The 72,089-nt window shown below is 45.5% G+C and overlaps 1 long non-coding RNA gene across 1 annotated transcript; it reads left to right on the top strand.

Moving 5' to 3' along the window:
- The first annotated feature begins 29,826 nt into the window (after nucleotides 1–29,826).
- LOC116979377 lies at nucleotides 29,827–47,728 on the top strand. The gene is made up of 3 exons (XR_004413691.1): nucleotides 29,827–29,932; nucleotides 36,226–36,235; nucleotides 47,718–47,728. It is a non-coding gene; the product is annotated as an uncharacterized LOC116979377 (long non-coding RNA).
- The last annotated feature ends 24,361 nt before the right edge of the window (nucleotides 47,729–72,089 follow it).

Below are 72,089 nucleotides of genomic sequence, written 5' to 3'. Positions count from 1 at the left end.
CTTTTCATCTCCCTCGAATATTTTGGTTGTGTCTATGTAGGATAGTAGGTGGGTCATGGCACATAACCGTGGTTCTGGTGGGTAAGCCACGACTGGATTAGGTGTTCCTGGTCTGCTCTGTTTGATCAGTCGTTGGATAACGACAGATCTGGTCTGGAGCTGTGATCATGTTGTCCAGTCGCAATAGGTGTAGTGACTGGACCCTCTGAGCGGATACAAGTGCCATCAACATGAGCGTCTTTTGTGTAGCTTGCTCGAGGCCGAGGGATCTGGCTGGTGGCCATTCCCTAAGATATGTCAGGACCACACTGATATCCCAAATATGGGTATACCTGGGCTTAGGGCTTGATATTGTAAATGCCCTTCATCAGTTTTACCACCAGTGGATGGGATCCCATCGCCTGTTGTACTGGCGCTGGTTTGAGATAAGCAGAAAGAGCACTCTGCGCTGTGTTGATGGCACTGTAGCTGATCCCTACATCGTGGTGTAGATAGGCCAGGAACTCCAGTATGTTGGTGGCTGTGGCTGTTGCGTATGTCGTCCCTGTTTCCTGGCAATACTTCTCCCTTTTTTGATGCTGGTTAAGTACTGCCTCTTGGTGGATGTTCGAAGGGATGCCGACATGGTGGTGATGGTTTGTTTGGACAATCCCAGTTCCAGGTAAGGTCTGTTCAAACTTGCAACCCAGGCGTTTAATTTTCTCATGGCATGGGTGTTTAGCTTACCTGGTAGGTAAGTAGCTGATAGCCAAATATGTCTTTCGGCATACCATTGCCAAATCATGTTGACCAATTTGTCGCATGATAATGATTTTATGCCACCCATATGGTTAATATAAGCCATCACCGTAGTATTTATCAATTTGTAACCGAACATGCAAGTGCTGCATATTAGATACATATGCTTTTAAACCATAAAAGGCGCCCAACATCTCTAGATAGTTAATGCCCAGTGTAAGTAGTAATGATGACTCTAGGTTAGTCCATCTACCACCTGTGTTGGATATGGAGTTAGTCGCTCCCCAGCCTTGAGCACTGGGATCTGTTTGAATAACTAAAGTAGGGTTAGCGATAAAGATAGGGCTGAAACTATGCCAAACGTTTTCTGCCCACCACTGTAGCTCTGATATTGCTTCAGTGGGTAATTTCATGACACGATCATAGTGACCTGTATGTCGTTTTATTGCCTGTACCTTTGCTCTCTGTAAATTTTTGATAGTGCAAAGGTCCGAATTGTGTAGCCGGAAATGCTGCTACCATTTCCCCAATTACTCTTGTTGGTCGCTCGTTGACCATTAAATTGTTGCATGATTGTGCTAATTCAACCATTTTTGCCTTTGGCAAGGTAACAGTAATATGGACTGAGTTAATTGTGAAGCCCAGGTAGTCCATGATAGTGGATGGCTTCAACTTAGATTTATCTGGATGGAGGGCGAACCCCAGAGTTTCGAGAAGCTGTTTTGTAGCTGATACTGCTGCCACAGCCAATTCCATCGTTTTCCCTACTATCAGAATATCATCCAGATATGCCATGACAATATGTTTTTGTTTTCTTAGTATTGCCATGGCTGGGTTCAATATTTTGGTGAATAATCTTGGGGCTGAAGTTAGCTCATAGGGCAATGCTTTGTACCATCCAGATAAATTTTAGGTATCTGCGATGATCCTTGTATATGGGTACTAGATAGTAAGCATCTTTAAGATAAATGCTTGCCATGAAGTGTCCATTGGAATTCAGTTGTTTGGCAGTAACAAATGTCTCCATTTTGAAATGTATATACTTAACAAATTTGTTTAGTGATGTTAAGTCAATGATGATGCGACAGCCACCATCTTTTTCGGTTTTAGTGAATGTATTCGATACAAATTCCAAAGGTTCATGTTTGGTCTTTTCGATGACCCCCTTTGTGATAAGTCTCACCAGTTCAGCTTGTCCCTCACGTTTCTCTTTGATGGAGGGAGAAATACCTTTTGGGGCCAATGTTGAACTGGCGGCGTTTTTTCTGAGATGAATTGTATTTTATATCCACTAATGCTGTTGAGTATATACTTGTCACTCGTGACCATACCCCATGCTTCTTTAAACAAGTGTAATCTCCCCCCTATTAATAAAGCACCCTTATTCTCTATATGCTGGTTGGGGCCAGACCCACCTACCTCCATGGTTATTGGCGATTCTGTTTCTTCATTTTCCTGAAGGTTCTGTTCTGACGTGCTGGCGATGTTGGGGGGAGGCGCATTTTCCAGAGGGTCCGCTGCGGGCCCTGATCTAAAAAGATCTTTGGGGATAATGTGCGGACCCCAAGTGTTCACCAGTCCCATATTGCGGACGTCGACTGGTGGATGCCGTGGGGTGCTGCCGCTTGGGTATCAAAGGTCTTGGTTTGCTCGTCCCGGGGCCTGCCCTCATTAGGCCGAAGGTTTTTGATGCTTCCTCCATCTCCTTCAGTTTTTTATTGAGATCTTTCCCAATTAGCAGCTCGTCCGTCTCCGCAGCTGGGGCTTTACACAAGCCAGCAAATTTGGGATTGAGGGCAGGTCTTATGTTTCCCTCCGGAGATTGTTGATCTCAAATTGTGTGGTACACATTAATGCCAGCACATCCTGCTGGCAGGTATCCTCTCCGTGGTCTCCACGGAACGAGCAAAGGCTGTGATGGCCGACGTCAGGAGCCTTAAGATCCGCTGTAGCTTGAGTTCTTGGGTCTGGATGTGTGACCCCACATGCCCCCAGATTTGGCTGTTGACACTTTTTACTTTGAGGGCCTCACAGTTTTCTGGTGCTGTGTGTTGTTTCAGCACCTCAGCAAGCACCTTTTCCAGTAATGGTTTATTGGATAGATGGTTGATGCTGGCCGCCATTCTTGGTTCCAGTGGTGCTCCAGCCCGTGAGGTTGCTACAAAGCGGTCCACCACACCCAACAGATCTTCCTGTTCCTGCACCCCTGGCATACTCACGAATTCGACCGCCTGCCCCTGTTCCAGACCAGCCCAGCCCTGGTCACCAATGCTAGCCTCCAGTAATGAGGGAGCAGAGGGCAGTGTACAGAACACTGTGGTGGGGGTGCCTGACCTCCCTCCGCAAGAGCGCTCTTTCTGTGCATCTCGCTGGAGCTGCTCCAATAGCTGTTGGATGCAGCTCAGGCGGCTGTCTCTCCTCCATTTAGGTGGAGACATGTCCCCGTCCGACGAATCGGACGCCACCGGCCGGATGCCTGTTCGGATGGCTAGACATCCAGCCCGCAGTTCAGGCACTAGCGGGACTGGGCTCGGCGCGGTGATGGTGATAGCGGAGCGCCCGGTAATTGTTCCTACCGCCTTCTTCTAGAGCTTTTGTGCCTTGTACTAGCGAGAGCGCCCCTCAAGCAGCGCGTCTCGCAGCACCTGCTCCGAGAGCCGCTCCAGCGGCTCAGGCGGCTCTCTCTCCCCCCGTGCGGGTGGAGAGACGTCCCGTCCGAAATCGGGAACACCTGCCGGATGCCTCTTCGGGTGGCTATGCATCCAGCCCGCTGCTCAGGTGCTAGCGGGCTGGGCTCGGCACGGTGTAGGGGAATTACGGAACACCGGGTAGACGCTCCTACCGCTGCCCCTACTGCTACTGTTGCTGCCCCCCTCCCCGACGGAAAACGTTCCTCTTCGAACGGGGGACAGTTTTGTTCCAGAGCCTTTTTCTCTGCCTGTAAAACACAAGCAGAAAAAAGGCTCCCCTGCAAAAGAAACCCGACCTCAGGGTACTCACCTGACGGTCCGTTTCATTCTGTAGCGGGAGCGCCTAAGTTCCGTTGCAGCCGCTGTTGCACTGCTGGCGTTAATGCCGCGCCTGCGCGCTGAGCGGGTTCTTCACGTAGTCACTCACGTGACTCCGAAGTAAAATCTATACTGGCAGCTAGTTTTTGTTCCAGGTTTTGGCCAGTCTGGTATGGCTGTATGAAGTTGGACACCATGTCCGGTAGATTTTCACGTTCCTGCACCCCCTGCACACATGATTTCTCTTCTGCAAACCCCTCTTCAGGATCAGCCCAGAACTGACCCCCAGTACTGACGAGGGAGATGCACTGTGCAGCCCTACAAGGGGTGCTGCTGTGGGTTTTACATAGTGCCCACAGTGACTAGACTCCATCTCCCGGAGCCTGTCATGTTGGAGCAAGTGCTCCACACACCGCTCCATCCGGCTCCAGCGCTCACGGTCGCTGGTCGCTCGCGGCTGCTCAAAGTCGGACTCATCTGAGTCCACAACTTTGTTTTGATTTTTTGTTTTGCCTTACCGCCCGGCCGCGGAGTGGATCTGGCCGGTCCGGAGGCGACATCGGGCACAGCTGATCCCATTATAGGTGATTCATGTGCCGCTGGCCTCTGCTGGCTGCCCGCTACTCCGCGGTCCTCCCCCACCAGCTTTGTCGCAACCCTCGTTGTTTTCTTCGACTTGTCCATGCTCCCCACCTGTAAATCAGTATGGGAAAAAACAAAAAGACCGCAGAGTAACTCTTATCTGCATGTTCCGGCTTTTAAACTGCCGCTGCGGGGGAACGTCGTTCCACCCCACCTGACTGTTTCGCAATGCGTGTAGCGATATGACACGCATGCGTCCTGGCGGGGTTCTTCACGTAGTCACTCATGTGACTCCGAAGTAAGATATCCAGTCGATCATCTCTACAGCATCTCAATGGATGGACAGGGTTATATTCACTCCCTCATTTCCTTAGCTCAAGACAACCAAGTATGGTCTCCTGTTGGTGGTATTCAGGCCCTGCTGCAGTTGCCTGGTATCTGCTTGACTGTATTGAGCCTTCAACAGGTTTTGGAGTTATCTCTTGGCATTTCTGATGGCCTTATGGAGATTATACTTGGCCTTCTTGCAGTACAGGTTCATGCATCTTCAAAGCATTAGATCTGGACATCAGCAGAGAGTGAATCTCCCTGTTCATCCAACATTTCTGGATAAACTGTAATTGTCTTTGACAGAACATAGTCATCAAAACATTTCTTGATGAAACCAGTGACTACTGAAGTAGGTTTAGTTTATGTTTATTATTGTCACATGTACTGAGATTCAGTGAAAACTGTATGAGTGGCACAATGGAGCAGTGGTGGAGTTGCTGCTTTACAGCACCAGAGACCCGGGTTCGATCCTAACGATGAGGTGCAGTCTGTATGGAGGTTGTACATTCTCCCTGTGACCATGTAGGTTTTCTCTGGGTGCTCCAGTTTCCTCCCAGACTCCAAAGATGTGCAGGTTTGTAGGTTAATTGGCTTTGGATCTCTGGCACTTTAAGGCAACAGCTCTATTGCTGTGCCACTGCGCCGCCCTGCCTTCTCCTCCAGAAATGCTGCCGGACCCACCAAGTTACTCCAGCATTTTAGTCCATCCAGAGCATCAGAGTTTTCTTCCTCAGAGGTTGATGACCATGTATGATTCATTCAATACATCCTTGGTATAGGCTTGTGGTGGTGCGATGACTAGCGACAATATGGTAGAGGTGAACTACCATGGTAGATTAAAGGGACAATATTTTTATGAACATGTATCCTGAGTCAGGGAAGCAGAATTAAGTTTAGAGCACAAAGCATTGACCAAAAAGTGGACATCTCCACCTTTCAACTTGCTGGAGGATTTGGTCCTCTGAAATTGCCTCCATTATTCCTCCAGGCAGCATGCTGCATATCACAACAATAAATGCTTCGAACAAAACTCTTGTCTCCCACTTTACGCCTTCTTGCCATTTTGATCATCTGATCGACAGAGTCAGTGACACAAACATTCAAACTGAATCGAGAATCTTGAAACTGCATCTTCAGAGAGAAACAGAGTTTTACAGCAAAGAGGAGTGATTTTGCTCGAATACACCTGTGCACAATTATCGAGCTGGCGGCTGGCACAGTGGGTTACTGACAAGCTGCTGAACATTGAAGCAGACACATGCATTGACAAGGCCTGCAGTGCAATTGAAAAGAACAGCTGAACCCAGTGAGGAGGCACGGGGCAGGTGCAGAATTCCACACCGGGGTGAAATGCCAACAGGCACGGGGAAAACAACAACACGATTATTCACAACTCATTGTTTACAAAGTCTTTCACCTTCAGTCTTTTAGAGAAACAAGGAATTTTGCAAACTCGTAGCATCTCAGAGAGATCTTAGGCCAGCCCAATCCGCAGCGGTAGAGCTGCTGCCTTAAAGTTCCAGAGACCCCGGTTCAATCCTGACTATGGGTGCTGTCTGTACGGAGTTTGTACATTCTCCCTGTGAACACATGAGTTTTCTCCGGGTGCTCCAGTTTCCTCGCACACTTCAAAGACATACAGGTTTTTAGGTTAATTGGCTTTGGAAAATATTGTAAGTTGTCCCTTGTGTGTAGGATAGTGCTAGTTTATGGGGATCACTGGTTGGCACGGACCCGGTGGGCCGATGGGCCTGTTTCCACAAGGTAACCCTAAACTAAACTAAAAGATTTATATATTTCATCAATATAATTATAAATAACTCAGATGACACTAAAACAGTGTAAACAGTGGAAATAGTTAACAAAAATTACAGCCGGAACTTGATCAACTGTGTCGAGAAACAGTTAATGGAGTTTAATGCAAATAAGTGTGGGGTGTTGCATTTTGGGAAGTCAAACCAGGGTAGGAACATCACAGTGAATGGCAGGACACTGGAGAGTGATGTACACAGGGCTGCCAACATTGGGTGAGAGTTGAGAGTGAGAAATTGCGAGGGGGGGGGGGGGGGGGGGGGGGGGGGGGGGGAGGGGGAAGATGGGAGGAGGGTGTTCAGGTTTTTTGGGTTACGGCCCGTGTGCCGTAGGTTGCCGAACCCTGTCCTAGATGTTTGGCCTCATTGTGGTCCTCCCCATGTTTTGCAACCAATTCACCTGGTTAGTTTTATCTCCGGCTGCTTCATGTTGTCGGCGGCTGCACATCCAACCAAGAAAGAAGAGAAGAGAAGAGATGCAACGTCACTCACAGCCGCCAACTGACGCGCTTCCCCAGACTGCACAGATCGTTGTGATATGGCGCAAAAAGACAAACTGTGCAGGGACTGAAGACAGCGTGAGAATTCTGTCATCAGCATAAGAATTGGCTGAAATGCGTGACTCTCACGCTCAAAGCGTGAGAGTTGGCAGCCCTGCCTAAGGCCAGGATGTGACAACAGACGCACAGGGAGACACATACACAAAGATAGACACACACACACACACACACACACACACACACACACACACACACACACACACACACACACACACACACACACACACACACACAGGGAGACACAGACACACACACACAGGGAGACAGACACACACACACACACACACACACAGGGAGACAGACACACACACACACAGGGAGACAGACACACACACAGGGAGACAGACACACACACACACACAGGGAGACAGACACACACACACACAGGGAGACACACACACACACACACACACAGGGATACACACACACACACAGGGAGACACACACACACGGGGAGACACACACACACATACAGGGATACACACACACACAGGGAGACTCAGACACACACACACACACACACACAGGTACACACACACACACACAGGGATACACACACACACACACACACACACACACACACAGGGAGACACACACACAGGGAGACACATACACAAAGGAAGACACACACACAGGGAGACACACACAAACAGGGAGACACACACACAGGGAGACACACACACACAGGGAGACACACACACAGGGAGCCACATACACAGGGAGACACACACACAGGGAGACACACACACACACACACACAGGGAGAGACACGCACAGGGAGACACATACACAGGGAGACACACACACAGGGAGACACACACACACACACACACACACACACACACACACACACACACACACACACACACACACACACGGAGACACACAGACATGCACACACACACAGGGAGACTCACACACACACACACAGGGAGACACACACACAGGGAGCCACACACACACACAGGGAGACACAGACACACACAGGGAGACACATACACAAAGGAAGACACACACACAGGGAGACACACACACAGGGAGATACACACACACACAGGGAGACACACACACAGGGAGACACACACACACACACAGGGAGACACACACACACGCACACAGGGAGACACACACAGGAGACACACATTAAGGGAGACACACACAGGGAGACACACACACACACGCACAGAGGGATACACACACACACACCTTTCCTTCCCCCCTCGCTCCCTCTCTTGCCTCCCCTCCCTCTTTCCTCCCCTCCCTCTTTTTCCTCACGCTTCCTTTCTCCCCTTTCCCCTTCCCTTCCTTCATCCCCTTTCTACATTCCCTTCCCCTGTCTCTCCTTGCCTCCATCCCTCCCTTTTTTCTTCTCTCTCTCTCTCTTTCTCCCCTCCCTCTCTTTCCCTGGCCGCCCAATGGGGAGTCTGGCGGGCAGGGTGTAGCGTGGATTGGCGGCGTTGGCGCTGCCGTGTGTTGAAGGGCAGGAGGGAGGGAGGGAGCGAGGTTGCTGCGGTAGCCGGAAGCGCAGCGCTCGTAGACGGCTCACAAAAGCGCTGGCACCCGCTGCCCGGGACCGACGCGCTTCCCCAATCCGTGCAGATCGTTGTCATGCGGCGCAAACTTGAGACAAACTGTGCAGCAAAGATCCTATAGCTCCGCTATAGGATCTTTGCTGTGCAGGGACTGAAGACAGCCTGTCAGCGTGAGAATTCTGTCTTCAGCGTGAGGGCGTGAGAATTGGCTGAAATGCGTGAGTGTCACGCTCAAAGCGTGAGAGTTGGCAGCCCTGTGTACAGCAGAGGGATCTAGGAATGATAGTACATAGTTCCATGAAAGTGGTGTCGCAGGCAAATAGGGTGACAATAGACAATAGGTGCAGGAGTAGGCCATTTGGCCCTTCGAGCCAGCACCGCCACTCAATGTGATCATGACAGTTTCAGATTCTGGCTGATCTTTATCTTTCCCTCTCAACCCCATTCTCCTGCCTTCTCCCCATAACCTGTGACACCCTTTCCTTCTAACTAAAGCCCTCCAGACTTGGCAACAACCATTGGATCATTTCTGGACTATATTCACGAGTTTTTGAATCTCTGAAACAGCCCTGACATTTATTTTAAAAAGAGGGCGATTTAAATGGACTGAAATTATGTAGGTCACATATCGAGAGCAGCTTCAACAGAATTTGATACATCATCACACTCAACACACTTTTCTTTTGTAATAGGGGAATCCTTGCTGTAATTTGCACCTTAATATAATTCAAATTGTTTGACCCTGTGTGAGAAAACTGTTCAGTAATGGCATGTTGCAACTCTCTCTCCTTTGCTAGCAATTTACAATAGCAAAGACTCAGGGCAATGTTCTGATGTGAATTGCAACATTAAGTAGAACATAGAACAGCAGAGGAACGGACATTTTACACCATAATGTCCATGCCAAACATGTTGCAAACCCCCCCATTCCCTTCATATCAATATGCCTATCTAAAATAAATCATTTGGACATGGATAAAATAGGTTGTGAGGGATATGGACCAAATCCAAACAGGTGGGAAGAGCGTAGTTGGGACATGTTGATCAGCGTGGGCAAGTTGGGCCATAGGACGTGGAGAGAGGAGGAGCAGGGAAAGCGTGGCAGGTAATAGGTGAACACGGATCAGGAGGGGTTCAGATAGGTATATGATTGGACAAATGCCAGAGATTTAAAAAAAGCTGTGAGAAGAGAATTGAAGATTTGCAAATTGTGAAGTCAGAGGAAGGAATGTAGGTGGAAGGGAGGGGGAGAGGAGAAATATGTGTGATTCCAGTTTGGGGACCAGGAGAGGAACTGGTCCCCAAAAGGAGTTGTAGGGGAGAAAGTTGAGGGAGGGAGGGTTATTAGATATTGCATAAAATTGTAGAATTCAATGTTCATATCTTTGGGTTGTAAGCTGCCCAAGCGGAATATGAGGTACTGTATTTCCAGATTTCATGTGACCTCATTCTGGCAATGGAGGAGGCCCAGGATAATGGAATTAATGTGGTTAGCAACCAGGAGATCCATTAGGCTTTGGTGGACCGAGTTCAAGTATTTAGCGAAACAATGGCCGAGTCTACACTTGGTCGTGCTGATTGTACGTTGTCCCTGTGGGTTAGATGAGGTTAAAAAAGGTTTGGTCGGGAGAGCTGGAACATTGCCACCTTTGATAGGTACAGTGGCGCAGCAGTAGAGTTGCTGCCTTACAGCTCCAGTGACCCGGGTTCGATCCTGACTACGGGTGATGCCTGTACGAAGTTTGCACGTTCCCCCTGTGACTGCGTGGGTTTTCTCCGGGTGCTCCAGTTTCCTCCCACACTCCAAAGATGTACAGTGTTGTAGGTTAATTGGCTTTGGTAAAATTATAAGTTGTTCCTAGTGTGTAGGATGGTGTTAGTGTTCGGGGTAATCGCTGCTCAGTGTGGACTCGGTGGGCCGAAGGGCCTGTTTCTGCGCTGTATTTCCAAAGTCTAAAAGTCTAAAGACTGTGGGTAAAATTCAGCACTTCATAGCTCAGGCACATTCAGATATAATGTATGCAGTCCCAAACAAAGCTTCTCTAAGGCTTCTCTGATGGGAAGACAGAAGAAACTAAAAACATGTGCTGACATTAAATATACAGCGATTAGCAGCTGCAAATGATAAGATCAGAAATGATCTGAATTATTCATCCAAAATGTCTTAATCTTCGGTTGGTGTACAAGGTCTTTGTTGTTTGGAGAATAGTGAAAGCAGCTTAGTTTAGTTTGGTTTAGTTTAGAGGTACAGTGTGGTAACAGGCCCTTCGGTCCACTGAGTTCGTGCCGACCAGTGATTCCTATACACTAGCACCATCCTACACACACTAGGGACAATTTACAACCAAATCCATTTAAGCTACAAACCACTTTGGAGTGTAGGAGGAAAATGGAGCACCACAGGGAGAACGTACAAACACCGTACAGACAGCACCCGCAGTCAGGACTGAACCTGGGTCTCAGGCTCTGTAAGGCAGCAACTCTCCTGCTGTGTCACTGTGCCACCTTATTTGCTGAAGCTGTTTGGAGAATTAATGGCAGTAATGTTGCAGCTGCAATGGAGAAGATGTCAGCAGTCAGTCCAGTAATCTGCTTCCATGGAGTTAATAAATAAGTTACTGATCAAAGGGTCAAGGCAGCCTATTAGAGCCTTATTTCCAGTTTTGATAACATAGCCACTGCCTCCAGATATTTGCTTCTATTGATAGCACAAAGTCCTGGAGTAGGTCGAGGGGGAGGTGCCTGACAAAGTGCGGCCCAAGAAAAAGACCTGGATGGTGGAACAGGCGGAGGATGATGTCTGACCAGTGGGTAGAGACCATAATGGTGGAAGAAGCTGCAGCAGGGAGAGACTCCCCCTCATGGTGGAGTCCGTGCCATTGGACCCGGGTCTGCCTCTGTCATGGACCGGGCGGTGGCTGTCCGTGCATCAGTCTCTCCATGGGAAAAGACACCACCAACGCGCATCCACTTGGAGAGACAAAAAGTCTGTGCCTCCAGGACTGGCCTCTTCAGCCATCTCAACTCCCACAGACAGGACCCACCAGGAGGCAATCACACTCCACTTCAAGTGATCATCCATGACCATGATCTCTATTACTCTTTCTATTTTGGAGAAACTGTTAGGTTGCAGTAATAGCGCCACCTTTGTGTCGGAGGATTGTTAATGATCATGAATAAACCACAGTACATTGTGCAGTCTATATCCGGTCACCAGCATGTCAACTCGTGCTTTATGTCTTAACATAAGATATCTCAGTTGCAGTTTTCTGATCAAATGAGTAATTCTCAAGCCAGGCCAATGGCCCATGAACAGATAGAATAATTACTGAATCACTCCAGATAACCCTCTCTAATTTCAAATAACCCCTGCATTCCCTTCCTCATCCCTCCCTACTAGTCCTCCCAGTTCCATTGTTCGCATCCCCGTATTCCTTCGTTGTCACTTCAACCCCAGCTAATTATGGGCCATTATTGGCTCCACCCTTTCTTGGTCATCTGTTGCTGGCCCAGATTTGTTCTGCCATTTTCCTACCGGCAGTTCCCCCCTCCCCCACCTTCCCCTCCTCTACTTTCAGTCTGAAGAAAGGTCCCGACCCAAAACGTCACCCATCCTTTTTCTCCTGAGATGCTGCCTGACCTTGCCTGCCTAGTACAGGTGTCAGAGGTTACGGGGAGAAGGCAGGAGAATTGGGTTAGGAGGGAGAGATAGACCAGCCATGACTGAATGGTGGAGTTGGGCCAAATGGCCTAATTTTACTCCTACCACTTATGACCATATGACCTCATGACCCGCTGAGTTACTCCAGCATTGTGCGTCTATCTCCGGTATAAACCGGCATCTGCAGTTCCTTCCTGCAACTCTCGCACACTTGCTCTCCAAAGGCATGCCATGTTACACAGAAAACCCATCATTAGTCTGTTTCAAGGCAGTTCCCTTGTGTTGGCAATTTTACCAGGTGCTAAGGTCTTGCTGGCAGCCAGCTGGATGAGTGCTTCAGTGTGAAGCTCCAGGGACCAGACGGCATGCCCAATAACTCTTTTCATTGAGCTTCAACTCACTGGAAGAAGCATTCTGTTGGAACTGGGTCACTGCTGCATTTTATGAGAGGCTCCAGTTCACAATGCTGGCCTGTTGGCAAAATAAATGGCGCTGTTCTTTTTTGTAGATGGGAGTTTAGTAGTCCAGAAAGATTTATAATTGCTAATATATGAATTATGGCCATGCTAACCTTCAGTATGATTAATGCTGCTGAATGGAGTTACATTATACTTTACTCACACTATAAAAGGTGTTGACTAAATTTAGAAATAATAAACCATTTTTTAACTGTTATGAGTCTAATCAGGATGTCATACCCCTGATATTCTGATGCCGTAATGTATAAAATATTACTTATTTACAGCTTCATTCGAAGTACTGTTCAATTATTTTCTTCTAAAGGTGCATCTGGTGCCTTGTTCATTGTAGTCATTCTTGTCATTATGTTATAATTCTTGATGTATTTATTGGCTTTGGTGTTTTCAGCAGTGCCTTTGGGCATTAGAAATGGAGGCAGACATTTTGCTTGTAGCTCAGGACAACTTATAGGCTTTAAGGGCCTGTCCCACGTGTGCGACCTAATCTGCGAGTTTAGAAGAGTTTGCCCTGGACTCAAACTCGCAGCATGGTCGACACAAGGTCCTAGGAGGTCGTATGAGGTGGCTGGAACTCTCCTTCATACTCGAGGGAGGTTCCCGCCTACTCACGGCCTCAGCTAGGTTGCGGAAATATTTTCAGGATGTTGAAGAATTTTCCATGAGTAAAAATTGGTCGGCATGGGTCATCTTCACTCGTAGTGCAGTGGAGTCGGGTCGCTATTTACTTACAGGCAGTCGAGGGCAGCCGTAGGCAATCTCCTTCGCTGATCGGACATTTTGATTGGCTCATTGGAGTTTCACGACCTAGGAAGACCTACCGGCAGGTAAAATGCCCGCTAACTTTATTATACTTCTTAAAAGTTTCTCCACTCCATCTCCCCCCCCCTTCTCCCCACTTCTCTCCCCTTCTCCCCCCTTCTCCCCTCCTTCTCTCCCCTTCTCTCCCCCTTCTCTCCCCCTTCTCTCCCCCTTCTCTCCCGTTCTGTCTCCCTTCTCTCTCCCTTCTCTCTCCTTCTCTCTCCTTCTCTCTCCTTCTCTCCCCTTCTCTCCCCTTCTCTAACCCCCAACCCCCACACTCTCTAAAGGACTTACCGTTACTGTGGCAGCCGTTTACCTTCATCTTCATCATGCAGACAGCGCTCCTCCGCTTTCCCTGGCCCCCACCCTCGCGATGCTTGTGTGTGTGTGTGTGTGTGTGTGCGGTCGGTAGATGCAACTCGCAGTTCGGTTGATGCAGCTCGTGGTTTCAACACGGCATGTTGATCCAGCTCGATGCTTTTCAGGATAGTGCCCTCGAGCTTGAAGGTCGAAGACACTCTTCTGGACTCGCGGATTAGGTCGCCCAAGTGGGACAGGCCCTTTACAATAGTAAAGTACAAAGTTGCTGGAGGAACTTCTAGGGTGGCAGAGTGGCACAGCGGTAGAGTTGCTGATTTACAGCGCCAGGGTCCCAGGTTTGATCCTGATTGCAGGTGCTGTCTGTGTGAAGTTTGTGCATTCTCCCTGTGACCATGTGGGTTTTCTCTGGTTGCTCTGGTTTTCACACTCCAAAGACATGCAGGTTTGTAGGTTAATTTGCTTCCATAAATTGTAACATTTTCCCTAGTGTGTAGGATAGTGCAAGTGTACGGGGTGATTGATGGTCAGTGGGGACTCGGTGGGCCAAAGGGCCTATTTCCACACAATATCTCTAAGTCAATTTGTTACAGCACTTGCTCAAAGAAAAAATCTTCCACACCAGGGATCAACCTATCAAGTTACATATCTTTCTCATCATCCATCGATGGTTAATTGAAGATATTTTGTAGCCCATATCCACATTTAGAAAGCGGACAGATCAGTTTACCCATTGAAGGATCAGGAAAGGATGGCACAATGCTGTAGCTGATAGAGCTGCTGCCTCACAGTGCCAGAGACCCTAGTTGGATACTGACCTTGAGTGCTGTCTCGGCGGAGTTTGCATGTTCTCCCTGTGGCCGCATTGGTTTCCTCCGGGAGCTCCGATTTCCTGCCACATTCCAAAGATACCTAGGTTTGTAAGAAAGGTCTCAATCTCAAACATCACCGATCCATGTTCTCCAGAGATCTGATGAGTTAATGTGTTCTAATTGGTTTGTAGATTAATTGGCCTTTGTAAAATGTCCCTAGTATGTAGGGTGTGGATGAGAAAGTGGGGTAACATAGAACTAATGTTACTGGGTGATTGATGTTCGGCGTGGACTTGGTGGGCCGAAGGGCCTATTTATACACTGTACCTTTCAACTAAATACTGGGACTCTCTGCATATTAATTGCTAGTGGTTAATTATTTTTTCTTGAAAGACAAAGGGGTAAGAAATTATATCCATTATTCCAAAAGGCCCTCCAGACTTTTATTTTTTCTGACGGAGGATAGAAATACTGTTGGTGGGTCAAAGCTTATTTAATACATCCATTTCAATCTGAGACAGAGATGTTAGAGGTGTAAAATCCAGCGCTAAATGTTGAATCGACTGACATGTGGCATTACAGTAATTGAAAGAATTGATTTATTCAATAGAGATGTCAAGTTGATTCATCAGAGGGAAGTGTTAACATTTTGTATCCTTCAACAACAACCTCCATTTGTATAGCATTAATCAGATATTTAAAATTTGGCAGCACGGTGGTGCAGCGGTAGGTTTCCCGCCTTACATCGCCACTGACCCTGTTTCAATCCCGACTACGGGTGCTCCCTGTATGGAGTTTGCATGTTCCCCCCATGATCGCGTGAGCTTTTTCAGTTTCCTCCCACACTCTAAAGATGTACAGGTTTGTAGGCTAATTGGCTTGGTATGGATGTAAATTGTCCCCAGTGAGTGTAGGATAGTGTTAATGTACAGGGATCGCTGGTCAGTGCGGACTCGGTGGGCCCCAGGGTCTGTTACTGCGCCGTATCTCTAAACTAAACTAAACTAAACTAAACAAAAGCACGCCACCTCATCCGTTCATTATCAAGAAAAGAATGCTCCTGAGATTCAGTTTAGAGATACAGTGCGAAAACTGGCCCTTCGGTCCACTTATTCCGCACCAACCAGAGATCCCTGTACACCAGAACGTACACTACGTGAATTATCCTAGTAATGATTGGATTAACATATGATGAGCATTTGATGGCACTGGGCCTGTACTCGCTGGAGTTTGAAAGGATGAGGAGGGACCTCATTGAAACTTACTGAACAGTGAAAGGCCTGCATAAAGTGGATGTGGAGTGGATGTTTCTACTAGTGGGAGAGTCTACATTAGGAGGGCACAGCCACAGAATAAAAGAACATACCTTTAGAAAGGAAATGAGGTGGAATTTCTTCAGTCAGAGGGTGGTGAATCTGTGGAATGAATTGTCACAGATGGCTGTGGAGGTCAAGTCAATGAATATGTTTAAGTAGGATGACAGGTTCTTAATTAGTAAGGGTGTAAGGAGTTATGAAGAGAAGGCAGAAAAATGGGGTTATGAGGGAAAGGTAGATCAGCCATGATTGAATGGTGGAGTAGACTTGTTGGGCTGAATGGTCTAATACTGCTCCAATAACTTATGAACTTTTGAACTAGTTCTATCCTACACACTAAGATCAATTTACAGAAGCCAATTAACCTGCCGGAGTGAATACAACAGTTGCTGTAGAAATGGGTGCAAATGATTCAAATTATTTCTCGTTAGCCTCATAATTATGGTTCACATGTCAAACTCACCACAGACATTGTGGGCCGAAGGGCCTGTTCCGGTGCTGTACTTTTCTACGATCTACGTTCTGTTCAACCCAAAATAACATAGAATTTTGCGAAGTGCTGGAGTAACTCAACGGATGAGGCAGCATCTCAGGAGGAAATTTATAGGTGAAGTTTCGGGTTGGGAATGAAGAAGGGTCCCGACATAAGAAGTCACTGATCCATGTTCTGCAGAGATGCTGCCTGACCTACTGAGTTACTCCAGCATTGTGTCCTTTTTGTTTTGGAAACCAGCAAATATTACAGATCTGCTTAAGAAGATGATGGATAAATATGTGTTCATATGTTTAGATCAACAGAGCATAAAGAGACACAGACAGGTCTGATAAGCAGTGGTTTGTGGTTGTTCATCTTAATTCCAAATCTGCCAAATTCAAAGACATTTCGGCTTTATAGTTCTGAGAATAAAAGGTGATTTCATTGAAGTTTACAAGATGCAAGCGGAGCTTTTTTAATTTCAAAGCTAAAATATATTAATTACAAATAAGCAAGAAATATAAGAACACAATGGAAAAAACAAAAATGTAGAAACAAGGAACAGCGGATGCTGGTTTCTATCATAGATAGACGCAAATTGCTGTAGTAACTCAGCAAGACAGGCAGCATCTTTGGGGGAAATGGATAGGTGATGTTTCGGGTCAGGACCCTTCTTCAGACTGAAAGTAGGGGGTGGGGGGGGGGGGGAGGGGAGAGGGAGGAAAAGACAATGCGCCTATCTAAAAGAGTCTTGATTGCATCTATAATATCTGCCTCTTCCACTACCCCCAGCCGCACACTCCAGCCACCGACCGCTCTCTGTGTAAAATACTTACCCTGCACATCTCCTCTAAACAATCCTCCCCTGGTCTTTACGCTAAGCCCTGCAAAATTTGAGTCTTTGATGGGTATTTCATGAACGAACGATGCAAGGGGCCATATTGAATCGAGTAATGGGTAAAGAACCAGGTTTAGTGAATTACTTAATGGTGTGCGAACATTAATCAAATGTTGATAATAATGTAATTAAAATTGATGAAAGGATGATAATATAATCAGCTACTATTATTCTTGATTTGATAGGTTGGATTCAATGCAATGGGACAGAGGTTTAGTTTAGAGAGTTTAGTTTAGAAATACAGCATAGAAACAGTCCCATCGGCCCACCGAGTCCACGCAGACCATCAATTACCTATTAACACAAGTTCTATGATATCTAATTAACTTACAAACCTGCACGTCTTTAGGATGTGTGAGGAAACCGGAGCATCTGGATAAAACCCAAAAGACACAGGATGATCATGCAAACATCACACAGCAGCAGCCGAGGTCAGGATTGTCTCTGGCGCTGTGAGACAGCGGCACTACCAGCTGCACCACGGCGCTGCCCCTAAAGCAGACATGATTGGTCATTTGTTGCAATGGCAAATCAGTCATAGGTAATGAACAGTGTATGAGTGGGAGCTATTCAAAACAATTTAACGTGGAGCATTGTGCCCATGCAGAATAAGGCAGCTATGGATGGCTGAGGATGGCAAAGATAAACATAAATAAAGTTAAACAAAATTGCTCTGTCGTGCTGATCCAAAAATCATGGTGACTGAAAGATGATGTCATTCCCGAGATGCGCTGTGGAGCTGATTGACCCAGCGGGGACACTGCCGACAGCAAGGAGGGACCCGCATTGCCGCTGGCGTGGAGAGATCTATGACACCACGAGTAACCAGGCGGGGGGCCACCGTGAACCAAAGGGGACCCACTCCACCGAGAGCAAGAGGACCTGCGGCGGCAGGTCGGCTTTGCCGTTGTGAGAAGATAGGACTGTTCTATTAACTTTTTGTAACTTTGTTGGCGCCAGAAACATGGCAACTCTTTCTGTACTGCCCAGGTGAGGTCTGCTGTATGATTTTACCAGATTGTATGCAAAAGCAAAGAATTTATGTGCACCTAAGTTCATGCGACAATGAAGTATCATCATCACCATCATCATCATTATAAACTATAAACATAAAAACGGGGACATGGTGGTGCAGCAGCCTTACAGAGACCTGGCCAGAGACCTGGGTTCGATCCTGACGATGGGTGCTGTCTGTACAAAGTTTGTACATTCTCCCTGTGACTATGTGCGTGCTCCAGTTTCCTCCCAAAGAAATACAAGTTTATAGGTTAATTGACTTCAGTAAAAATTGTAAATTGTCCCTAGTGTGTAGGATAGGGCAGGTCGCAGGTGTTTGGGGATCGCAGGTCAGTGCGGAATGGCCTTTTTTCCACACTTTTTTCTAAACTAAACTAATAAAATATGACAAAATGGATTGTAACAAGAGCGCACGTGCAACACATTTATTGGAACATTTTTTGTGACATTTATATTAAGTAATAAAGACTGACAAACACAAAGTAATAATAATGAAAATCATGAAATGTCAAACATTGATTACCTTCAAATCACTGTTTCAATTAGAGGGAAAGTTTCTAGAATGCCAGGCATCATCGAGAGCCACCAACGTTTATTGCAAACCAAATAACAGCGGTGACATCTCATTCGCTACTTGAAGAAGGTGGGAGAGGGAAATGAAGGGATCATAGGCTTTTTAGTCTAACGACTCCGGTAGAAGATATAGTTAAAACGAGAGAGAATGCAAAGAACTGCAGATGCTGGCTTACATGAAAAGACACAAAGTGCTGGAGTGATTCAGCAGGCCATGCAGCATCTTTGGAGAACATGGACATGTGCTGTGTACTTTGGCATATTCTAGGTAAATCATGGTTTGATTTACCTAGAATAACTGACAATTTATTGTATATATTTCTTGTTATATTGTTGCATTTAATGTAAGACTGCTGCAAGTAAGAATCTTGTTGTCCCAGTTTAGATAACAATTAAAATCTCTTGACTCTAAAGGTTTGTTTCCATGCTGTGTGTCTCTATCACTCTATAACTCAATGAGTATTTCAGATCAAAAACTGGTAGCCTTGGTAAATTGATTGATTTGACCAGAATATTGGAGGCATTAGAACTGCAAATGCTGATTTGCAACAAAAAAAAAGCCACAAAGTTCTGGAGTAACAGTGGGGTAGGCCACTTCTCTGGAGAACATGGATAGGTGACATTTCAGGTCAGGGCACTTCTTCCACCTGACTCCTCATCAGTCAGAGTATTGAAAGTTAGGAGGTCATGTTGTAGTTGTATAGGACATTGGTGAGACTGCATTTAGGATATTGTGTTCAGTTCTGAGCACCATGTCATTGGAAAAATATTGTCAAGCTTGAAAGGGTTCAGAAAAGATTTACGAGGATGTTGCCAGGACGATAGGGTCTGAGCAAATGGGAGAGATTCAGTAGGCTGGTCTCCATTCCTTGGAGCATAGGAGGATGAGAGGTGATCTTATAGAGGTGCAAATTATGAGAGGAATAGATTGGGTAGATGCACAAAGTCTCTTGCCCAGAGTAAGGGAATCGAGGACCAGAGGACATAGGTTCAAAGTGAAGGGGAAAAGATTTAATAGGAATCCGAGGAGTACCTTTTTCACACAAAGGGTGGTGGGTGCATGGAACAAGCTGCCAGAGGAGGTAGTTGAGGCTGGGACTATCCCATCGTTTAAGAAACAGTTAGACATGTACATGGATAGGACAGGTTTGGAGGGATATGGACCAAGTGCAGGCAGGCAGGACTGGTGTAGCTGGGACATGTTGGCCGATATGGGAAAATTGGGCCAAAGGGCCTATTTCCACACTGTATCACTATGACTCTATGACTCTAATTGCAAGAATTGGAATTGGTGTTTAAGATGCGGGGGGATGTGGGGGGAATAGAGGGATATGGATCATGTACAGGCAATTGAGATCAGTTTAACTAGGCATGTTCAACACAAACATTGTGGGCTGAAGGGCCCGTTCCTGTGCAGTACTTTTTGATAGATTAGAAACAAAGAACTGCAGATGCTGGTTTATACTAAAGGTAGACACACAGTGCTGGAGTAACCCTTTGGGTCAGGCTGCATCTTTGGAGAAAAAGGTTAGGTAACATTTCAGGTCCTGATCCATCTTCAGGGGGAGCGACTCGGGTGAGACTGGTCCTTGATTCTGCTGGTGACCTTGCCAAGGAAGTGTGGGGTGTCGATGGATTCAATGGAAGGGAGGCTGGTTTGTGTAATGTTCTGGGCAATGTCTACAAATCTCTGCAATTTCTTGAAGTCTGAAATCCAGTCTGAAGAAGGGTCCCGGCTCAAAATGTCATCCATTTTCTCCAGAGATGCTGCCTGACCCTCTGAGTTACTCCAGCACCTTCTGTCTATCTGCACTGTTCCATGTTATAAGTGTTAGCACAAGGGGAAAATAATAAAGGTATTTATAGATTAGCAAATAGGAAAAACTTTGGCATATAGATTTCAATGGTAATGAATGAATCACCATTTCAAATTAATAAAGAATAAAGCAGGACATTTAAAAAAAACAATGAAACACAATGAAAAGCTTTGTAATACAAAATAATCAAAAGGATAGAACCTTTTGACATTATGCATGACTAATTTGGCAGCTGTTTCTTTGCCATAGATAATATTCATAGTCTAATTGTTGTGGGATAATTAACACATTGACTCTGTCAATCTGTAATCTTATGACCTGTGAGTGCATCCTTCAGTTCTTGCTTTTATTTTTTCGAGGACCGTGTTAGAAGATAGACACTGTACTACGTATTTATAAAAACCCCAGTTAGACCTTACCTGCGAATTGTTTAGCACGTTGGATTGAATGTTTGGAAAATACAGTATGGAAACAGGCCCTTCAGCTCATCATGTCCACACCGACCATCAATCACCCGTAGGTCACATGTTCTATGTTAATCCACTTTCTCATCCACTTCCTACACACAAAGGGAAATTTACAGAAGCCAATTAACTTACAAACCCGCACGTCTTTGGGATGTGAGAGGAAACCTGAGCACCTGGAGGAGACCCACACGGTCACAGGGAGAATGTGCAAATTCCACACAGACAGCACCTAAGGTCAGGAACAAACCCGGGTCTCTGGCACTGTGAGGCAGTGGTTTTACCAGCTGTGCCACCGTGCGGCATTAGGGAAGCACAACTTGATATTGGTGATAAGCCAGTAGAGATTTAAAAAAAAAAATTTCATTTAGCCTTGAGCTAAATGCCAAGCAAACATTACACCAGCTAAGTATTAAGACGTTTCAGAAGGAACTGCAGATGCTGGAAAATCGAAGGTAGAATAAAATGCTGGAGAAATTCAGCGGGTGAGGCAGCATCTATGGAGTGAAGGAAATAGGCAACGTTTCGGGCTGAAACCCTTCTTCAGACGAAGTGATTGGTTAACAAGTTAACCAGAACAGGATGCTGACCCTGATCTGCCCTGGTCTTTTCTTGCTTCCAGTTCCTCCCCCATACAATCAGCGTGAAGGATGCTCCTGACCCGAAACGTCATCTGTTCATGTTCTCCAGAGATGCTGCCTCACCTGCTGAGTTACTCCAGCACTCTGCATCTAACCAGAGGAACTGATGGGTTCCATATAGGATGGATAATCCAACACAGGGAGCCTTTCTACATTATACATTCTAGTATAATGTAGAAATGAAGAACTACAGATGCTGGTTAAAAACCAAGAGGATACAAAGTGCTGGTGTAACTCAGCAGGTCAGGCTTTTCAATCTGAAGAAGGGTCTTGACCCAAAACAACACCCGAGATGTTGCCTGACCAGCCTACTATGAAAATCAATCCTTTCAAGGTAGAAGTTTGGAACTCTGGAATTGCAATTGACGCTGGGCTCATTTTAAATATGAACTTAAAAGATTTCTATTAACCAAATGAATTGCAGAATACAGATAAATGAAAGGGAGTATATGGCAATACAAGGAACTGCAGATGCTGGAATCTTGAGCAAAGCACAAAGTCACTCAATGGGTCAGGCAACCTGTGGAGTGAATGAACAGATAATATTTTGGGTTGGGACCCTTCTTCAGGAACGATATGGAATCAGGCCACAGATTAGCTGCAGTTGCATTAGTTAATCGAATGGCCTACTCCGGCACCTATTGTCTATTGTCTGTTAACTGTAATCGCTAACTGTTAGCAGGAGTGACCCATGAGATTCAGTAACCCCTCCGTGTGGCAACGTTTCCCCTTGTTGTTTGTTGCTGGTTCTTAGCTCTATGTTGTCGTCTCTACCAGGCCAAGGCATGCACGAAGAAACATCAGATGTGGCCATCATTAAATCTGCACAATGTGACACTCTACTCTTATTTTGCACTTTCCGCTTTTAATTATTCACATGTCATTGGAGCTGTGTGTGTGTGTGAGAGAGTGTATGTGTGGCAGTGTGAGAATGTGTGTTTGCATGTTTGAGTGTGTGAGTGTGTCATTGTGTGTGTGTTTGTGTGTGCACGTCAGTGTGTGAATGTGTGTGTGTGTGAGAGGGTACAGCATGTGTTTGTGTGCGTGAGTGTGCGAGAGTATGTGTGAGTGAGTGTGTGTGAGTATGTGTGTGCATGTGTGAGTGAATGTGTGTGTGATTGTGTGAGTGAGTGTTTGCGAGTGAGTGTGTGTGAGTGCACATGAGTGTGTGTGCATTCAGTCATGCTGTGTGCCATGCAAGGATAGCGTTTTGACTAACTGCATCTAATTCTCAAAATGTTCCTACGGTATATATAACATTCATTGCCTAATTATTGTCAGATAATTAAAGTACGTTTGTGTCTATCTGTTGATCGCTTACCCTGTCAGTTTTGTGCTCACTCGTGTGCTTGGATATAATAAGTAGGAGTGATGAGAAACTGTACCGTCCATAGTAATCAGAATTATGACCTGTGATAGCGGTTTTTATAATATTTATTATTCCACTAAATACCAACTTTACCCTCGGTTAAACGAGGCTCTGTAACCTTGTAAAATATGAGTCTGACGAATGGCAAAAAGACAGCACCTTGCAGCTCCTGTCCACAAATAAGAAGGTCATGTATTTTATTGCACCTTTCTTGAGCACAGGATGGCCTAAAGAACCTTACAGCCAATTGAGTAATGTTTGACTTGTTACAGTTTGGGAAACACACCAACCTCGTCGTACACAAGCAATCAAAAAAAAGCAGCCATGCGTTTAAGAGACATAGAGTCGGAGAGATCTACAGCACAGAAATAGACCCATAAGCCAACCAAATCTATGTCAACAATCGACCACAGAAGGAACTTTGTAAGCTGGGCTTGCCATAATCGGTGGGGGCATTGAGTACAAGAGTCAGGAAGTCATGATGCAGCTTTACAGGACTTTAGTTAGGCTATATGTGGTTAAGGTAGACAAAAGTACTGGAGAAACAATAGACAATAGACAATAGACAATAGATGCAGGAGTAGGCCATTCGACCCTTCGAGCCAGCACCGCCATTCAATGTGATCATGGCTGATCATCCCCAATCAGTACCCCATTCCTGCCTTCTCCCCATATCCCCTGAGCCCTATCTAGTTCTCTCTTGAAACTCAGTGGGTGCAGCAGCATCTATGGAGCGAAGGAAATAGGCCGAAACCCTTCTTCAGACTGATGATAGTGAGGTCAAGGAATGGTTGGAAAGTGTCGGAAATGGTCCAGGTGTATTTGAGTGCCGGATGGAAGTTAGTGGTGAAGTGGATGAAGTCAGTCAGTTGTGTGTGGGTGCAGGTGGTAGCACCAATGCAATCGTCGATTTAGTGGAGGTAGAGGTCAGGGTTGGGGCCCTGGTACGTCTCGAAACAAGGATTGTTCGATGTACCCTACAAAGAGGCAGGCATAGCTGGGGCCCATGCGTGTGCCCATAGCTACGCCTTGTTTTTCGAGGAAATGGGAGGAGTCAAACGAAAATTTATTAAGGGTAAGGACCAGCTCCGCTAGGCGGAGGAGAGTATCTGTAGACGGGGATCGGTTGGTTCTCCAGTCGAGGAAAAACTGGAGGGCTTTGAGACCCTCCTGGTGGAGGATGGAGTTGTAGAGTGACTGGACGTCCATGGTGAAGATGAGGGGATGGGGGCCTAGAGAACGGAATCCCCGGAGACGACGGAGAGTGTCTGAGGTGTCTTGAACATAGGTAGGGAGGGATTTAACCAAGGGGGATAGGATGGAGTCGAGGCATGTGGAAATGAGTTTGGTGGGGCACGAACAGGCAGAGACAATGGGTCTACCAGGACAGTCACGTTTGTGGATTTTGGGGAGAAGGTAAAATCGGGCCGTGCGGGGCTGGGGAACGATGAGGTTGGAGGCTTGCGAGGGCAGGCAGCCGGACTGGATGAAGTCAGTGATGGTGCTAGAGATAGTGGCCTGGTGCTCATCTGTGGGGTCACGGTCCAGGGGTAAGTAGGAGGAGGTGTCCGAGAGTTGGCGGGTGGCCTCAGCTTTGTAGAGATCGACGCGCCAGACTACCACGACACCTCGCTTGTCGGCGGGTTTGATAACCCAGTCTGGGTTATTGCGGAATGAGTCGATGGCTGTACGTTCAGGGGGGAGAGGTTAGAGTGAGACAGGGAAGTGGAGAAGTTGAGGTGGTTGATGTCCCGCCGGCAGTTTTGAATAAAAAGATCTAAAGCCGGAGGGCCATCAGGGGGGTTCCACGAGGAAGGGGTGCGTTGCAGACGGGAAAAGGGAAAAGAGAAGAGGGGGCGAGGACTCCTTCCAATGGAAGAACGCTGTGAGGCGGAGGCGGTGGTAGAAGAACTCCAAGTTGTGGTTGGCGCGGAACTCATTGAGTTGGGGACGGAGGGGGACGAAGGTAACGCCTCTGCTGAGGACAGACCGTTCGGTGTCGGAGAGGGCGAGGTCAGGGGGGATGGTCATGGGGGATGGTGATTGGGGATGGGGGTTGGGGCCGGACGAAGGCAGGTGAGTGGACTGAGGCCGAGGCGATGTCTGGTAGGGGGGGTGGTGGTTGGTCAGGGAGGAGGGGGGCATGAAGACTGTAGTGTGGATGGGGAAGAGCTGGGGTCACATGGTTTGAGGGGGATGGGGAAGTCCCAGTGGAACAGCCACTGAGGTTACCAGGGTTAGGGGACTAGCACTAGGACCCAGCGCAGTCAAACCCGGGGGAGTGGTTATATGTGGCTATATGTGGAGAATTGCATACAGTTTTAGTCTTTAGTTTTAGTTTAAGTTTTAGAGATACAGCATGGAAACAGGCCGTTCAGCCCACCGATTCCGTGCCAACCTGTAATCACTCATATACTAGTTCTATCCTAACACCTGCACGTCTTTGGGATGTGGGAATAAACGCTGTCACAGGGAGAACATACAAAGTCCCACATTCCAACACTTCCAGGTGCTCCGGTTTACTCCCACACACCAAAGACATAAAGGTTTGTAGATTAATTAGATTTAGTAAAATTGTAGCTTGTCCCTGGTGTGTAGGATCACTGATCAATGCAGACTTGATGGGCCAAAGAGCCCATTTGCACACTGAATCTTCAAAGTCTAAAGTAAAGTGATTTCCTTTTTACCTCCAAACCTGCACATCTTTAGGATGTGGGAGGAGCCCACGTAGTCACGGTAAAAATGTACAAACTCTGTACAGACAGCACCCGTAGTCAGGATTGAACATGGGTTTCTGATGTTGTAAGGCAACACTCTATCCCTGCCGCATTGCGCTGCCCTACTGGTCACCACATTACAGGAAGGATGTGGAGGCTATGAAGATGGTGCAGATGAGATTTACTGGAATGCTGCCTGGATTAGAGGGTTTAGCATATAAGGAGGGGTTGGACAAACTTGCATTATTTTCACTCAAATCTGAGAGGTGAAGGAGAGACGTAATGGGTATGTAAAAGTATCAGAGGCATAGTTAGGGTCGACATCACATAAATAAACCTCCCTTCCATTGAGTCCATTTACACCACGCTGTCTCGTGCATGGTCACTGTAATGAGTCGAGTCGTGCACACATCAAGGTACAACACATCTATATAATTAAAAGTCTCATCTTGACCACTTCCTGTCTGCACTGTCCTCCGCTGAGCAGGCCCCAAGGATTTTTCCCATCAATAAAAAAAAAAAAAAGTTGTGAGTGTTTAAAAAACCTTGAGATCCTCTCGCCTGTCCATCATCGCCCCTTCAAGGCGGCAGGGGGGAGGGGTAACGCCCCTTCCTGGGGGCGGCAGGACTATAAAACCCCTGGATGCCTGGACGTGACTCAGTCACTCTGCAAGATCGCGAGGGAGAGGCCATGACTCTCATTCTAAGCTGTGAATCAACTGAACTGTGAGAATGCAATGTACTTGCAATAAATGATTTGTTAACCCTTAATTAAAATGAAATGAGATGCTGGGCCTGCCCTGTGCTTGAAAATGCAATGGCAATGGAAATGAAATGAAAATTACCGCTAGGGGCGCCGCATTGAAGGCAGTCTCTGCCTACAGTCTGTTTGTTTTTTTCTATCTTTTTTTAATTTTAGTTTGTCTTAAAAGTGTGTGTTTGGAGTTTCTTTATTTTTTTATGTGGGGGAGGGGGGTAGGGTAAGGGGGAAACCACTTTTCAGTCGCTTCCTGACAAGAACGCGACTATTCTCCGAGTTGCGTCCTCGCCCCCCTCTTCGCGGCCTACTACTGGATCTGAGCGCCCTTTCCTGCCGGGGACCCAGACCAGAGCTTCAGCAGCGGAGTCGCAGCGCTGGATTCACCGTGGAGCGATGCCGTTCGAAGCTCCGGAATGCTGGGCCCGCTGTTCCAACATCGTGGAGCTGAGTGAAGAGCTCCCAATGCAGACGGCACTGACCTTAATATCGCGGAGTCCCTGGGACCCTTTGCTGAGGGCCGCCAGCTTGAATCTCCGCCAAGCGCGGCCTGTGGACTGCAGGAACCACGGACTCTGGTAAGAAGCGGCCGATCCAGAGGTCCAAGCTGCGGAGGTTGTTCTCCCGGTCCGATGTCGGAGTTCCATCCCGGCGAGCGGGCCTGAATATCGGGCCACCCGTAGCGACGACTGCGGAGGGCTCGAGAGGCCCCAACCATGGGTGTAAATTAAGAACAACAGAGGAAGAGGACTGACTTTGGTGCCTTTCCTCACAGTGGGAAACATTGATTCTGCTGTGTGGGGATGTTTTATGTTGGACTCTATCGTGTGTACTTTATTTTTAATTGTATGGTTGTATGGTGAACACACATTTCACTGTGCCAACTGACACATGTGACAAATAAATGTATCTTGTATCTTGTAATAAATAAATATATCTTGTAAAATGCAATGAGCTGTTTGGCCTGCCCTGTGCTTGAAACTGCAATGGCAATGGAAATGAAAGGAAAATGCAATCAGCGGTTTGGCCTGCCCTGTGCTTGAAACTGCAATGGCAATGGAAATGAAATGAAAATGCAATCAGCTGTTTGGCCTGCCCTGTGCTTGAAATTGAAATGGAAATGAAATTACTTGTTTGGCGTGCCTGAAACCACTAATTTCGGCCCACAAGGCCCCTATTAGCCGAGAAACCAGTCCCTTTTGCCCAAAATGTCCGTATTAGCCCATGAGGAGCATATTGGCCCAAAAGGCCCGTGCCAGGCCAGGAAAAGTCCAGAAAAAGTGCCTTTCACTGAGATTTCACTCAGATTTTTTTTTTAAAGAACCCCGTCGACCCATCAAGCCTATACTAGCCCAAGAGGAGTCCCTTCGGCTCATCAGTAAATATCCCCCCACGCAAGTATTAAACCTCACCCCAGTATTTTTCTCCCTTCCTTCATTGGCTCCCTGTGAGATCTAGGCCAGGATAGACTTTCCTCTTTCATTGCTGTGATCTGCAGAAAAAGATTAAAAACGTCTAAAATTGATTCTCCACCCTCTGTCCCTTCTCTATCACTGTCTCTCACCTGTTTTGGGCAGAATTTCTGACAATGCACCTTTTACCAGTATAGTGTGGCTGTTTTATAGCTGCTTGAGATCCCTGGGGTTGATATAGATACGGATTTCTTCCTTGTTTTTCTTCGTGGCAACCACCATGGTGGAAACCCAGTCAGATTGGTCAGTTACTTTAGCAATGACAATGAGAGAGACCATCCACTGGAGCTCATTGTGTACTCTGTCGTGCATGGCATGCAGAAAATGATGTGGTGCTCGAACCACAGGAGTGACTTTGGGATCAACGGCGATGTTGTATTTGAGGGGCAGCTTATCAAGCTCATTGTTAAACAGTTCTCTATAATGAGAGAGTACCTGCTGAGTGGTGCCCCCAGCGAGAAAGAGTTGATGGACAGCACGGCCAAAGTAGACTAGGCCCAGATCGTGGCATCCATTGATACCAAGCAGAGTTTCAGAATCCCGCTTGACAATATAAAACTTAAGGGTATGAGACTGTAAGTCTATGATGCAGTTTAAATCAGTTTCTCCAAGCATAGGGCCGGATCACAATTTTGACACCATGTAATGAGTCGAGTCGTGCACACGTCAAGGTACAACACATATTTATTACAGCACTTTTACAGCATTGGTCTGCAAGGTGTTATAGTAACTAGCAGCTACTCTGACTGAATTACGTAAGCAAACTCCTGGTAATATAAACTGCATAGTAGGCGAAGCCTCTACTAACAAGCACTACAATTGGTTAGTAAGAAGTAACCAATCCACAGACACCGGCAAAATCATGGTCGAGTCGGACCCTGGCCACTCCCTCTTCTCCTCTCTCCCATTGGGCAAAAGGTGTAGAAGTGTGAAAACCCACACCTCCAGATTCAGGAACAATTTCGTCCCAGCTGTTGTCAGGCAACTGAACTATGAATGAATGAATGAATGAATGATGAATGATATATTTTATTTCGAACGATTAAAAAAAAAAGAAGAAAAGAAAAGATGAAAATGAATAAATAAAAGGAAAATTATATATATACATATATATATACATAAATACATACACACATACATACATATACATGTATATATATACATACATACATATACACATATACACACATACACATATACATAACATATATGTACATACATAAATTAAAAAATCAAAAGCCAATTTCAACATAATACACATTAGACTCATTCGAAAAGGGATAGGAAGAAGCCTATGTTTGTCAAGTCCTACCCCCATTCTTCACCATTAACAAATGTAAAATTCAATAAAATAAACTAAACAGACAATTCAAATAAAACTACTCCAATCAAGCTATTAAGAAAAAAAGAACAAAAAAAGAAAAGAACAAAAACTATCCTACCAACAACTAGAGAGCAATCCTGAACTACTATCTACCTCACTGGAGACCCTCAAGCTATCTTTGATTGGACTTTATTGGACTTTAGATTGCACTAAACCTTGTTCATGTTATTCCATTTACCATGTATCTGTACACCGTGGAAGGCTCAATTTTAATCAGGCATTGTGTTTCCTCTGACTGGTTAGCATGCAACAAAAAGCTTTTCACTGTACTTCGGTACGAGCGACCATAAACAAATCTAAAAAGTAAGAGCTTTTTCTTTCCCAGGGTGAAAGTGTCAGACTAGAGGGTATAGCATTAAAATGAGAGGGACAAAGTTTTAAGGAGATATGCGGGGCAAGTTTTGTAAACAGAAAGTGGTGGGCACCTGAAACGTTCTACTGAGGGTGGAGGCAGATACAATAGTGGTGTTTAAGAGACTTTTAGATAGGTGCATGGACATGGAGAGAATGGAGGCAAGGATCATGAGCAGATGGAAAAGATTAGTTAAACTTGGTATCATGTTCGGCACGGACATTGTGGGTTGATGGGCCTGTTCCTGTGTTGTACTGTTTCTGTGTTCAATGAACATCCATTTATCCATTCAATATTAATTCCATTTTCTTTATTTTCATCACCAAAGTTGGCACAGTGGCGCAGTGGTAGAGTCAATGCCTTACACCGCCAGAGATCTGGATTCGCTCCTGACTAAGGGGGCTGTCTGTATGGAGTTTATACGTTCTCCATGTGACCGCGTGGGTTTTCTCCAGGTGCTTGGGTTTCCTTCAACACTGCAAAGACGTACGGGTATGTAGGTTAATTGGCTTTGGTAAAAATTGTAAATTGTCCCTATTGTGTGTGAGAGTTCTAGTGTACGGAATGATTGCTGATCGGTGAGGAGTCGGTGGGCTGAAGGGACTGTTTCCATGTTGTATCTCTAAAGTCTACAGTAAAGTAATTTCCTTTTCATTACGTATGAAAAGCATCCTCCCTGCTTCCAGCCATTTAAGCCTTTCCAAACATCAGAGAATGTTGGCCTGGACAACTCAATTTCTCAAGTGACCAGGTCTCAATCCCTGGACACAGTCTAGAAAATCGTTACTGCAGCCCTTCTACGATAAGTACATCCTTTCATAGTTAAGGAGACCAACACTGTGCACAATGCTCCAAATCATTGATGTTATCACCACAAAGCTACAAAGAAATGAATCGTGCTCTCAGAACTCCGCTGCCTGTATGTCAAGAAAATCCTCACTTCTGTGGAAGATAGTGTGTTTCCTTTATATTACAGAGAAGAGATGTTTTTCAAAGAGATATTAAGGATTACGAGTTCCCAAATGAGAACTAACATTTTCCAGTCTCTGACAAGCCAAATGTAGCCTCCCAAGGCACTTCCTCAAAACATATTTTAACAGCATTTAACAATGAACCATGTGACTAATTAAAAATGTATTCAACATCTTTTCACAGAAGAACATTTTTTCACGAGGAGAATTGGGGAGTTTTGCAGATGGAATCATAGTGATTAGTGATAAAGTCTCATTGAACATTTAATGGAGAGATTTAAAGTCTAAATTGCATAAGAGGCACAAACTGAAGGAATGCAGATGTTTAATATGTATAGACGAGCAACTGCAGACGCTGGTTTACAAAAAAGAATACACAATGTACTGTAGTAACTCAATGGGTAAGGCAGCATCTCGATTGGTGATGCTTTAGTCGGGTTGCTTCCTGGGCTGCGGTTGAGTTCAATTCTAGAACTTGGGAGGGCTGAGAGGATGTAGGAGTTTAAAATTTAATTTAATTTAATTTAGAGATACAGTGTTGAAACAGGCCCTTCAGCCCATGCCGACCTGTAATTACCCTGAGGGCATAGCTTTAAGGTGAGAGTGGCAACGTTTGTAATGTATGACTGAAGCAAAGCACGAATTTCATTGTCCTATCTGGGACACATGACAATAAACTCTCTTGAATCTCTTGAATCTTGAGTGGCGCAGTGGTAGAGTTGCTGCCTTACAGTGCCATAGACACAGGTTCGATCCTTACTATGGGTGCCATCTGTGTGGAGTTTGTACGTTCTTCCTGTGACCACGTGGGCTTTCTCTGGGTGCTCCAGTTTCTTCCCACATTTCATAGACGTGTAGCTTTGTAGGCTAATTCGGTCCGGTGGGCGGCGCGACTCACGTCGCAGCGGCCTCTGCAGTCCGTCTGTCTTTTTATTATTTTTTGTCTTGTTTCAAAGTAGTTTTTATTTTTTTTTGACGGTGTATGTGTGTGTGGGGGGCGGGGGGCGGGGGGTGGGGGGTGGGGAAACTTTTAAATTCTTTCCCCTGCACGGAGAACCCGACCTTTTCCTTGTCGGGTCTCCGTTGTCGTTGGGGCTGAGCAACGTGGAGCGGCCTCCAGCAGGAACGACCTAGGGCTCCAGTCGTGGAGCTGCGGACCTACTCACCATCGTAGAGCTGGCCGAGTTCGGAGCGGGAGGAGCGGTGGTGGCGCGCTGCTGCGACCGGACCCCCGGAGATTCGGAGGCTCCAACCGCAGGTCTGGTGGACAGTAATACCGGGAGCCGGCAGGTCCCTGCTGGGAGACCGCTTTTCGGGGCTTCCGCAACGGCAACTTCTCCCGCCCGAGTTGCGGGGTTGAAGATGACCTGGAGCGGGACCTTACATCACCGCCCCGCGCGGCTTGGAATGGCTGCGGGACTTTGCTAGCGCCCGCCGGGGGCTCCAACAACAAGACCCGGAGTGCGGCCTTGCACCACCCGGCGCGGCGTTAATGGCCGCGGGACAATTACCATCGCCCGCCGGGGGCTTTGACTCTGACATCGGGAGGGGAATGGGGAGTGTAGGGGAGGGATAAGTTTTTGCCTTCCATCACAGCGAGGAGGAGATGCGCTGTGATGGATGTCTGTGTAAATTGTGTTGTGTCTTGGGTCTTTTTCTTGTGTGTATGACTGCAGAAACAACATTTCATTTGAACCTCAATGAGGTTCAAATGACAAATAAAATTATATTGTATTGTATTGTATTGTAATTGGCAGGTATAAATTATCCCTAGTCTGCAGTGTACCAGTGATTGTTGATCAGCCTGGTCTCAGTGGGCCGAAGAGTCTGTTTCCACGTTGTATCTCTAAAACAAGTTTGTTACACAGAGAGTGGTGGAAAGCACTGCCAATCGTGGTGGTGGAGGCAGATACGATAGTGATGTTTAAGAGACAATTAGATAGTCACATGGATATGCAGGGAATGTGGGATATGGATCACGTGCAGGCAGAACAGATTAGTTTAACGGCATCATGTTCGGTCTGAAGAAGGGTCTCGACCCGAAACGTCACCTATTCCTTTGTTCCACGGATGCTGTCTCACCCACTGATTTTTGTCTACCTTCGATTTTTCCAGCATCTGCACTTCTTTCTTAAAACATGTTCTGCTGGTATGTTTTGAGGATAGAAATAATAGTTCTCACTCTTAGTGTACATAAATACTTAAAATATTTGAATATAATCTTTTATCATGTATAATTATACACTTTGAAATTATAGGTAGCATACAAGTGATAAACAAAAGTATTAATTGTGTTTCAATCTATCACAGGTGGCACATTATACACAACGATTCAATAATTCTCCCATGATCTTCAAACATTGAAATCTAACGTTAAGACGGACCTTTCTGTGTTGATAAACAAAATCACAGCTTGAAGTAAGAGTTAATAGAGCAGCAACAGTGACCATGTCGAGGTAGCGGACTTGAATAAGAGAAGTGCGAATAATTTTTCATGCTGTTCCATTTCTCCTTCATGTTATTGATTTCTTCCAGCTGTGAGACCATCTCTTGTGATGTTTGAATATAAATGTACTTGTTAATGCAAGCAACCAACAGGCAGTCTGAAGAATCTATGCATTTATGATGGATCTAGTCAAATTTGATGAGTTGGTTGGTGTTGCTTTAGAGTTTAGAGTTTAGAGATGCAGCATGGAAACAGGCCCTTCAACACACCGAGTCAGCACCAGTATCAATCGCCCATTTGCACTAGTCCGATGTTATCCAAATTTCTCATCCACTCCCTACACACTGGGAGCAATTTACAGGGGCCCATTAACCAACAAACCCGCACATCTTTCGGATGGGGGAGGAAACCCACGCAGTAACAGGGAAAATGTACAAATTCCACACAGACAGCACCTGTAATCAGGATTGAACCCGGTTCTCTGGCACTGTGAGGCAGCAGCTCTACTACTGTGACACAGTGCCACTTTTCAATTGCCATTGGTTTATTATTGTCATGTGTACTGAGATACAGCAAAAAACGTTTGTGTGCTTGCTATCCAGTCAAATCATACAATACATGAGCATAATCAATCCACACACTAGTACAACAGGTAGCACAAAGAGAAGAATACCGGAGTGCAGAATATAGTTTTGCAGCATTGTGGTGCTACAGTTCCAGAGAAAAAGTCCAAGGCCCACAATGAGGTAGGTTGAAAGATCAGGAGTACATTGAAGCTTTTGGGAGGACCGTTCAATAGAAATATTAACCATAGACTTGGCCTAATGAAGTTTTAAATGGCAGGGCAGTAAATTTCCTTGCCTTCCCAAACTAAGAAAATTAAACTAAACTAAACATGTTCAAACTCTAGATCATAGTTTGTGTTAATATATCATGGTGGCATAAAGAAGGATATTGGTGGCACAGGTTAGTTTAATTTTCTTGGTTTGGGAAGACTGTGGACTTTAATCACCTGTTATTTAAAACTTTATAAGGATAAATTTATGCTCTTATTTCTATACAATGTGAAAGAACCAGATAATACCAGCACATCTGGTAAAGCCACTGCCTTATCGCGCAAGAAACACCAATTTGATCCTTACTCGGGTGCTGTCTTTGCTGTGTTTGCATGTTCACTCTGTGACCACGTGTGTTTCCCCCACGTGTTCCTGTTTCCTCCCACATCCCAAAGACATGCGGGTTTGCAGATTAATTGCTCTCTGCAAATTTCCCCTCGTGTGTAAGGAGTGGTTGAGAAAGTAGGAAAACGTAGAATGGGTGTCATGGGTTACGGGGAGAATGGGCTTGAGAGGGAAAGATAGATCAGCAATGATTGAATGGCAGAATAGACTTGATGGGCCAAATGGCCTTATTCTGCTCCTATATCATGAACTGATGAACTAGTGAGAATGGGTGTCCGTTCGTCAGCATGGAAACAGTGGGTTGAAGGGCCAGTTTCCATGCCAGATCAATCAATCAATAATATTCCATCCAATTATTGCTTAGAGAAACATGGCTTACCTGATTAGTCGTCTAACTTTGTTGGGTGAGATCCTTAAGAAAGACAAATTTGCATTTCTGTAACACTTTTCGCACGGGGATGTATCAAAATATTTAAGCTTAGAGATGCCGCAGGTAATAGCAACAGTTCATTACCCCTCATGCATGCAGGTAACAAAGGAATCAATGGGGAGCTAATGGATAAGTGCAAGAAAATCAAATGTTGGGAAATGAGGAGAGGGGGAATGGGCCTGATGCGATAGATCTGCTGGGTGCTGGCTTTTAGCTTCAGTTTAGTTTTGTTTAGAGATACGGCATGGAAGCAGGCCATTCGGCCCACTGGTTCCGCACTGACCAACAATCACCCGTACACTAGTTCTATCCTCCTGTAACTGCATGGGTTTTCTTCGGGTGCTCCGGTTTCCACCCACATCCCAAATGCGTGCAGGTTTGTAAGTTAATTGGCTTCTGTAAATTGTCCCTAGTGTGTATGATAGAACTTGCGTATGGGGGTCATTGGTCGGCAGGGAGTCAGTAGGCCAAATGGCCTGTTTCCACTGTGTGTTTTTCAACAAAACTAAGATGAGACCAGTTAAACTTGGCATCATGTTCATCACAAAAAATTGTGGATGGAAAGGCCTGTTCCCAATGTTCTATGTTCTATGTTTCTTCTATCTTCTTTGATCTATATTCTATATTCTATGTTCATTGTTCTATATTCTTTGTTCTATGTTCTATGTTCTATGTTTTATGATATATTTGTTCTATGTTCATTGTTCTATATTCTTTGTTCTATGTTCTATGATATATTTGTTCTATGTTCTATGTTCTATGATATATTTGTTCTATGTTCTTTGTTCTATGTTCATTGTTCTATGTTCTATGTTCTATGATATATTTGTTCTATGTTCTATGTTCTATGATATATTTGTTCTGTATTCTTTGTTCTATGTTCTATGTTCTATGTTCTATGTGCTATGTTCTATGTTTGTTCTATGTTATTTGTTATATGTTCTATGTTGGTTCTATGTTCATGTTAACATCTCACATAATACTGATACACCCTGTCAGTGATGCCAGGGTTTATCTCCTGGACATTTGTGCTCATGCCTCTAGAAAGGACACTGCCTGACTGCTTCCAAGTGCACTGTAGATGACACCTCTGCTCTATATGGGAATATTTTATATTCTTGAGATGCTCCAAAAACACTTCAGAGACACGGTGACTTGTTTTGAAGTGTAAATATGTTGTATGATACGGGAAAATGCAGCAGCACAATGCTTGGCACTGCAAGAATCCGCAGACAGAGATGGATGACTGGATAATTTGTTTTCTTTGGATGAGGGCTCATCATGGAACAGAAGTTGTAATCATTAACTGATGGTAGTTTTGAAACAGTTTTGGCGATTTTACTGACAGCATAGATTCCATGAAAGAGGGAGATGGTTGGGTGATTTATCTGTCAATTATACCATTGCATGCTGCAAATGATGGATGGGCTTATGTTTAGTTTAGTTTAGTTTAGTTTAATTTAGTTTAGGTTAGTTTGGAGATAAAGCCTGGCAACAGGCCTTTCGGCCCACCGAGTCCATGCTGACCAATGATCACCTGTACACTATTTCTATCCTAAGGATGATTTACAGAAGCCAATTAACCTGTAAATCTGCACATCCTTGGGATGTGGTTGGAAACCGGAGCACCCGGTGAAATTCCACTCAGTTACAAGGAGAACATAGCAACTCCAAACAGACAGCACCCTAATCAGGATCGAACCCGGGTCCCTGGTGCTATGCTGCAGCAACTCTACCATTACACCACTACTCTGTGCCAAATTGAATCTAACTATCCTCCATCCACTGCAATTATTGAGTAGTTATTTTAGTTTTATTGGAGTAATTTGGGTCCTCTGATTTTTTTAGATGGATTCTGTGTTCTGGTGTACCTTTCTATGTATGTCATACCATACCAGCGTGTACAGGAATCTTGGAGGATTCTTGGATGAATATTCTCACAAGATTATACTCGGGCGCTGTGAGGCAGTAGCTTTACCGCTGAACTATTGTGCCGCCCCAAACAAACGTCACAGCATCAACCAGTGTAGTAGATTACACTGGGGCAGTACACAAGAGTCGTCATGTTTCCGATGCCATTCTGTATGAGTCAAGTACAAAGATGCTAAAGATGTACAGTTATAATTTGGCCAGAATGCCCCGTTGTCCTGGGTCGGAGTTGCAGGGGTCGGACTGACCAGGTGATGTTGTCGGTGTTCTCCACCACTGCACCACGACTCTCCAGGCCGTGTCCGATCCCTGCAGTCAGCCTCTTCATAAGTTCATAATTTGTAGGAGCAGAATGAGGCCATTCGGCCCATCAAGACCACTATGCCATTCAATCATGGCTGATCTATGTTTCCCTCTCAACCCCATTTTCCTGCCTTCTCTCTATAACTCCTGACACATGTACTAACCAAGAAACTCCACCTTATTCTCCGCCTTAAAAATATCCATTGATGGCCTTCACAGCCGCCTGTGGCAATGAATTCCACAGATTCACCACCCTTTGACTAAAGAAATTCCTCCTCATCTCCTTTCTAAAGGTATATTCTTTCATTCTGTGACTGTGCCCGCTGGTCATAGACTCTCCCACAAGTGGAAACATCCTCTCCACATCCACTCTTGCAGTGGCACCTGGTCTGATTCAGCCCCGGTTGCTGCTATATTTTTAATATATTACCTCTGCATATCGTGTTTACTAGCCTATTATGTTGCTGCAAGAAAAAGTTTCATTGTTCCGTTGTTAGTATGTGACAATTAAACTCTCTTGATTCGGGCTGTGATTCCTCTGGAGAACTTGGGGAGGAAGCCATTTGGTGAGATTTATAGATGAATCACAGATTAATCACACACGTAACATCATCTTTTGTGCTAAACCATTGTATTTTTTATATCTCTTTGAAAGTAAAAAACTGATTTAAAAGCTCTAAGCACCAAACTAACAATCAGACGACATTCTCAATTTCTTGGATATTCCCTTCCATTCCAGGTTAATACCTTGTCTGTTTATATATCGACGAGTTTGGTGTAGTGTCTCTGGATTTACCTTGGACTTCAGACTTTATAGCTACAGTGCAGTAACAGGTTCATCATATGGCCCATCGAGTCCACATAGACCAGTGATCATTCTGTACAATAGCACTATCCTACACACACGGGATAATTTACAAATTTTAGCAAAGTCAATTAAGTCTGAAGAAGGGTCTCGACCAAAAACCTCACCCATTCCTTCTCTCCAGAGATGCTGCTTGCCCCGCTGAGTTACTCTAGCATTTTGTGTCTATCTTGAACCTACAAACCTGTATGTTTTAAAGTGTGGGAGGAACCTGGAACAACCGGAAAAACTCACACGGTCACAGGGAGACATACAAACTCCGCACAGACAGCATACGTGGTCAGGATCGAACCCGGGTGTCTGGCGTATTGAGGCAGCAGTTCTACCGCTGTGCCACTGTGATGTCCTTATGCCAGTGTAATTATCAGTGGAGTGGGTGCAGTGGAGAGAGCCCAAGTATGCTCTTAAAGTCAGAATGTGCCCTGCTACAGCATTGCAAAAGGATTCAACGACAGAGGCTTTGGCATTTTCTTCAACCTTTGGTTTCAGCCTCAAAACAGCTTTCTGCTGGCAGCACAGAAAATGAGTCAGTCACAGTGCCATAAAGTGATACAACGTAAACACAGGCCTTTCGGCCCAACTTGCCACACCGACCAAGATGCCCCGTCTACACTAGTCCCAACTGTCTGCCTTTGATCCATATCCCTCTAAACCTTTCCTACCCATGTACCTATCTAATTGTTTTTCACTCATTGTGATATTGCCTGGCTCAAATACCTCCTCCGACAACTCGTTCCATACACCCTCACCCTTTGTGCCATGTGATTACCCCTCATATTCCTATATAATCTTTTCCCCTTCACCTTAAACTTGTGTCCTCTGATACTAGATTCACCTATTCAGGGCAAGAAACACCTGCCTACCCAATCTATTCCTCTCATGATTTTATACACATGTATAAGATCACCCCTCATCCTCCTGCGCTCAAGAGAATGGAGTCCCATCTTGCTCAACCTCCCCCTACAGCTCAGGCCCTCGAATCCTGGCAACATCCTTGTAAATCTTCTCTGCACCCTTTCCAATTTAACAACATTTTCCCTATATCATGGTGCCCATAACTGAACAGAATATTCTAAATGCGGCCTTACCAATGTCTTATATATCTGCAACATGACCTCCCAACTTCTATACTCAATACTCACACGGTGATGAAGGCCAATGTGCTATAGAGGGAGTACAGAGAAGGTTCACCAGACTGATTCCTGGGATGGCAGGACTTTCATATGAAGAAAGACTGGATAGACTTGGGTTGTACACGCTAGATATTAGAAGATTGAGGGGGGATCTTATAGAAACTTACAAAATTCTTAAGGGATTGGACAGGCTAGATGCAGGAAGATTGTTCCCGATGTTGGGGAAGTCCAGAACAAGGGGTCACAGTTTAAGGATAAGAGGGAAGACTTTTAGGACCGAGATGAGAAAATCATTTTTTACACAGAGAGTGGTGAATCTGTGGAATTCTCTGCCACAGAAGGTAGTTGAGGCCATTTCATTGACTATATTTAAGAGGGAGTTAGATGTGGCCCTTGTGGCTAAAGGGATCAGGGGGTATGGAGAGAAGGCAGGTACAGGATACTGAGTTGGATGATCAGCCATGACTATATTGAGTGGCGGTGCAGGCTCAAAGGGCCGAATGGCCTATTCCTGCACCTATTTTCTATGTTTCTATGTTCTAAATCTTTTGACCACCCTAAATACCTGTGGTTTGGGGATCTCTGCTGTGAAGAAGGACGCACCAATTTGAGAGAGATCAGCATCTGCTCCGAGATGCTGGGTGGATGGGCACCTGCACTTTGGTTTAGTTTAGAGATTAGTTTAGTTTAATTTACTTTAGTTTAGAGATACAGCACGCAAACAGACCCTTCAGCCCACCGAGTCCACGCCGACCAGCAATCACCCATTCACACCAGATTTCTGTTATCCTACTTTCTCATCCACTCCCTACAAACTAGGGGCAAGTTACAGAGGCCAAATAATTTATAAACCTGCACGTCTTTTGAACGTTGGAGGATACCGGAGCACCTAGTGAAAACAAACGCAGTCACAGGGAGAACATACAAACTCTGTACAGACAGCATCTGTGATCAGGATCAAACCCGGGTCTCTGGTGCTGTGTGGCATTAGTTCTACCAGTTGTGCCACTGTGCTGCCCATTGTAAAAGGATTGTTTTATCCAAAGTAGATTGAAAAAAACAGGCAGTTTACATAAATGCTGCTTGACCCACTGAGTTACTCCAGCACTTCATGTACTTTTTTTGTAAACCGGCATTTGCAGTTCCTTGTTTATATTCATGTCATAGGTGCAGAATTAGGCCATTTGGCCCATTGAGTCTACTCTGCCATTCTATCATGGCCAAGCTATCTGTCAGGGGAAGGGAGGCTGTCGAAAGCAATGGGTGAATTATTGTATACTGTAGTCTGGTTTGCTTGCTTGCTTGGAGTGTTCAGAGATAATGTGGACGCCTCAGCTTATATTAACCTATCTCCTGCTCGAATCTCGTTCCTCACCCTCAGCTATAAATGTGCCCAACAGCTAAAGGTCTCAGCGTGCTGGGTGAGTACCCATAGTCCGTGTCCCAGTGGGGGCAGCCCCTTTAAATAAAAGCAAACAGTTGTCTGCGTAGTCCTTTTCTAACGGGACCAGGAGTAGTACGGCCAAGTACTGCCACCGAACCCCCTCTTGATTGGTGGAAAAATATTCCCCGTTGGGGGAGTCCAGAATCAGGAGTCACAGTTTAAGAATAAGGGGTAGGCCATTTAGGACTGAAATGAGGAACAGCTGATTCTGGATGATCAGCCATGATCATATTGAATGGTGGTGTTGGCTCAAAGGGGGTGAATGGCCTACTCCTGCAGCTATTTTCTGTGTTCTATGATTGCCTATGTGACTGTTTTAATGGGTGGCAATCCTGCCATTCTTCCTGATCGGGGCGGAAAAGAGGCTCCACTTCGACCTCTCCGGGGCTGAAGAGTCCAGTAACACAACCTGTCATTGTAACTTCGAGGGGTATGGCCCTTTCTTGGGTAATAGTACCTGTGGCATATGCACCATGGCAGATTTCCCACACCCGGTTAATGGAACCTACTGGGTATGTGGCTTGCGGGCCTACCCCTAGCTCCCAGGAATGGCAGGAGTGTACTGGTGGCCATTCACACTGTAGCCCTCTACAACTGTGTGGCTCTAGATTACATCCTTGCTTAGAAGTTGGGCACTTGGGCTTTGATCGGGCGGGAATGATGAGCTTATATACTCGATTGTTCAGATAACATCACCAACTTCGCCGACCACATCCAGGAAGATTGGAAGGTTCGGAGAGCAATGTCACAGCCACAATTCCCCGGGAAGATGGTGGCCTTTCGGGACGTTTGGAGGTCTGTGGGCGACAGTGGTGCATTGGGGACTCACCATAGGGGCAGTTCTGTTGGGACTAGTATTATTGCATTTTATGTGTGGTTTAGCAACGTGCTCGCATGGACTTTACTAAGCCTGCGGGCCAAATGTGACGGGGGTCAGACTATTTGAGGGGTGAAATGTAGCGAGAGAGCCTGGGTTGTGAATAGTCTGTAGTTATCAAATAGTTAATAGTGCTTTGCTTGGTATCAAGAGAGGATTGGAGAGGCTGAGGGCTATTGGTGGCCTAATGGCGCATTTCGGAATGATATTAGCTAGAAATAGTGCTATGGGGCTCACTTGGTATAAAGCAGACTCCTGCAGCATGCTCCTTTGTTCATCGAAGAACCACCAATGGGCTGGGATCGCGACCCATGTCTTGGAAGTGGGTATAGAGAGAGGGAGGTGTACTGCTGTCGAAGGAACCTTGCACATCCCTAGCTATTTCTAGTTAATATCATCCCTAGATAAGTAGTTTACTCCATATTGCAAATAAACTTGATTTATACTGGAAGGTCTCACCGGTGGGCTTGGAATAGGTGAAGTTTCGGGTCGGAAACCTTCTTCAGACGGTCTGAAGTCTGTCGAAGGGTTCCGATCCGAAACGTCACCTGTTCTTTTTCTCCAGAGATGCTGCTTGACCCGCTGAATTACTCCAGCATTTTGTGTCTACCTTGGTTTAAACAAAACTAGTTTGGTTCTCAGGTTAAGAAACCAGATTAATCTTCAACATTAGCTCTTCAGCAAATGATTCAGTGGGATTTAGTGTCCCTGCTAGTACCTCAGGATAAATGATGTCCGTTTGCAGCAGACACTGAATATATGAATTTATTAACCTCAATTAGCAGACAAAGCTATTATCCATTTTTTGCAAGTCATCATTGATTAGTACGGGTCAGAGGTTATGGGGAGAAGGCAGAATGGGGTTAGGAGAGATAGATCAGCTATGATTGAATGGCGGAGTAGACTTGATGGGCTAAATGGCCTAATTCTACTCCAATCTCTTATGATCGTACGATCATTCAGGCAGGCTTGATCGTACCAATTACTTATTGATTTCAAATCATAATTATCAATAAATAAATATGAACTCATTAGTGGATGCAAACCATTCACAGATGGGGGTCATCAAGTAATTTCTGTAATCAATAATCCACACACAATTACATAACAGTAGAGAAAGGCAGGGAGTTTATAAAGTACACCAAATTTCTGGCGCCTTTGGTTCCAGAGCCTTGCTGGATTACTTTTATATATTTGTTGCCAGACCAATAGAGGTCACGGCCTCCAAGAGGAGTCCAATGGTACCAGAACGGTCTGCATAGGCCGCCGAGGGTCCGAGATACTGGCCCACAAAATCAGCCTCAGAAGTCAGCTATGGGAACGGATCTGCCGGCTCTGGCTGGGCCGGAGTTCCAGAGCCTCGGCCGCAGGGAGGCAAATTTGATCCGCAGATCAGTCGGGAAATTCTGAATGAGGTCGATATCGGCCATTCACCTGGCCTGGTCATCATATTTTCGGCGAGGGGGGGGAGGGGGGTCTTCTGGGGGGGATTTCAAGAACACTTTCCTAATTTTGTTCAGAATAAAGATGCCTGAAAATCATGGTGGACCTGTATTAGGTAACTCCATACAATTAAACAACAACCATTTAACAGATTACCAAATTATAATTGACTGACATAAATTAATTCAACTGGATCACCTAGTTTAGTTTAGTTCAATTTAGTGGTACAGTATAGAAACAGACCCATTGAGTCCACACCGACCATAAAACTAGAAGATGTAAAAGCAGAATTAGGCCATTAAGCCCATCGAGTCTGCTCTGCCATTTGTTCATGATTGATCTATCTTTCCTTCTCAACGCATTGTCCTGCCTTCTCCCCATAACCTTTGATGTCGCCACTGATCAAGAACTTATCAATCTCCGCTTTAAAAATATCAAGTGTCAGCCTCCCAAGCCATCTGTGCAAAGAACTCCTTAGATTCACCTCCTTTTGGCTAAAGAAATTCCTCCTCATCTCCATTCTAATCCTCTTGACCATCGATCACCCATTCACACTAGTTCTATTTTATCCCAGTTTCTCATCCACTCCTTACTCAGGGCAACTTACAGGAGTCAATTAACCTACAAACCCGCACGTCTTTGGGATGTGGGAGGAAACCAGATCACCTGGAGGAAACCCATGCACTCATAGGGAAAACGTGCAAACTCCACACAATCAGCTCCCGAGGTCAGGATTGAAACTAGGTCTCTGGGTCTGTGAGGCAGCAGCTCTACCAGCTGTAATCAATAATGTACTCACAATTAGTTAACGGTAAAAAAGAAAGGAAATATAAAGATTACTGAATAACTCCATATAATTAAATAATAACCAGTTAACACACTACCAAATTATAAATGAGACTGACATAATTTAATGAAATCAGGTGAAATTCCGGTTATCTGCATTGGAAAACAAACTTATTAAGATGGGTTTAAAAATTGTGCCTCCAACGTGACCCCACCACTCGCCACATCTTCCCATCTCCCCCCATGTCTGCCTTCCGCAAAGACCGTTCACTCCGTAACTCCCTTGTCAATTCTTCCCTTCCCTCCCGTACCTCCCCCTCCCCGGGCACTTTCCATTGCAACCGCAAGATATGCTACACTTGTCCCTTAACCTCCCCCCTCGACTCCATTCAAGGACCCAAGCAGTCGTTCCAGGTGCGACAGAGGTTCACCTGCATCTCCTCCAACCTCATCTATTGCATCCGCTGCTCTATATGTCAGCAGATCTATATCAGTGAGACCAAGCGGAGGCTGGGCGATCGTTTCGCCGAACACCTCCGCTCGGTCCGCAATAACCAATCTGACCTCCCGGTGGTTCAGCATTTCAACTCCCCCTCCCACTCCATATCCGACCTCTCTGTCCTGGGTCTCCTCCATGGCCAGAGCGAGCAACACCGGAAATTGGAGGAACAACACCTCATATTCCGCTTGGGGAGTCTGCATCCTGGGGGCATGAACATTGAATTCTCCCCTTCCTGTTTGAATTTTGTTAGCCCTTGCTGTATCCTCCCCTTCCTCAGCCCTCGGGCTGTCTCCTCCCCTCCCTCAGCCTTCGGGCTCCTCTTCCTCCTTTTCCCTTTCTTCTCCCCGCCCCCCCCCCCCCCCTCCTCATCAGTCTGAAGAAGGGTTTTGGCCCTAAACGTTGCCCATTTCCTTAGCTCCATAGAAACCCGCTGAGTTTCTCCAGCATTTTTGTGTACCTTTAAAAATTGTGCCTGATTTGTAGCTAAATTTATACATACACTTAATATGTTGAAGTAATTTTGACCATTTCTTGTTGATGTGCTAACCACCTGGAAACTGATCCTGGCATTTTACTTCACTTTAGACTTTAGGGATACAGTGCAGAAACAGGCCCTTCAGCCACCATCCTCACTGACCAGCGATCACCCCGTACACAAGCACGATCCTACACACGAGGGACAATTTACAATTTTACCAAAGCCAATTAACCTACAAACCTGTATGTCATTGGGGTGTAGGAGGCACTCGTGCACCCAGGGAAAACACATGTCGTCATGGGGATAACATACAAACTTCATACAGATAGTACCCGAGGTTAGAATCGAACCCAGGTCTCTAACACTGGAAGTAGGCAGCAACTCTATCACTGCGCCACTGTGCCGCCCCAGAGCATGTTGTGATTGACAGCGGTGCAGAGCTTCCTTTCCTTGTGTGTTTGCTACTTGCAATAACCTGCTGTGAATCGCAACTGAACTTGGATGAATAGCTTGAAGCTTATGACCTTCGTAACTAACTCGTAACATAATTCACACAGAGGGTGTATGGGACGAGCTGCCAGAGGAGGCAGTTGAGGCAGGTATTGTAACAACATTTAACAGACATTTGGACTTGTACATGGATAGGAAAGGTTTAGAGATATATGGGTCAATGGAGTGGGACGAGTGCAGATGGGGTATCTTGGTTGGCATGGACAAATTGGACCTGTTTCCGTGCAATATGACTATGACTAAAAAGACTTTATGCTGCATGAGCTGAACTATGCATGAATTAATATGATTTAACCATTGCCATTAACCATTGAATATGGGAGTAAACTGGAGCACCAGGAGAAAACCCGCACATTCACAGGGAGAACGCGCAAACTCCATAAAGACAGCACCTGAGGTCAGGATCGAGCCCGGGTCTCTGACATTGTGAGCTAGCAACTCTACCGCTGTGCAACTGTGCCACTCTGAGTTGTCGAAGTTAACCGTGCATCCATATTTTTGACACATATCTACCACAGCACTGACCCACCCAATCTATTAATTGTATTTGAGTTTGAACTGATTATATCTATGTATTGTATATCTGATCATTTGAATAGCATGCAAAACAAAGTTTTTCAACAAACCACGGTACATGTTCCAATAATAAACCTAAACTAAAATGACTGATGTCAGGCTAATTGGTCTGCAGTTCCCTGTGGTTCCCTGTTATCACATTCCCCTTTTCATTGTATATTTGTCACCCACCAATCTATCGGAAACATTGCAAAACCTACCCAATTTTGTAAAAGGATAACCAATTTAGCCACTAATTCCATGGCTATGCTTTTAAATAGCCCGTAATTATTAGGCACTGGAGATTTATTGGTTTTCAGTTCCATTAATTTTACCAGCACTATTTTTCACAAATAATAATGATCTAATGATTCACGGATTCTTCTGATTCAGACAGCTTGAGGTCATATTTGTATTCAATTATTTTTTCTCAAGAATAATGGGGCAGCAGAGTGGCACAGCGGTAGAGTTGCTACCTTAGTGAGCCAGAAACCTGGGATTCATCCTAACTACTGTCTGTGTGGATCCTGACTACATTATCACTGTGACCACGTGGCTTTTCATCTGGTGCTTCGGTTTCCTCCCACACCTCCAAAGACATTCATGTTTGTAAATTGTCGGAAAGAACTGCAGATGCTGGTTTAAATCAAAGGTAGACACCAAATGCTGGAGTAACTTAGCAGGACAGGCAGCATCTCTGGAGCATCTCGGGTGACGTTTCAGACTGATTTCAGACTTCAGACAGTCTGACGAAAGGTCTCGACCCAAAATGTCACCCATTCCTTCTCTCCAGAGATGCTGCCTGTCCCGCTGAGTTAGTCCAGCATTTTGTGTCTAACTCAGGTTTGTAGGTTAATTGGCTTCCGTACATTGTCCCTAGTGTGTGGTGCATAGGTTAGACCTAGTAAATGGGTGATCGTTGGTCAGTATGGATTTTGTGGGCTGAAAGGCCTGTTTCCACACTGTATCTCTAAACTATCACTAAACTAAACTAAACTAAACTAAATAAAACATAACGAAATGCAAAGAGAAAAAAATCAAAGCAGATAATATTAATATTAATGATTTATGCACACCTATTTCTTAGATATATAAAGGTTTATTTTTCTTCTAATTGTACAGTCATTGAAACGTCCTCTCGTAAATCCACCAATTTAATGCAATCCTGAAAATTCAAATTGATAGCAATCAAAAGTAAATGCCAAGCAATAAACTGTTTTCCTCCTGTCAGATTAATTAAAAAATAAAATTGAATGACTGCGTTGGATAAGCAAACTATTTTCTCAAACTCAGGAAACTTCTGCAGTTAAATGATGCAGTCACTTCTGAACATAATTGGTTGAAGCATGCCTCCGATCTGAGTCCCAGCCACTTTCACTCTGTGCCCTATATATAATTGATGCTGGATAGGTTCCTATTCTCTGCCGCTGCAGAAGAAGATTAGTTTGAATCCGCACCCATCGAATGAGAAGGAAATTCTGCTGACAGGATTGCCAAATAAATTCAGGTAGAAATTAATCTTGCATGGTAGCATGAACTGGCAATATTGTAATAGCAGCAACTGAGTCTATCAGGTATAATCACAACGTTTAAAAAACATTTGGACAGGATAGTGGATAGGAGAGGTTTAGCAGGGAATAGGCCAAATGCAGGCAGGTGGGACTAGTGTAGACAGGGTATATTGGTCGGTGTGGCCAAGTTGGGCCGAAGGGCCTGTTTCCACGTCGTCTGACTGAGTCTTGCGATAATGTGAGAGTAGAGGACGGGGAGGGGTCTACAGAATGAGCATTGAAGAGGAGTAAATTGCAAAATCGCAGTTCAAGTGGGCATGATGGCACAGCAGTAGAGTTGCTGCCTTACAACGGCAGAGATCCAGGTTCGATCCTGACTATGAGTGCTGACTGTATGGAGTTTGTACGTTCTCTCCATCCACTGCGTGGGCTTTTTCCCGGTGCTCCGGTTTCCTCTCACACTCCAAAGAAGCAGAGGTTTGTAGGCTAATTGACTTTGGTAAAATTGTAAATTGTCCCAAGTGTTTGTAGGATGGTGCTATTGTGAAGGATCGCTGTTGGCGTGGACTCAATGGGCCGAAGGGGCTGTATCTCTGAAGTATGCTATACAGACGGGAGTAGGATTGGTCTGGAGAAATTTGGAAACCTTGTGTCATGGTGTCAGAACAACAAACTAGCGATGAGCAATTGATGGTAATGGGTTTGTACTCGCCGGAGCTTAGGAGGATGAGGGGATATCTCATAGAAACTTACCGAATAGTGAAAGGTCTGGATAGAGTGGATATGGATAGGATTTTTCCACTGGTGGGAGAATCTAGTGCCAGAGGGCACAGCCTCAGCATAAAAAGAGGTACCCTTAGAAAAGAATGGAGGAGGAATTTATTTTTTCGGTCTGTGATGAATCTGTGGAATTCATTCCCACAGATGGCTGTGGAGGTAAAATCATTGGATATTTTTCAAGGCAGAAGTTGACAGACTCCTGATTAGTAAGTGTGTCAGGGGTTATGGGGAGAAAGAAGGAAAATGGGGGAGAGGGAAAGATAGATCAGCCATGATTGAATGGCGGGGTAGACCCAATGGGTCAGATGGCTTAATTCTGCTTCTATGACATGTGAGCTTATGAACTCAGAGGATAGTTGGTATAAGGACATGCTACCAGAGGAAGTATTTGACACAGTACTATAACAGCACTTCAAGGACAATTGGGCAGGAACATAGACAGGAAATGTTTTGAGGAATATAGGCCAAATGCGGACAAATAAAACTCTTAGGTGAGAAATCTTGGTTAGCATGGACAGGTTGAGCCAAAGGGCCTGTTTCTGGATGTATTCAAGAAAGATTTAGATATAGCTCTTAGGGCTAACAGAATCAAGGGATATGGGGAGAAAGCAGGAACAGGGTACTGATGTTGGATGATCAGCCATGATCATATTGAATGGCGGTGTTGGCTCGAAGGGGCGAATGGCCTACTCCTGCACCTATATTCTATGTTTCTATGTTTCTGTGATGTGCAATTTTATGATTCCATAACTATAAATTGTAAAAATGTAAGTAGGAAGTTGCTGTGCATAATTTGACTATCACGTTTCTTAAATTACAACAACAATGGCATTTCAAGAAATGCCTGATTGATGATGAAATCATCAGGAAATTATTTCCAAGTAGAGGTCAAATGTGGATAGATTTATGTAATTGTACATTTTCAATCACGGGGCATGAACTAAATGGACTGCATCCATCTTTAATCAGTAATCAACAGTCATATGTGATTCCCCGTCCGCATCAGCCCCATGTAGTGGAAAGCTTCTATCCTGCAAACAATAGTTATCCTTCATTATTTACAAAAACTATTTCCAACCAGATCTTGCTCTACAAGTTAGACACAAAGTGCTGGAATAACTCAGCAGGTCAGGCAACATCTCTGGAGAAAAAGCAAGGGTGATGTTTCGGGTCGGAACCTGAAATGTTACCCAACCTTTTTCTCCAGGTCGGTGGGGTGCTACGAGTCGGCTGACCTGCCAGCAGCGTGTTCATTATTTCAGCGAGTTTCAATTATCCCGACGAGAGGACCTATACATCGGGCTGTTCATAGCGGCGACTACGGATGGTTCATGGCACCGACAACGGGTGAACCATTAGGAGGACTGACTGAACTTTGCCCCTTCCACCACAGTGAAGAATGCTGTGGTGGATGTTTGTGTTAAATATTATCGTGTATTGTGTGTTCTTTTTAATCGTATCACTGCTGGCACATTCATTTCATTGCACCTTCGGGTGTATGTGACGAGTAAAATTGACTTTGACTTTGACAGAAATGCTCCTGACCCGTTGGGTTATTCCAGCTCAGTGTCTATCTTTGGTATAAACCAGAAACTGCTGTTCCTTCCTACCCATCATTGCTCTACAAGTTATTAATTAACATCAATAGATTTTAAGCAATGATACTCTATTTCATATTTACACATTGTGCTATGAACTGGAGAATGTGACAATATAAAATCAAATAAATATCCTGAGGCATTTTAAACACATTCTATGTATTCTACTTGGTCAAAATCTATTACTTCTGAACTAACTTGTTGATAAGATTTCTCCTTTGAGTCAAGGTGCAACTTCTGATGTAGTGCTCCAAAAATGCTTCACCATCTATCAGCCAACATAATAAACTCAAGGTCCCATCTGTCCTTCCAGTCCAGACATAAATGTTTTACAATGGAAATCAAAAAAAAGAGGCAATTCTAATCTTCTTCAATGTCCTTCACAAATAAGTCTGAAAATATCAACCTTTATCTTATTTGCTCGATCTCCTGGGTCTAGTTTAGTTTATGGGCCTGTCCCACTTACACGACTTTTTCGATGACTGTCGCACCCGTCATAGGTCGTCGCATGTCGGCGAAAATTTTCAACATGTTGAAAATTCAGCGGCAACCAGAAAGACGCTGTGACTCTTTGGGCGACTGCGGTGACGACTCACGAACATACAGGCGACACCCTGGTGACATGTCGCGGGGTGAAGCCTGCATGGTCATGAGTAGTCGCCCAAGGAGTCGTACCTTGTTCTGGTTGCCGCTGGATTTTCAACATGTTGAAAATTTTCGGCGGCCTGTAACGACCTATGACAGGTAAAATTCTTCGCCGAAAAAGTCGTGTAAATGGGACTATTTGTCTTAGTCTATACCTGGTCGGAGATGCGACTTTTCTCCGGGCTGTATCCTCGCCCCTTTCTAGCGGCCTACCACCGGGACTGGAGCGGCGTTTCCTGCCGGGACTGGCCAGAACTACGCCTTTAGCGGCGGCGCAGTGCTGGTGCACCATCGCGGAGTGGCCAATGCCTTGCCAGGGTCGCCGTGCGGTGGGCTCCGGAGTGCTGAGACCGCCGACTCCCAACATCGTGGAGCTGTGGTTGCGGAGCTTCCAGCCGCAGCGGCGCTGACTCTGTACACCGCGGAGCCTGGGATCCCTCGCCGAGATCGCCAGTGTCGGAGTTCCAACCAGCGCGGCCTGTGGACTTCAGGAACCGCGGTCTCTGGCAGCAAGGGCCGTTCCTGACACTCCAAGCCGCTGAAGAGTGTTCTCCCGACGCCGAAGCCCCATCATCCGGCGAGAGGGCCTGAACATCGGGCCGCCGTTGCAGTCACTCCGGAGACCTCAATAGGCCCGACCATGGGTGAACAAGGGGAAGAGGACTGGACTTTGTGCCTTCCCTCACAGTGGGAACCATTGTGGGGGGATGTTTTCATGTTTTATGTTCAATTATTTTTTAAAGTGGTGTCTTACTTTTATTGGTGTGCAGCAATATCTATCTATCTATCTATCTATCTATCTATCTATCTATCTATCTATCTATCTATCTATCTATCTATCTATCTATCTATCTATCTATCTATCTATCTATCTATCTATCTATCTATCTATCTATCTATCTATCTATCTATCTATCTATCTTGCAAAAACTTAAGAGGTCAGTTCCCAGTGATATCAAGACTATTTTATCAGGATGCAGCACAGTATATTTTGGGAAAAAGCTCCATTAAAGACCGCAGGAAATTGTAGAGAATTGGGGATGCTGCCCAAACCATCACACAAACCAGCCTCCCTTTGATTGATTCCGCCTACACTTCACGCTGCCTCGGCAAGGCCCCCAGCATAATCAAGTATGAGTCTTATCCCGGTCACTCCCACTTCTTCCCTCTCCCATCAGGCAAGAGGTACAGAAGTGTGAAAACGCACACCTCCAGATTCACAGACAGTTTATTCCCAGCTGTTATCTGGCAACTGAACCATCACATTAACAACGAAGCAGTCATGAGCTACTATGTACCTCACTGGAGACCCTCGGACTATCTTTAATTGGACTTTACTGAACTTTATCTTGCACTAAATATTATTTTCTTTATCCTGTATCTGTGCATGTGGACTGCTTGATTGCAATTATTTATTTTATTTCCACTGATTGGTTACCACACAATAAAAAGATTTTCAATGTATCTCGGTACCCATGACAATAAACAAAACTAAACTAAGTTCCTCGGCTGAATGGATCACAAGGGATGATCAGGCTCCAGATGGTAAAGCCGAGGCCACTGGCTTCGAACATTGGTGATTCTGTCCCACCGCTTCTAGACATCTCTGACAATCAACTATAGAACAACCATGGAACATTGAACAGTACAACTCATGAATAGGCCCTTCAGCACACTATGTCCCTGCTAAACCAGATGCCGCGTTAAACTAATCTCTTATGGATGTGAACCATATGCCTCCATATGCCTGCATGTGAACCATATGCCTCCATTCCCTGCATATCCACATGCCTATGAAGGCATCTAAAACACTACTATCGCATCTGCCTCCACCACCACCCCTGGTAGTGTGCTCCAGGCACCCTGCACTGTCTTAAAGCGATGCCCTCTCGTCTTTGTAATTTTGCACCCAGGAAAAAGGTTCAGACTGTCTACCCTTTCAGGTCTTTCATAACTTTATGTGCTGCAACATTATTTATATGTTTTTTCTTCCAATTTTATGCAAACCTTAACATTCCCAGCCAGCTACCGATGGATTATCCTACTCTTAGAGTCTTTATTCCTCAATGGAATATATCTTTGTTGAAGAATATAAAATATCTCCTTGTATATCTATCACAGCTTATTTCCCATGGACTACTTTTAAACAATTTTCCAAATCCACTGTAACCAACTTTGTTTTCCTACCTTTGCCACTGAATTATTTAAGTGTAAGACAACCAATTTGAGCCTTCTTGCTTTCAAAATGAACAAGAAAGTGCATATTGTTCTATGATCACTCTTCCCTAATGTTATTTTACTATGAGATCAGTTATTCACTTCCTTATCACACATTACTATCTTAGAGAGACTGCTGTTTGTTCCAGAGACAAGACCATCAAAGGTGGAGTTAAGGGAGTTGTTTATACAGATTATAACTAACTGAGAAACAATATAATTTAGGTTTAGGTTTAGGTTTATTATTGTCACATGTACTGGGATACAGTGACATTTTTATTTTGTGTGCCATCCAATCAAATCTGAAGTCTTTCAATCTGAAGAAGGGTCCTGACCCAAAACGTCACCAATCCTTTTTTTCCAGAGATGCTGCTATTGAGTTATTCCAGCATTTTGTGTAATTCAGTATTCATTATAAACCAGAATCTTCAGTTCCTTTGTGCACACCTATAATACACGAATACAATCAAGCCAAACTCAAGTACAAGAAGGAGAGTGAAAGATACCAGAGTGCAGACCATAGTTCTCAGCATTGTGGCAGAACAGTTCCAGAAAAAACGTCAATGTCCACAACAAGGCAGGATGGAAACTCAGGACTATGCCTTAGCTTTATGGAAGGACCATTCAGAAGCATAATAACGGGGGAAGAAGCTGTTGCTGAGTCTGGTGGTGTGTGCTTTCAAGCTTCTGTTTCTTCTGCCCTATGAGGACAGTGGGAAGAAGAAATGACCGGGGTAGGAATGGTCCTTGATTATGTTGGCTGCTTTCCCAAAGCAGCGTGATATGTAAATGGTGTCAATGTTGGCGAGTCTGGTCTGTGTGGTGGACTGAGCTGCATCCACAACTCTCTGCAATATCTTGCAATCTTGGGCAGAGCTGTTCCCAAACCAAGCTGTGACGCAACCCGGCAGTACGCATTCTATGATGCATCTGCAGAGTTTGCACCGGGCATTTGCTATCATCTGACAAGTTCATTCATCTTTTACCATCAAAAGTTGGATTACTTTCATGATATACCACTTAATTTTCTTTTGAACTGCAGATATATAAACTTTATTCGTGAGAAGTCCATTTCGGAGTTAGTTTGTACACCAACGTTCTTTAATTGCCTTTCTGTGTGAATGTCTAATTCTTTTCTTAAATTCAGTTAAAATTGATGAGATCATTTGTAAAGAGAAACTTGGTGTCATTTGTGACAAATGGTACAGTATGTGTGTTTCCCAACTTGAAGTCACACTTGAAGTTTCTCTCTAATAGATTATCTCTCCACTGCTATCTTTAGGCAGGAGCATTATACACAAACGAAAACTTAAAATCAGAACATGTATTTGATTAAATTGTGCATGAAAATATGAAATGGTTTTGTCTTGGGTTCCAGTGGAGATAAAGCCTACAATAAACTGAAGGAAGATAGCTAAGAAAACACAGCAGTAATTTAGAAGAAGGTATTGCAGGTGCTGGTTTACCAAGTGCTGGAGTAACTGAACGGGTCAGGCAGCACGGTGGTAAATCTACAGCTTACAGCACCAGAGACCCAGGTTCTATCCTGACTACGGGTGCTGTCTGTACAGAGTTTGTACGTTGTCCCTGCGACCGTGTGGGGTTTGAATGGGTGCTCCTCCCACCTTCCAAAGACATGCAGGTTTGTAGGTTAGTTGGCTTCTGTAAATCCTCCCTGGTGTGTAGGTTAGAACTAGTGCATGGGTAGTCATGGGTTGGCACGACTCATTGGGCCGAAGGGCCAATCTCCACGCTGTATCTTCAATCAAAACTAAACTAAAAGAGTGGAGTGTCAGGATAAGCATGGCACGTCATCAGTGAACACAGGCGGGGGGGGGGGGGGAATTGATAGGCAAATGTTTGGGCAAAGGCCAGACATGAACACACACAAGATGTGAGATGAAAGGTTTACAGAGTTGAAAATTTTGGAAAATAATATTCCATTGAAAATATAAAAGGCAAATTTGTTTTTATAAGAACAGGAACATAAGAAATAGGATCAGACAAAGGACACGAGCTTTTGAGGGTCCACGCAGTCATTCAATATGATTATGTCCGATCCAATCTTTGCCTTTGCTCCATGGTCTTTCCTGTGTTTTATTCACTCAAGAGATGTCAGCTTCACAGGCTGAGCCAGCCTTTAACTACCCATCCATTACAGCCCTTAAGGAGGTAGTGATGAGATGGACTTGTTTCCAAAATATGTTACCGCAGTCCTTGAGTTGTGATTCATGCACCATGCTGAAAGTTTATTACCATATGCCCAAGGACTGTAAGCACATATACAATGAAAATCTTGCTTGCAGCAGCATCGCAAGCACAAACACAGACACACACAAAAATATGAATTATACGCACATTATCCAAGATAGCAAAAATAAGAAGACTGCACAGAAAACAAACACATATTCATACAAAAACACAATTATGAAACAAGTCCATGGTGGTGCAAGATGTGGAAGGTGGTGTTTCATTGTCAAGGTAGCATAATTAGGGTTGTACAGGTCGGTTCAAGAACATGATAATTGCAGGAAGGTAGCTGTTCCTGAAATTTGTGTTGTGGGACTTCAGGTTTCTGTACCGACTGTCTAACAGTGGTAGGGAGAAAAAGGCACGGCCAGGGTGGCGGGGATCCTTAATGATAGATGCCACCTTGAAGCACTGCCTCGTATAGATGCTTTTGACAATGGGGAAGGCTGTGCTCGTGGTGGGACGCGGCTGGTCCCACCACTCTTTGCAGCCTCTTGTATTCCTGTGCGTTGCAACCAGTCAGGATACCTTTTGCATCTTATTTGTATCTGAGGATCTTCTTCGTCCATTTGACTCACTGTTCCGTGGGGTGAGGATTGGGAATAAAGTGATTTGATTGTGATTAAGGGAGCAAGAAATCTACACAACACTGGATGGCTAACACAGATTTTAATTCGGGGTCACGTGAGTGACTACGTGAAGAGCCCGCTCAGCACGCATGCGTGGCATTGCGTTCAGCAGTGCAACAGCGGCCGCATCGGGAGTCAGGCGCTCCCGCTACAGGTGAAAGAACGGACCGTCAGGTAAGTACCCTGAGGTCGGGTTTTCTTTCACAGGGAGCCTTCTGCTTTATTTCAAGCAGAGAAGAAAGGCTCTTGGACAATCCTGTCCCCCGCTCGACTCCACGTAGGAGCGTTCCATCTGGGGGGGGGGGGCAGCAACAAGGCGGTAGGACCGCTTACTGGGCGCTCCGCCATCCCCGACACCGTGCCGAACCCAGTCCTGCTAGCGCCTGAGCAGCGGGCTGGAAGTAAAGCTACTGAAGAAGCATCCGGCCGGTGGCTTCCGACTTATCGGACGGGGACGTCTCTCCACCCGCACGGGGAGGGGAGACAGCCGCTTGAGCCGCATGGAACGGCTCCTGGAGCAGGAGCTCCAGCGAGACGCGCTTCGTGAGGGGCGCTCTCGCAGGGGGAGTTCAGGCACTCCCTCCACAGTGTCTTGTGCACTGTCCATTGCTTCCTCCTTACCCGAGGGTAGCTTTGGTGACCAGGACTGGACTGGTCAAGAAGAGGGGACGCTGGCTGAAGATGTCGGGAGTATGCAAGGGGTGCAAGAACAGGAAGGGCTGCTGGGTGTGGTGGACTGCTACGTGGCAGCCCCACGTGCAGAAGGCCGTTAAAGACCAAACTAGCGGCCAGCATTAACCACCTCTCCAACAGGCCCCTACAGGAGCAGGTGGTCAATGAGGCCTTAGAAAAGTATACAGCTCCAGAGAACTGTGAGTCCCTTAAAGTGCTGGCTGTAAACAGCCAAAACTGGGGGCACGTTGGGGCAAATGTTCGGAAGCAGGAGCTAAAACTGCAGCGGATCCTCAGGCTCCTGACGTCAGCCATCACATCGTTTGCTCATTCCGTGGACAAATACGGAGATGACCACAACCTTCGTAAACAAATCATAAGACCTGCCATAAAATCCTAAATTTGCGGGGTTGTGCAAAACCCCAGCCACTGAGCCAGACCCACTGCTCTTTGGCAAAAACCTCACAAAGCATATGAAGGATATGGAAGAGGCCTTAAAAAACTTTAGGTCTCATGAGGGCGGGCCCCGGGACGAGCAAACAAAAAAAAAATTCCTAAGCAGCAGCACCCCACCGCGTCCACCAGTCGACGTCTACCATATGGGACTGGTGAAAGCTCGGGGTCCGCATTCTATCACCGGAAGTCTTCTTTAGACCAGGGCCCAGAGCGGACCCCATGGAAAATGCGCCACCCCGCAACATCACCGCCATGTCAGACAACGTGCAAGACTCGTTGGACAGGCAGGAAACAGAAGAAATACCCATAACCATGGGTCTGGTTCCTACCAGCGAATAGAAAATAGGGGCTTAATACTAACAGGGGGGAGATTACACCTGTTTAAAGAAGCACGGGAGTCTATCACGAGTGATCAGTATATACTCAATGGCATTTGTGGATACAAAATACAATTCATACTAGGAAAATTGCCACCAGTTCAACATTTACCCCAGAGGGTATTTTCCCTCTCAGTTAAAGAAAAACGAGAGGGACAAGCTGAACTGGTGAGACTAATTACAAAGGGTATCATTGGGAAAAACAAAACATGAACCCTTGGAATTCGTATCAAATATATTCACTAAACCCAAAAAAGATGGTGGATGTCGCATCATCATTGACTTAACTTCACTAAATAAGTTTGTTAAGTATATACATTTCAAAATGGAAACGTTTGTTACTGCCAAACAATTAATTTCCAAAGGATACTTCATGGCAAGCATTGATCTTAAAGATGTTTACTATTCAGTACCATTCACACGGATCATCGCAGATACCTGACATTTACCTGGATGGGGCAGCTATGGCAGTTTAAAGCATTACCCAATGGATTAACATCAGCCCAAGATTATTAACCAAGATACCAAAACCAGCTCTGGCAATATCAAGAAGACAAAAACATATTGTCATGGCATATCTTGATGATATCTTAATAGTAGGCAAGACCATGGAATTGATTATGTCAGCTGTATCAGCTACCAAACAGTTGTTCGAAACCCTGGGATTGTCTTACATCCAGATAAATCTAACTTGAAGCCATCCACAATCATGGACTACTTGGGCTTCACAATTAATTCAGTCTATGTGACTGTAACATTGCCAAGAGGCAAAACAGTTGAATTGGCACAATCATGCAACAATTTAATGGTCAACGAAAGACCAACTATTCGACAAGTAGCAGAGTAATTGGGAAAATGGTAGCAGCATTTCCGGCTATAAATTCGGACCTTTGCACTATCAAAACTTACAAAGAGCAAAGGTACAGGCACCAAAACGACATGCAGGTCATTATGATCGTGTCATGAAGTTACCCACTGAAGCAATATCAGAACTACAGTGGTGGGCAAAAAACGTTTGGCATAGTTTCAGCCCTATTATCATCACTAACCCTACGTTAGTTATCCAAACAGATGCCAGTGCTCAAGGCTGGGGAACAATTAACTCCATATACAGCACACGTGGTAGATGGACTAACCCAGAGTCATCATTACCACTTACACTGGGCATTAATTATCTAGAGATGTTGGGTGACTTTTATGGTTTAAAAGCATATGCATCAAATATGCATCACTTGCATGTACGGTTACAAATAGATAATACTACGGTGGTGGCCTACATTAACCATATGGGCGGCATAAAATCGGTATCATGCGACAAGTTGGTCAACACAATTTGGCAATGGTGTGTCGAAAGACATATTTGGCTATCAGCAACTTACCTGCCAGGTAAGCTAAATACAGTGGCAGACACCAGGTCACGTAAATTTAATGACAACATCGAATGGATGTTAAACCCCAAAAAATTTGCAAAAGTTATCAAGCAATATGGCACGCCAGATATTGATTTATTTGCATCAAGGCTAAATCACCAGGTACCTATGTATGTCGCTTGGGAACCAGACCCTGAGGCAGCAGCGGTAGATGCGTTCACGCTGGATTGGGGAAATTCTTCTTCTATGCATTTCCTCCCTTCTGCCTCATCAGTCGGGTACTACGCACAATATAAATGGACTCTGCTTCAGGTATTTTGATAGTACCCGACTGGCCTACGCAGCCATGGTTCCCAATACTCCGTGACATGGTTGTTGAAACTCCGATGGTATTCCCCAGTGACCCAGAGTTATTAACACCCAGTGTCGGGCACAAGCCACCCGTGCCATGAAAAAATCAAACTCCTAGGTTGCAGATTCTGCACAAACCACTTCTGGGACTGGGATTATCAGAACAAACCGTCGACACCATGTCAGCATCCCTCCGAACATCCACTAAAAAACAGCACTTGTCCAGCATCAAAAAATGGGAGAAGTACTGCTTGGATACAGGGACCACCTACTCAACCACTACAGTTACCAATGTACTGGAATTCCTGGTGAACCTTCACCACGATGAAGGATTCAGCTACAGAGCCATCAACACAGCTAGAAGTGCCCTGTCTGTCTATTTAAAACCAGCTCCAGGACAACAGGCCATGGGGTCCCACACGCTGGTGGTCAAACTAATGAAGGGTATTTACAACTCTAACCCCCTAGACCAAGGTACACCCATATATGGGATGTCAGTGTGGTCCTGACATACCTCAGGGGATGGCCACCAGCCAGATCCCTCAACCTGGAACAATCTATGCTCAAAACACTCATGTTGATGGCACTTGTATCTGCACAGAGGGCCCAGTCACTACACCTATTGCAACTGGACAGCATGCTCACAGCTCCAGACCAGATCTCTGTCGTTATCCAGGGACTGATCAAACAGAGCAGACCAGGAACACCTAATCCAGTCGTGGAATTCCGGGCTTACCCGCCAGAACCACGGTTATTTGCCATGACCCACCTACTGTCCTACATAGACACAACCAAAAATATTCGAGGAGATGAAAAGCCTGTGGGTCAGTCATAAAAAACCTTATGGTCGGGTGACGAGCCAAACCATTTCGAGATGGCTCAAGCAGGTGCTAAAAGCTGCTGGGATAAACACTAACATGTACAAATTGCACTCCACCAGGGCAGCATCCACGTCGAGGGCCAAAAGAATGGACTTGCCTATAGACCACATCCTGGCTACAGCAGGATGGTCGGGGGAAAGACCGTTCAGAAATTTTATAATAAGCCGTTGGCAAAACCTGCTTTATTTGCAGAAATTTTTTTTACAGACTGCAAATATTTAATTTTATGAGGAGTTACGATGAGGGATTACGTGCCCTCCGATCCCACCCTCAATAATATGGGTCAAACTGATAACTGATGTCTCCTTTTCTTTACTATGTTTATTTCAATAACTGTGTCTATCTGTGATTCCACACCGCTACTTTGAAGTATGCCGCGCATGCGTGCTGAGCGGGCTCTTCATGTAATCCCTCATCGTAACTCCTCATAAAATACAGATCAAACTTCAAACTGGTAAATTCTCGTTTAATCTTACTATTTTAGCTCACAGACTGGAAACAATTTCTACTAATGGAGGATGTGGCCTTTAGACTCAACTATTCTAAGAATATAGAATACATATACAACGTTCAAAAGGAGAGGTTTTCTCTGGAACACTGGAGGTTGATGGAGGAATATACAATTATGAGAGGCATTGATAGGGTAGACAGACAGAATCCTTTTCCCAGGGTGGAAATGTCAAAGATGAGAAGGCATGAGTTTAAAGTGAGTGGGGCAAAGTTTAAAGGAGGTATGAGGAACTGCAGATGCTGGGTTTCATAAAAGAGACACAAAATGCTTAGCAGGTCAGCCAGCAAACCTGGAGAACACAGATAGGAGACATTTTGGGTCGGGACCTTTCTTCAGACTGATTATCTTAAATGGGAGATATGCTGTCTTGCTGGATGGAGGTTTTTGTCCAAATAAGGGTCCCGACCCAAAAAGCCGTGAGCACATTCCCTCCACAGATGCCCACAGCCTGACCCTCTGAGTTCCTCCAGTACTTTGTGTTTTGCTCAAGCTTCCAGCATCTGCAGTTCCTTGTGTCTCTCTGATAGTGGACAACTTTGTTATATCTGACAGGGATAACAACTAACCAATAAGAATCAGAGCATTAATAAATTATTAACGACCAACAGGATTCTGCTGCTGTTAGTGGTAGAGGGTCTGGTCCCATTCCTTCTCTTTCTAGAGATGCTGCCTGTCCTGCTGATTTACTCCAGCATTTTGTGTCAATGTTCCTACACTGTTAATGGATATCCCCCACACCCACTTCGTCTCACCCATTAGTGTATTTGTTTGTTCCTTTCTTCCCCATGTACTCCCTTGAAGGGAACTCTAATAGTCATCCTGAGCTGGTAAAATTCCAAACACCATCTTCTCCGTTCTCCTGAATTTTATAAGCTCTAGGTTTCTACTCCTTACCAATAGAGAAAATCAGTGCAATGCTTTTGTCTGAGATGGAAAATAAGACCTGTTTGACTGGATATGCCTGTTGCTGTTTTTGCTTTCCAAGCTTGAAGTCACATGCCACTAGATTCAGGAACCAATTCTTCCCTGCTCATATCAGACAACTGGATGTACCTCTCATAAGTTAGGGTGTATTCTCAATGTTCCAACTTTATCTATAATAAGTCACTTTTATTTGTCTGTGTTTTTATATACTGAACTTTTATTGTTTATTATGGGGTTTACAGAGCACCACATATATATGGTGTGGTGCTGCAAGTAAAAATGTCATTGTTCTGCCTTGGGACATATAATAATAATAAAACACTCTTGACTACCTCCTTGCACTTTTTCTGTGTAACTGTAATGCTATATTATATTCTGTACTCTGGTATATATATATATTTTTTTTTTGCACTACCTGTTACACTTATGTATGGATTGATTGTATTCATGTTTTGAATGATTTGACTGGATAACACACAAACAAAGTATTTTCACTGTATCTCGGTACATGGGACAATATGAAATCAATACCAACATAGAACTGAAGTGTAAAACACCAAAACAGACCACTCACTAATCCATGGCTCCACATGATTGCTTTAAATGGTGAACATTGCCGAGTCCATCATGGCTACTGACCTCCCCACCATCGAAGAGAGTCTACAGGAGTCGCTGCCTCAAAAAGGCAACCAGCATCATTGGAGATACACACCACCCTGGTCGCTGCTGCCATCAGGAAGAAGGTAAAGGAGCCTGAAAAATGTACGGTCCAGGTGCAGGAGCAGTTTCATCCCTGAGGGCATCAGGCTATTAAACAATACAACCTCCAAATAAGCTTAGAATTATATAGACTTGGGGGCATTGGTTTTATCTTTTTGCACTATTATTGTTTGTTCATCTGTTTTACATGTATGTATGTATGTGTGCATATATATATATATGTATGTATGTATGTATGTGTTTATGTATGCATGCATATATATATATATTATGTGCGTGTGTGTATATATACAATTAAATTCTTAATTGCAGCAGCATAACAGAATATGAAACATAGTACTCTGTAAAAAATATAATAAACAAAAAGTTGTAGTAATTCACGCGTTGTGAATAAAACGATCTTTATTGGCAAGGTATCTAGCAATGTCTCTGCTGCTGCTATAGGACACACCTGTGGACTGATGACGATCTTCATTCGCAAAATTCAATCACATGACCATTCCATCTCTCCTGATGAGGGTTCGATCTATAAGTGGTTCAACCACTTAATGGCGCCAGATGAACCTCCCCCCCCCCCCCCCCCCAGAACAGTAGGAATGAAAACGAGCAGGCAGACGAATGAGGCGCTGTCCCCGCACATCGACTAGCGGGGATTGTGCCTGGAGGAAATCAGCACCCAGCAATGGCTGGAAGATGTCGGCAATGGTGAAAGTCCAAGTGAAATGGCAGGATCCGAAAATAAGGGAAACCCTGCGAACATTCGGATGGAGCTGCCATTGACAGTGGTAAGAGGCCCCCGCTTAGCGGAACGAGTGTTGAATCCTGATGGGGGAAAAACGCTGACCTCCGCACCCGTGTTGACAAGGAAACGCCGCCCCAAATGACGATCCCAGATGTAGAGGCAATATTTTTGGCCGGCCACGGCAGTCACTACTGGCAGCCGGCCGTGGCATTTCCTGGATGAGTGCAGGGTGGGCGGCATTGACGAGCCTTGGAACCCCAGCGTGGTGGTAAAAGCACCACGTATCCTTACCGGCGTCGCTCGAGACCGGCTTCCTGGCTGGACCCTCGGTGGAGTCTGAAACGGGCCGCTGAGCCTGCTGAGGCACCGCTGACATCCGATCGATAGAAGCACCACCCTGCTGTTTGGCCTGCCACAGCTCGTCCGCACGTCCAGCCAGCTGCAGGTGGTCAGTGAAATCTTTGCCCGCGAGGGGCAGGCGGATGTCCTCGGACATCTGTTCCAGGAAGACGTGCTCGAAAAAGAGGCAGGGCCGATGACCATCCATTAAGGTAAGCACCTCGCTCATTAGCACGGATGGCTTGCGATTGCCGAGATCACCTATGTGCATGGGTCTCGTGGCCCGGTCACGGCGGCTGAGCTTGAAAGTGTGCAATAGGAGCGCTTTGAGGCCATCGTACTTGCCGTCAGCTGGCGGCTGGCGAAGGTAATGGACGAGGCGACCGGCAGTGTCTTGATCCAGCGCACTGACCACATAGTAATATTTGGTCTCGTCACCCGTAATGTGGAACTGGGCTTCAGCCTGTTCAAACCACACGATGTCCAGAAAACGGGCTGCTTAATTGAAACTGCATTCTGATGGGCTGGGGCATCGGCGGGTGCGTTTTGCTGGGCGAGGTCGTCGGCGGCTTGCATTTTAAAATTCCAAAATAAAGCGTTTTGGACCGACCGGGTCACCACTGTAGTAATTCACGCATTGTGAATAAAACAATCTTTAATGGCAAATACAACTGTTAAACACACACATGCTAAGTCCGAGCTGTAGCAAGGTCTGTGCTCCTGCTGTAGGACACACCCGTGGACTGATGATGATCTTCACTTGCAAAACACCCGCCAACTCAGCCACGTGACCGTTCCACCTCTACTGACGAGGGTTTGATCTATAAGTGGTTCAACCACCAGATGGCGCCACAAACTTCAGTGTATATATATACAGAACGTTGTTTATTTTTATATTTTTTACAGAGTACAATGTTTACATATTCTGTTGTGCTGCTGCAAGTAACAATTTTATTGTACTGTTTGAGAGATCTATCTATCTATCTATCTATCTATCTATCTATCTATCTATCTATCTATCTATCTATCTATCTATCTATCTATCTATCTATCTATCTATCTATCTATCCTATTACTAATCCAGTTGTGTTGTTTTTAAATTTGTGCTTAAATTTAAACTTATCTCGTCCCCTCCACCCACAACCCTCCTCCCCTCCCCCCCACACTCTTCCTCCACTCCCCACTCCTCTTCCCCTCGCCCTCCTCCCCTCCCCCCACAACCCGCCCCCCTCCCCCCTCCCCCAACACCCCTCCTCCCCTCATCCCCACACCCCTCCTCCCCGTCAGTCAGAAAGCCGTGAGTGAGTGAGTGTCCAGAAAGCCGTGAGTCAGTGAATGAGTGTCCAGAAAGTCGTGAGTCAGTGAGTGAGTCCAGAAAGCCGTGGGTAGACAAAATGCTTGAGAAACTCAGTGGGTGAGGCAGCATCTACGGAGCGTAGGAAATAGGCAACGTTTCGGTCGAGACCCCACTCTTCAGATTGATGTGAGGGTGGGGGGGGGGGGGGGGGGGGAGGGGGGAGGAAGAAGAAAGCTGTGAGTCAGTGAGTGAGTCCAGAAAGCCGTGAGTCAGCTGTGCCTGCGCTGTTGGGGGCTATGGGTGAGTGGTGGAATATTGTGTTGGGGGACCAGGCCTCCCGTGTGAGAATGGGACCTAACGGTATAGTGGTATCTTCACCCATCACCCATCTTCATCTCAATCCGTCACTCTTTTAATTTATTTCTCCATCATTCAATTTCCTCTCAATCTCCCTTGGGGCAAAGACTTAACAAATTCTAACCACTCCCTGCGTAAATCTGTTCCTCCCGACTTGAATTATTTTTAACAAAGACGAAGATATGATTCACTGTGTTTGTGCTGTTTCCATCTGCCTTGCATCTTGCAATGACCCACTTCCTTCTATTTCTGCAGCCTCAGACTGACTGCCTTGCAGGGATTCAGATATTAGCAAGGATTGGGTTGATGTGGAGCTGTCTGTGATCCGCACATTCTGTGTCTCAGTTGACACATCCATGTTGAGAAGTTTCTCGAAACCTCAAGTTATGGAGACTGCAATAACATCTACTCACAGCACACAAATTGAAAAGCTTCACCTTGGGTCACTTTGGGTTATCGATTCAATGTATTACTTTTATCCGTGTGCATAACTGACTGCAGTCTTACACCCACAATGTGCAGCATTTTAGACTGCAATACATATTATTCCGATATCTATTATTAATTTAGTTTATCGTCACGTGTACCGAGGTACAGTGAAAAGCTTTTGTTGCGTACTAACTAGTCAGCGGAAATACTCTATATGATTACAATTGAGCCACCCACAGTGTACAGATACATTCATCATTCAGAATATTGAGTATAGAAGTCGGGAAGTCATGTTGCAGTTATATAAGACATTGATGAGGAAACATTTAGAGTATTGTGTTCAGTTTTGGGCACCATGTTATAGGAAAGATGTTGTCAAGCTGGAAATGGTGCATAGACCAAATGGGTCAAATGCAGGCATGGATCAAACGCAGGCAGGTGGTACTAGTGTAGATGGGACATGTTGGTCAATGTGGGCAAGTTGGGCCAAAGGACCTATTTTCATGCTGTATGACTGTATGACTGATTCTATGACACGATAAAGGGAATAACGTTTAATGTGAGAAAGTCTAGCAAAGTCCAATTATATATAGTTTGAGGGTCTCCAATGAAGTAGATCTTGACCACTTGTTTTTAATAGGATGGTCTAGTATCCTGATAACAGCTGGAAAGAAACTGTCGCTGAATCAGGAGGTGTGCTTTTTCCCACTTCTGTACTTGTTTATATTGTAGCCATCATGTCAGGTAATGCTTAGTAATCTCCAACCTCAGCTGTGAGTCAGATCATCCAAATCATTGAAGCAGTTTGACTCTCCAGTTTGGCTTCAGGCAGCAAAAGATCAGAAGACGTAGGAACCATCCTCCATCTTAAGCATGCTCTGCAATTCAAAAGGACCATGGATAATCTGATGTTGGCTTTAACTGGGCAAGACTGGGCAATGTTGATATAGACTGGGCAATGTTCATGGACTCGGCAACGGACTTGAACGAATACGCCACAGTCGTTACAGACATCTTAAAGAAATGTGTGGAGGACTGCATCCCCACAAAAACCATCCGAGTGTTTCCCAACCAGAAACCTTGGATGAACTTTGAGATCCGCACTCTCCTGAAGTCCAGACACCGGGCATTCATGTCCGATGATACAGTGGTCTACAAGAGGTCCGGATACGACCTTGGTAAGGCCATCAAAAAGGCCAAAAGGGACTACTGCTCCAAATTGGAGGATGAGACAGATGTTCGGCAGCTGTGGAAGGTCCTGAATGCAATCACCTCCTATAAGGTGAAACCAGGAGGCAGATCGAATGTCGGCAAAACATCACTCCCTGACGAGCTCAATGCGTTTTACGCACGCTTTGATAGGGAGAATACTGATGTGCTTTCCCGAGCCCCCATTCGCTGTGATGGTATTTCAGTCTCAGTCACAGAGGCTGACGTCAGGAAATCCTTCAGAAGGATGAACCCTCGAAAAGCGCCTGGACCTGATGGTATACCTGGTCATGTTCTAAAAACCTGTATGGACCAACTGGCTGGAGTTTTTACGGACATTTTCAACCTCTCACTTCTGAGGTCTGAGGTCCCCACCTGCTTTAAAAGGGCATCAATTATACCAGTGCCCAAGAAGAGTAAGGTGACGTGCCTCAATGACTATCGACCAGTGGCACTAACGCCGGTGGTGATGAAGTGCTTTGAGAGGTTGATCATGGAGCAAATCAACTCCTACCTCGACAAAAACCTGGACTCACTGCAGTTCGCTTACTGCCACAACAGATCAACAGTGGATGCGATCTCGCTGGCCCTCCACTCCGCTCTGGACCACTTGGACAACAAAAACTCATATGTCAGGCTGTTATTCATCGATTACAGCTCGGCATTTAACACAATCATCCCCTCCAAGCTGGTTACCAAACGCGCAGAACAGGGGCTCTGCGCATCCCTCTGCAATTGGATCCTCGACTTCCTCATTCACAGACCACAGTCTGTTCGTATTGGTGGAAATGTGTCAGCTTCGATAACAATCAGCACGGGAGCACCTCAAGGCTGCATGCTCAGCCCCCTGCTGAACTCACTCTATACTCATGACTGCGTAGCCGGTCACAGTGCGAACTCCATCATCAAGTTCGCAGACGACACCACTGTTGTGGGACGTATCACTGATGGGGATGAGTCAGAGTACAGAAGAGAGATCGAGCAACTGTCCATATGGTGCCAGCACAATAACCTGGCCCTCAACACCAGCAAAACCAAGGAACTGATTGTGGACTTCGGAAGGAGTAGGATGGGGACCCACAGTTCCGTTTATATCAACGGGTCGATGGTTGAAAGGGTCAAGAGCTTCAAATTCCTGGGCGTGCACAACTCTGAAGATCTTTCCTGGCCCGAGAACACTAATGCAATTATCAAGAAAGCTCATCAGCGCCTCTACTTCCTGAGAAGTTTACGGAGAGTTGGTTTGTCAAGGAGGACTCTCTCTAACTTCTACAGGTACACAGTAGAGAGCATGCTGACCGGTTGCATTGTGGCTTGGTTCGGCAACTTGAGCGCCCTGGAGAGGAAAAGACTAGAAAAAGTAGTAAAAGTGGGGAAGACACTGTTTCTGAACCTGGATCTTGCAGTCTTCAGGCTCCTGTACCTTCTACCTGAAGGAAGCGGGGAGAGGAGTGTGTAGCCAGGATGGTGTGGGTCCTCGATGATGCAGCCAGCCTTTTTGAGGCAGCGACTGCAATAGATCCCCTCGATGGTATGGAGGTCAGAGCCGATGATGGACTGGGCAGTATTTACTACTTTTTGTAGCCTTTTCCGCTCCTGGGCGCTCAGGTTGCCGAACCAAGCCACGATGCAACCGGTCAGCATTCTTTTAATTTATTTCTCCATCATTCAATTTCCTCTCAATCTCCCTTGGGGCAAAGACTTAACAAATTCTAACCACTCCCTGCGTAAATCTGTTCCTCCCGACTTGAATTATTTTTAACAAAGACGAAGATATGATTCACTGTGTTTGTGCTATTTCCATCTGCCTTGCATCTTGCAATGACCCACTTCCTTCTATTTCTGCAGCCTCCGACTGACTGCCTTGCAGGGATTCAGATATTAGCAAGGATTGGGTTGATGTGGAGCTGTCTGTGATCCGCATATTCTGTGTCTCAGTTGACACATCCATGTTGAGAAGTTTCTCGAAACCTCAAGTGATGGAGACTGCACTAACATCTACTCACAGCACACACATTGAAAAGCTTCACCTTGGGTCACTTTGGGTTATCGATTCAATTTATTACTTTTATCCGTGTGCATAACTGACTGCAGTCTTACACCCACAATGTGCAGCATTTTAGACTGCAATACATATTATTCCGATATCTATTATTAATTTAGTTTATCGTCACATGTACCGAGGTACAGTGAAAAGCTTTTGTTGCGTACTATCCAGTCAGCGGAAATACTCGATATGATTACAATTGAGCCACCCACAGTGTACAGATACATTCATCATTCAGAATATTGAGTATAGAAGTCGGGAAGTCATGTTGCAGTTATATAAGACATTGATGAGGAAACATTTAGAGTATTGTGTTCAGTTTTGGGCACCATGTTATAGGAAAGATGTTGTCAAGCTGGAAATGGTGCATAGACCAAATGGGTCAAATGCAGGCATGGATCAAACACAGGCAGGTGGTACTAGTGTAGATGGGACATGTTGGTCAATGTGGGCAAGTTGGGCCAAAGGACCTATTTTCATGCTGTATGACTGTATGACTGATTCTATGACACGATAAAGGGAATAACGTTTAATGTGAGAAAGTCTAGTAAAGTCCAATTATATATAGTTTGAGGGTCTCCAATGAAGTAGGTCTTGACCACTTGTTTTTAATAGGATGGTCTAGTACCCTGATAACAGCTGGAAATAAACTGTCCCTGAATCAGGAGGTGTGCTTTTTTCCCACTTCTGTACTTGTTTATATTGTAGCCATCATGTCAGGTAATGCTTAGTAATCTCCAACCTCAGCTGTGAGTCAGATCATCCAAATCATTGAGCAGTTTGACTCTCCAGTTTGGCTTCAGGCAGCAAAAGATCAGAAGACGTAGTAACCATCCTCCATCTTAAGCATGCTCTGCAATTCAAAAGGACCATGGATAATCTGATGTTGGCTTTAACTGGGCAAGACTGGGCAATGTTGATATAGACTGGGCAATGTTCATGGACTCGGCAACGGACTTGAATGAATACGCCACATTCGTTACAGACATCTTAAAGAAATGTGTGGAGGACTGCATCCCCACAAAAACCATCCGAGTGTTTCCCAACCAGAAACCTTGGATGAACTTTGAGATCCGCACTCTCCTGAAGTCCAGACACCGGGCATTCATGTCCGATGATACAGTGGTCTACAAGAGGTCCGGATACGACCTTGGTAAGGCCATCAAAAAGGCCAAAAGGGACTACTGCTCCAAACTGGAGGATGAGACAGATGTTCGGCAGCTGTGGAAGGGCCTGAATGCAATCACCTCCTATAAGGTGAAACCAGGAGGCAGATCGAATGTCAGCAAAACATCACTCCCTGACGAGCTCAATGTGTTTTACGCACGCTTTGATAGGGAGAATACTGATGTGCTTTCCCGAGCCCCCATTCGCTGTGATGGTATTTCAGTCTCAGTCAAAGAGGCTGACGTCAGGAAATCCTTCAGAATGGTGAACCCTCGAAAAGCTCCTGGACCTGATGGTATACCTGGTCATGTTCTAAAAACCTGTATGGACCAACTGGCTGGAGTTTTTACGGACATTTTCAACCTCTCACTTCTGAGGTCTGAGGTCCCCACCTGCTTTAAAAGGGCATCAATTATACCAGTGCCCAAGAAGAGTAAGGTGACGTGCCTCAATGACTATCGACCAGTGACACTAACGCCGGTGGTGATGAAGTGCTTTGAGAGGTTGATCATGGAGCAAATCAACTCCTACCTCGACAAAAACCTGGACTCACGGCAGTTCGCTTACTGCCACAACAGATCAACAGTGGATGCGATCTCGCTGGCCCTCCACTCCGCTCTGGACCACTTGGACAACAAAAACTCATATGTCAGGCTGTTATTCATCGATTACAGCTCGGCATTTAACACAATCATCCCCTCCAAGCTGGTTACCAAACGCACAGAACTGGGTCTCTGCGCATCCCTCTGCAATTGGATCCTCGACTTCCTCATTCACAGACCACAGTCTGTTCGTATTGGTGGAAATGTGTCAGCTTCGATAACAGTCAGCACGGGAGCACCTCAAGGCTGCATGCTCAGCCCCCTGCTGAACTCACTCTATACTCATGACTGCGTAGCCGGTCACAGTGCGAACTCCATCATCAAGTTCGCAGACGACATCACTGTTGTGGGACGTATCACTGATGGGGATGAGTCAGAGTACAGAAGAGAGATCGAGCAACTGTCCATATGGTGCCAGCACAATAACCTGGCCCTCAACACCAGCAAAACCAAGGAACTGATTGTGGACTTCGGAAGGAGTAGGTTGGGGACCCACAGTCCCATTTATATCAACGGGTCGATGGTTGAAAGGGTCAAGAGCTTCAAATTCCTGGGCGTGCACAACTCTGAAGATCTTTCCTGGCCCGAGAACACTAATGCAATTATCAAGAAAGCTCATCAGCGCCTCTACTTCCTGAGAAGTTTACGGAGAGTTGGTTTGTCAAGGAGGACTCTCTCTAACTTCTACAGGTGCGCAGTAGAGAGCATGCTGACCGGTTGCATTGTGGCTTGGTTCGGCAACTTGAGCGCCCTGGAGAGGAAAAGACTAGAAAAAGTAGTAAAAGTGGGGAAGTCGCTGTTTCTGAACCTGGATGTTGCAGTCTTCAGGCTCCTGTACCTTCTACCTGAAGGAAGCGGGGAGAGGAGTGTGTGGCCAGGATGGTGTGGGTCCTTGATGATGCAGCCAGCCTTTTTGAGGCAGCGACTGCAATAGATCCCCTCGATGGTATGGAGGTCAGAGCCGATGATGGACTGGGCAGTATTTACTACTTTTTGTAGCCTTTTCCGCTCCTGGGCGCTCAGTTTGCCGAACCAAGCCACGATGCAACCGGTCAGCATTCTCTCTACTGTTCACCTGTAGAAGTTAGAGAGAGTCCTCCTTGACATACCGACTCTCCGTAATCTTCTCAGGAAGTAGAGACGCTGATGTGCTTTCTTTATGATTGCACCAGTGTTTTTGGACCAGGAGAGATCTTCAGAGATATGCACGCCCAGGAATTTGAAGCTCTTGACTCTTTCCACCATCGACCCATTGATATAAACTGGACTGTGGGTCCCCATCCTACCTCTTCCAAAGTCCACAATCAGTTCCTTGGTTTTGCTGGTGTTGAGGGCCAGGTTATTGTGCTGGCACCAGAGAGAGGGCAGAGTGAGAGAGGGCAGAGTGCGAGAGGGCAGAGAGCGAGAGGGGGCAGAGAGAGAGGCAGAGACAGAGAGAGGGCAGAGAGAGAGAGAGAGAGAGGGCAGAGAGAGAGAGAGAGGGCAGTGAGAGAGAGGGCACAGAGAGAGAGGGCAGAGAGAGAGAGATGGCAGTGAGAGATAGGGCAGAGAGAGAGAGAGGGCAGAGAGAGAGAGAGGGCAGAGACAGGGAGAGGGCAGAGACAGGGAGAGGGCAGAGAGAGAGAGGGCAGAGAGAGAGAGAGAGCAGAGACAGGGAGAGGGCAGAGACAGGGAGAGGGGAGCTTCCTGCCTTTTGGAGCTGGGGTTTCCGATTTGCGGTGTCTTTTTGAGACAGGGAGAGGGCTGAAACAGGGAGATGTCAGTAACAGGGAGGCAAACATAGGGAGAGGGCAAAGACAGAGAGAGGACTGCAGGCGGACGTGGCCTCGAGGGAGGCCTGCAGGCAGGCGGTCATGGACCCGAGGACCCCGAGCGAGGAGGACGCGGCTGCTGGGAGCGAGCGGCCGGACGAAGTCATTCGCAGCACGTGAACACAGCGTGCAGCCATTTTCATCACGTCATCAGCCAAAGCCAGTCGGTTTTATTTTCTACGTTCTTTCAGATTTTTGAACATTTTGATTAATAACTCGAGAAATAATGCATTAATTTTTCAGATGAGGCAATTTCGGAGTCCACATGATAAATCTCGACAGACCGAAGGAGCTGTTTCTGTGCTGCATGACTGAGTTCATAACTCAATAGATAGGTGAAGTTTCAGGTAAGGAAACTTCTTCAAGGTCCCCATGTCACCCTTGACTCCCTTGTTATATTACTGTGTAAATAAATGGGAGCCTACTATATTTAGTTACAACTATAATATTTGTTCAATAGTTC

Source organism: Amblyraja radiata, chromosome 12 (assembly GCF_010909765.2).
Source record: "Amblyraja radiata isolate CabotCenter1 chromosome 12, sAmbRad1.1.pri, whole genome shotgun sequence".
NCBI lineage: Eukaryota > Metazoa > Chordata > Chondrichthyes > Rajiformes > Rajidae > Amblyraja > Amblyraja radiata.
The sequence above is the reverse complement of the archived record's forward strand: the minus strand, read 5'-3'. Positions and strand labels throughout refer to the sequence as shown.